Below are 72,089 nucleotides of genomic sequence, written 5' to 3' on the forward strand. Positions count from 1 at the left end.
AGGAGGGGAGATACAAGCCAGCTCTAGCCAGGAGGTTAGAAAAAAGAGCGGGAAAGTGAAGGGAAGGGTGCCTTCGCCATTTTGAAGGAAAGCGAAGGGAAGGGTGCCTTCGCCATTTTGAGGGTGGCTGGTCATGGAGAAGCAGAGCTCAGAAGGTATCTGAAATAAGTGACTCTGAGGAAGAATAGTTAAAGATAAGGGTCGTTTAGAAGTTTGTTAATACACAATAAAAAGTTATAAAAGAACAAGAAGCGTTTGTGTGGTGATCTGAAGAGGACAACGACCAGTCCTGACCATAGTCCCATCACTATCTCTTGTGGAACCACTATCACTATCTCCACTATCTCCTGTGGGGCCAAGTTCCATCGTTCAGCTAAGCCTTGTCCCGAATCTTCCAACGTTCTGCTTCATGTCCACCAATTCTAGTGTTGTGGCACACCCTCCACATCCTGCAGGGGGAAATTGGGATGCGTGTCTTTTGGGGTTGTGCTCTCGGAGGAACTAGTTGACTCGCCAAAGAGCACGGCCTCCAGGAAAAACAGGCGTCCTTGGGGGCTGCACTCTCATGGGAGCCATAAAGGGACATCCCAGGATAGCTGCTGTAATTCTGGGGTGTCCAGGTGACTGGTATGTTATCGGAGAGGGAGAAAATCTTTTCTCTATCCACCCTCTCCATTCCACACACGATTTTATAAATTTGATAGGTTTGTGAGTTCTCAGCCTAAGACTCTGAAGGTCTGCTACCAGTCAAAGTAGACAATCCTGTGTTGGGTGAACAAACTGACCTAAGGCACCTTCTTTCTTTCTTTCTTTCTTTCTTTCTTTCTTTCTTTCTTTCTTTCTTATATAATTTTTTATTAGTTTTTTAACATACCATTTTCAACAGTAATTAAACATACTTTTACATCTTTTTCAATTTTTTGACTTCCATCAGTCCTGTCTGAAAATTTTCCAATCTAATCTCTTAATATGCATTTCTTATTTTCCCAATTACATTTCAAACTCATAACCAATATCTCTTTCTTTTTCTACTTTGTAACACTTCATATATTTCTCCTTACAAAACTTACTGTAGTCCTACTAGCATAATTTGTTGGTTACAGTTGCTCTTCAAATAGTTCATATACTTCTTCCAATCTTCTGTAAATCTCTGGTCCCGCAGGTTTCAAATCCTTCCTTTCATTTTGTCCAGTTCTGCATAATCCATTAATTTCATCTGCCATTCTTCTTTCATCAGAATTTCTTCTTGCTTCTGACCTAAGGCATTTTCATTTGTCCTGAACAGGCTTTACACCAGCGATAGGCAACCTGAAACCCTCTAGGTCCCATTGGACTACAATTCCCACTACCCCTGTCTGTTGGCCATCTATTGTCTGCGGCAGGTTGAGGGCATGCAACATCATTTGAGGGCCTCCCGCCTAATCCCAGATGAGCTCTCCCATTGGCTAACTGGACCTCTGTCTAAGCTGTACGGACGTTCTTCATCACTGTTTACAACCTGCCATTTGAAGGGCTGTAGTTTAATGGTCTGCCAAAAGACACAGGTTCCATCTTCTGCATCTCCAGGTAGGTCTGAAAATGTCTCCTGCTTGGATTTCAGAAGAGCCTCTGCCCAGCAATGTATCACATCCTGAGCAAGGTGAACCAATGGTCTGACTCAACATAAGGAAGCTTCCTGTGTTGCTACATCATGCAAAACTTGTTTCTAGTTTCTTGGTTATGTGCACAGTGTGCGGATCTTCTCCTTCCACGTAATCAAATCCTCTTTGTTTTATTTATTGGTACTTATTCAAAGATACACAGAAATACACGCCTATCTTAGGACACACCAACAAAGGAAAAGTGGATTTGTAAATCAAGTGAGTATATACAATTGGCAAAATTAACTTCAATTATAAGATATCAGTCAAATCAAAAGTTAAGAATGGAGTGGAAGTATTGTGAAGATTATATGTCAAAATATTGTTCTAAAAATGACATGCTAATAGGCTTAGAATAAAAAATGTAAGCAATAACAAAACCAATAAAGAAATACGGAAAAATCAGAATTTAACAAAAATAATTTATTATAGAATGCAAGGAGTAGAAAGAAATATAAAGAAGTCTAATTGCTGTGGAGGAAAGTAGAGGGTGACTGGTGGGTTTTATAATTAAGTGTATAATATGCAGCTGTTGTAATTTAGATATTATATTTTATGGGAGGGAATCATTGGGAATTTTGGTTATTATGTATATATGTTAAGTTTCAATAAAGATCTTTGGGGAGAAAATACACGCCCATTACACAAAGTATCCTTTTATAATATACTGAGATAAATCAGCTACTTAATCTGAAAAAGTCAGAAGGAAGAAAATATAGGAAAAGGAGAAATCTAAAGAAAAAGCAAGAGAAAAGGAGGAGGAGGAGAAGAAGACTAAAGAAAGACAGAGTAAAAGAATGCCCAGCTCTCTGCAGCTACATAGGCTATTCATTCTTTAAGCTCCAAATATTCTGCCTTCTACAAACCAGTATTTTTTCAGTCTCTGAATCCTGATTTTACAAGTTCATTTTCTCTTTCATGAAAGAAGTCCATAATGATTTTTCTCTAAACGTGTTAGCTTAGCCATCTCAGCCAAGTCCAATAATTTTATCAGCCTATAGTGGATAGGGCTGTGTCTTTCCATCTTTGTGCCCATCTAATGAAGTCTGTGCATAGGGAGTTCAGTCTACTGACAGCAATCCGTTTCTGGGTGGGAAGAAAATAAGTTCAGGGAAAGGACGTCCAGTAAGCCTTTAATGAAAAATAAGGGACCCTCCAGCACAGTAGCATCTGCAATGAAAGCCAATTATCTTGCCAGGCTGTCTGGAAGAAGCCCTGGCATGCCAAGGCAGCTGAATTTACAGCAAAGTCGGCTGCAGCAGCAGTAAATTCAAGCCTGTATGAGCTGTGGCTTCCTCTCTGGAGATAAGCAGGACCTCATGGCTCTCTGGGTGTACAGCAGAAGGAACTGGAGGGTGAAAGGATATTTGCCACTTCAGAAATCCATGAGATAAACATGTTAATAATGGACGTGATCTGCACTCGCAAATCATAGATCAGGAATGCTAGAAAAGCCATATCACACAAGACTACAAGTTGGATTCAGTGAACCCCCAAGGAATAATAATAATAATAATAATAATAATAATAATAATAATACAGTGGTACCTCGGGTTAAGAACTTAATTTGTTTCGGAGGTCCGTTCTTAACCTAAAACTGTTCTTAACCTGAGGTACCACCTTAGCTAATGGGGCCTCCCGCTGCTGCCGTGCCGCTGGAGCACGATTTCTGTTCTCATCCTGAAGCTAAGTTCTTAACCCGAGGTACTATTTTTGGGTTAGTGGCGTCTGTAGCCTGAAGAATCTGTAACCCGAGGTACCACTGTAATAACAACAACAACAATAAGAAGAAGTTTCATAATAAGGTTGTCCCAGCCAATCTGGGCAGCTTCCAACACATATAAAAACATAATAAAACATCGAACATTAAAAAATCTTCTGGGGAAAGGCTGCTCTCAGTAGCTGCTGATAAAAGTAGGGGAATAACCCATTTTGCTGATGTCTCCTTCTTCCTGCTGCCCCCTGGATCCTCAGAATGTGAGGCTCCGGTACTGTAAGTAAACTCACCTCTCTCCTCCTGTTAGTGGAGGTTAAGCTCTCCTCACACATCAGGAGCTGTAACTCCTGTAAGCTTTGGCTTAGCATATCACCTGAAATGGAGCTTGTGGCCAAGCTCTCTCTCAAGGTTTCTCCTCGGTTACAGCTCCTGATGAGTGTTTAGCTTTGCAAGAAAAGCAATGACAAACCTAGACAGCATCTTAAAAAGCAGAGGCATCACCTTGCCAACAAAGGTCCGTATAGTAAAAGCTATGGTTTTCCCAGTAGGTTTGTATGGAAGTGAGAGCTGGACCATAAAGAAGGCTGATCGCCAAAGAATTGATGCTTTTGAATTATGGTGCTGGAGGAGACTCTTGAGAGTCCCATGGACTGCAAGAAGATCAAACCTCTCCATTCTGAAGGAAATCAGCCCTGAGTGCTCACTGGAAGGACAGATCCTGAAGCTGAGGCTCCAATACTTTGGCCATCTCATGAGAAGAGAAGACTCCCTGGAAAAGACCCTGATGTTGGCAAATATGGAGGGCACAAGGAGAAGGGGACGACAGAGGACGAGATGGTTGGACAGTGTTCTCGAAGCTACCAGTATGACCAAAATGCGAGAGGCAGTGGAAGACATGAGTGCCTGGCGTGCTCTGGTCCATGGGGTCACGAAGAGTCGGACACGACTAAACAACAACAACAATTTAGCTTAGTGTGACATGCAAGCCCGGTCATTCTCCATGGAGCCATTGGCTCCCAGCCTTGCTATGCAAATGATGGCTGCGATCCTGTGCACAGCTACCTGGAAGCAAATCCCGCCGAATAAATTGGGGAGAAAAGCCACAGCTCGGTGGCAGAGCATCACTTTGCAAGCAGATGGGACCAGGCTCAATCCTTCACATCTCCAGGGAGGGCTGGGAATGGTGTCAGCCTGAAACTCTGGAGAGACACTGCTAGTCAATGAAGACATTACTGATCTAGATGGAGCAATGGTCCTACTTGGTAGGAGGCAGCTGCCTGTGTTGCTGTTGGCATCCATCTGTCTTGAGAGGCAGGGTGGTGCACCCCCAGGCATGAAGTCAAACCACTGTGTTAACAGCACCTGGGGCACAAGCCTGGGTAGTGTGTATGGAAGTCCTGGGCTGCCCAGATGACAAGACCTCTCTCTCCTTAAGAAACCAGAGGCCTTTCTCTTGGGCATGGTCGGCCAATTGGTGCCAAAGAAAGATAGAATATTCTTTATGTATGCAACAACTGCAGCAAGAATACTCATCGCAAAGTATTGGAAGACACAAGATTTGCCCACCTTGAAAGAATGGCAGATGCAAGTGATTGACTACATGGAATTGGCAGAAATGACTGGCAGAATCCGAGACCGGGAAGAAGAATCGGTGGAAGAGGATTGGAAGAAGTTTAAAGAATATCTTCAAAAACATTGTAAAATGTTAAAATGATGTGGGATATAAAAACAATAGGGCATTAGGGGTTTGGTAAAAAGAAATGATGTGGAAAAGAAGGGGTAAGACCAGAATACTATTATGTCGTGACTAAACAAATGATACAAAGGATTAAGTTAAATTATAAAGAACATGTGATAATTTTTTTTTCTTTTAAAAAGAGAAGAAAAATAAATGTATAATAGGTTGAAATATACAATATTGAATAAGACTGGAAAGAGGGTAGGAAATTGCTAAAACTGATTTGTGTAAAGGGGAACACAGAAAAAGGAGATGTGAGGAAGTCAGGAAAGAGGGTTATAAAGATAGTAAGCAAGTAATAATTTTTTCTTTTTCGTTTTTGTTGTTTTTGTTGTGTTGTTTTTGATTGTTATTTTTGGTGTATTGTTTTGATTTGGATTTGTTTTGAAAAACCTTAATAAATATTTATTAAAAAAAAAAAGACAAGACCTCTCTCTAGGCTTCACTGATGTGGTCCAAAGGGAAGCAGAGCAGTATGTTTGGGACCAGCTTGGCTGCAGGAGTTGCTGGAAGGAGGCGTACAAGGAACCACCCAACTGTCTTAGGGCCTCCACTCCAGAACTGTGCAGTGTTTATAGCCTTTTCTTCTCCAGAAGATACATTCCACAAGACAGCAGAGGTTGAGGATCAGAGTTTCCCTTCTCCTAGATGGGCTACCTTCCCAAGTTGACAGGCCCCATCTGTGTGGGAATGTTCAGGGATGCAGGAGAGGATATATTGTTTGATTATGTCCTTTCCAACTTGTGTTAACAAGCTCACAATTTAGCAGAGTAACATTCCCCTTTTTAAACTCACAGTGCATGCGTTTGCTCAGGCTCGCTAAAGCCTCTATAATAACTGTTCTGGTATTTTCCCCTTATACCCTCTTAAAAGATAAGACATGACACAGTCTTCTATAAAAGTATAAAAAGAGTTTACTCACATTCTGTTCACAGTCGGATCACAGAAGGCAGACTTAGCTTAGAAAAGTAACATACACCTGGAAACTATCTCATAAAGAGACAGTCCCTCTGTCCTCTCTTGGCTGGAATGTTGCTTCTTTGATGCATGTAGTCACAGAGAGAGAGATGGCTGCCCTGCCCTGTGCTTTTTTCATTACCTGCACAGGTGAGGCCACGCCCACCACTAGTCACATGCAGAGGAAGTCTGTCCGAGCCTAGAAGAAAACAGGAAGTTTACCTGCTGGCTAGACAAACATTCCTCCCCATGTGTAAACATGTTCACTCTAGGAATGTTGTACTTGACTTCTCTTGTGTTTCACATCCCACAATCCGCCCCATCTACAGCATACGCAAAAAAATGCCTTCTTGACCATTAGGCCCTCTTTAGGTCTCATCCATTCATTCCACCGGAGCCTGTCTTCACATGCAGGGGAAGTCCCTGATGCATCGAGGGTTTGACACCTATCTGCTACCCTCACCTGGTTTAGCCAGCCCATCACAGCTGTTTCTTGGGATGTAGCTGCATGCTGACAGCTTTCAGGAACCACAGGTGAGAGCTGAGTGCAGGGTAGGGACCAAAGGTGAACAAACTACCCCAGAAGAAGCATGTCAGGACCCCCACTAGAGGTACCACTGCCCCTCAACAAAGCACACACCTCACTTTCCATGTATTGGCATGTATAAGACAGGGCTACAAAATTTCTGTGCAACTATAGGGATGGATTGCACTGAACTCACTTTGTAAAAAAACAAACAAACAAACAAATTCTTTCTTATCTCCCCTTCCACTCTGTTCTGCTCCTTTATTCCCCTCCTTTAAAATGACAGATATTATGCATTGTTGTGACAAGGAAGCATTTTAAAGCAATATTGTGACTGTTTCACATTTTTCAAATATCTTTATTTTTCTGAGAAGTGGAGAATCCCAGATGGAGCATCAACACAAGATAAGATAGCTATGAACCATCTGGAAAACTCTTAGTTCCAAGAAAAAGAAAGATATCATAGGGAGAAAGAAAGAAAGAAAGAAAGAAAGAAAGAAAGAAAGAAAAGGGTGAGATGCTAACAAAATGTAAAAATGGTTGCTTTAAAATTTTGTTTCCTTCTGCAAAAATACAGAGGGCTGTCCATTTGGGGGTGAGTGGGGTGAGGAGGCAGACTCAGGAAATGGAAGTATCCTAATTCCCATTATCTGGAGTAACCTACTCTCCTATTTGAAACAAGGATATGCAACATTTATTTCCCTGTTAGCTGGGTGCTTGACCATCTGGCTCCTGTTTCATTTATAAGCTTGCTTTGCATGTTGGAAACACGGAGAATGTCGGCATGGCTCTCGGAACAGCGTTCGTGATTTAACTTGTGTTGGCTGGGAAGCAGCGGGACATAAAATAATGTCAGATTCTTCAGTTACAAAGCCTTCCCCTTCTAGTGGAAGGTGTAAATCCCCCCCAAAAAAGTTGTTTTCATTTTAAAAAACCACTGAAATGACAAATATCACTCATATTAATCTTTCAAGCTTCTGATCAAACTCCAACAACACACAAATCAATCAATCTATCTATCATCTATCTATCATCTATCTATCTATCTATCTATCTATCTATCTATCTATCTATCTATCATCTATCTATCATCTATCTATCATCTATCATCCATCTAACTATCTGTTATGTACTGAGTTGAACAGGATCCAAAATGCAGCAGTCTGATTGGTCCTAAAACAATAGGATTCAGAATACAGCAGTCTGATTGGTTCACAGGAGCCACCCAATCCAGCTCCAGGTGGAAGTGAATCCGCAACCTGATTGGCCTGCAGGAGAATCCCGGAATTAGCAAATCACGTGGGGCCCATTATGTAAATAATGTATATCAAGCAGACATTCTGGGGGAACTTCCATTCCTCCTCACCACCATGAGCTGAATAAAGAGCATGAAATCCACTCTTGAGTATATTACACTATCTATCTATCATCTATCTATAATTGACTCTGTGGCCCCTCCCAATGACCAGTTTGTTGAGCATTCATTCTGATTTGTTTGTGGGAAGGCTATGCAAGAACGAACATTTATGCTTCATTCATCCTGATTTCCTTACTGGTTGTTTATATGCTTCCAGTTAAACATTCATTCATTTCCATTCGTTTCATTGTCACTTTCCAATCTGCAAAAAGGTCTTATTCTTTTTATAAAGTGGATTTGTTGCACAGGGGCAAGAGAGTGCTTTAACCCACATTAATCACACAAACCTAAAGTTCCTGTGTGCACTTGAATCCCTCCTGCAAAATAATAATAATAATAATAATAATAATAATAATAATTTTTATTTATACCCTGCTCTCCCCAGCCAAGGCCGGGCTCAGGGCAGCTAACAAGCAATAATAAAAATAAGTTGAATGAATACAACTTAAAAACAAAATTAAAATACAACATTAAAATATTGAAACATTAAAATATTAAAATGTAGCCACATCGCAGGAGGAGAAAGGAAAAATAAAAAGAAAGAGAGGGAGGGAATCAAATTGGCTCCAAGCCAAAGGCCAGGTGGAACAACTCTGTCTTACAGGCCCTGCGGAAAGAAATCAGATCCTGCAGGGCCCTGGTCTCATGAGGCAGAGCGTTCCACCAGGCCGGAGCCAGTGTTGAAAAGGCCCTGGCTCTGGTTGAAGCTAATCTAACTTCCTTAGGGCCCGGGACCTCTAGGGTGTTGCTATTTATGGACCTTGAGGCTCTCCGTGAGGGCATATTGGGAGAGTCGGTCCCGTAGGTACGAGGGTCCTAGGCCGTGGTTTGGAGACCCCTTATGTTGTCATGTGTCGTATATCCCATTCATTTATTTGAAAATACTTTTAGCCTGCTTTTCTACATCAGTGTCCATCCAAAGTGCCTCCGAAGCAAAATGAAACATAAGTGTGGTGCACAATTTAAAATAGCACAAAATTTTAAACTTCAAAGCACTACGAATCATCACTTGAACATGCTATTATAGATATTTGGCATTTAACATTACATCTAATTTGGCCTTTCAAGTGCTGCAGCTATTAAGGACAGCTCAGTTAGAGCATGAGACTCTTAATTTCAAGGTCTTGGGTTCAAGCCCCATTTGGGGCAAAAGATTCCTGCATCTCAGGGGGGTTGGACTAGATGACCCTCAGTGTCCCTTCCAACTTTACAGTTGTATGACTCTATGACCTGTGAAATGCTGGAAGGTGTGGAGCAGCTCCTATGTGCTTCCCACCAACAGCTAAACTGCACCATGCGCCCCCCAACTTCAGGAACCCCACCACCACCAGCTGGTCGTTCTTATAGAGTCTTTAAAAACATCGTGAAGCCTCTTGGTGCTTAGAAATCACATGCAAATTTATTGGCACATTATCTTGTTGTACTAAGGAAGCCTGCTTGCCTAACCTTGATTTAATTGTACTCTGTGCATAAGCAGTGACCTCCCTTGGGTCTCGAAATCAATGGAGCACAAAGTACCACTTGTGACCTTGGCATTAACGACAAAGCTTTTAAAGAGTACAGCATTGTGTCCTAAGCCCAACATGCTTACATTTCACCTCGACTGAATGAGAACACAATGTGTCCATTTAAAAGGGACTCTTAAAACCCCAAAATGCCGTCTTGAGGGGACAGCACAAAATTTTTGTGCGTTGACTTAGAAGCTGGTATCGGTGGATTTTCATGGAAGTCATGTCATAGAATCATAGAGCTGGAAGGGATCACCAGGGTGATGCAAGAATCTTTTGGCTCAACGTGGGGCTCAAATCCACAACCCTGAGATTAGGAGTCTTCATGCTCTACTGACTGAGCTATTCAAGCAGGCAGCAGGCTGTGAAGCAATCTAATAATAATAATAATAATAATAATAAATTTTATTTATATCCCACCCTCCCCAGCCGAAGCCGGGCTCAGGGCGGCTAACAACACTAAAACAGTACAACATTATAAAAACATTATAAAAACTAAAGTTTTGTAAAGATTGCCAAAGGAGGGAGTCAGGCTGCACCCTGACCAAAGGCCAGGTGGAACAGCTCTGTCTTGCAGGCCCTGCGGAAAGATGTCAAGTCCTGCAGGGCCCTTGTCTCTTGTGACAGAGCGTTCCACCAGGTTGGAGCCGCAGCCGAAAAAGCCCTGGCTCTAGTTGAGGCCAGCCTAACCTCTCTGTGGCCTGGGACCTTCAAGGTGTTTTTATTTGAAGACCGTAAGTTCCTCTGTGGGGCATACCAGGAGAGGCGGTCCCGTAGGTACGAGGGCCCTAGGCCGTATAGGGCTTTGAAGGTTAAAACCAGCACCTTAAACCTGATCCTGTACTCCACCGGGAGCCAGTGCAGCTGGTATAGCACCGGATGAATGTGATCTCTAAGCGAAAACACCGTAAGGAGTCTCGCTGCGGCATTCTGCACCCGCTGGAGTCTCTGGGTCAGTCTCAAGGGCAGCCCCATGTAGAGCGAGTTACAATAATCCAGTCTGGAGGTGACAGTCGCGTGGATCACAGTGGCTAGGTCAGGGCGAGAGAGGTAAGGAGCCAACTGCTTAGCTTGGCGGAGATGAAAAATCTGGGATGATATGGGAGTTATTTGTATGGCTGGCATTTGATATTTTGAGGTGGATTATCTGGCGGCGGGGGGCGGGGGGAGAGAATGGAGATGGAATAGCCTTTGGTAATTTTGTGGCGAGAAAGTCCTCAACCAAAATTATAACAGACTGTTAACTGTATTTCTTTATTTATTTCATATCTTTTAAATACCGCCACTTGATTGTAACAAAACCTTTATGCCCATAAACTCTTGAAATGTTGGCCTGGCCATATTCTTTTATGTTCCTTAATGTTCAGGCAATATCCATTTATGGCATCAAGAGACACCCACTGAACATTAAGGAACATCAATCACCCATTAAAATTCTTTTGGCTGACAAAGGAGAGATGACCAGACAAGAATTCATAACAGTGTATGTTATGACTTGCTGGAATCTTTCCAGAGAACACCACCATTCACAGTTATTTGTTTCTCAGAATCAAGTTCTGGGATTCTGTTTAATATGCTCATCATAAATTAAACCAGATATTTGCTTGAGTTGATCTGGAGTCTTTTCAGAATGATGGGAGCCAACCAACATTCAGTCTTTGAAAGGGGCTTGCAAACAAGATTGCAAAGGAGAAATATTGTTTGCAAGATGGACTGCAGAAAGTATTCACCTTTTGCATCTGAAAAGCCTCCCCCTCCCACCCTCCGTCATTTTGGTTGAATTTGGCAGGAAAGGGCTTCAGATGAAATACTGCCGTGAAAACAAAAATAAAGAGCCATGTTTTAGGATAAATAAGCAGAAAGGTTGACCAGGAAATACACTAGGTGTGCCAACGCCGGACCCCAAAAACAAATAAAATAAAGAAGCAAATTACCTATGCAGTACAAAACAAAACTGTGGTTGTGTACACAGTATACCTTTAAATCACATTCAAAGCACATCCATTCCCTCAATTCTGGGCACTGTAATTTACCCCCTCACAAAGCCACAACTCCCAGCAATCCTTGTTGTTGTTTAGTTCTTTAGTCGTGTCCGACTCTTCGTGACCCCATGGACCAGAGCACGCCAGGCACTTCTGTCTTCCACTGCCTCCCGCAGTTTTGTCAAACTCATGCTGGTAGCTTCAAGAACACTGTCCAACCATCTCATCCTCTGTCGTCCCCTTCTCCTTGTGCCCTCCATCTTTCCCAACATCAGGGTCTTTTCCAGGGAGTCTTCTCTTCTCATGAGGTGGCCAAAGTATTGGAGCCTCAGCTTCAGGATCTGTCCTTCCAGTGAGCGCTCAGGGCTGATTTCCTTCAGAATGGAGAGGTTTGATCTTCTTGCAGTCCATGGGACTCTCAAGAGTCTCCTCCAGCACCATAATTCAAAAGCATCAATTCTTTGGCGATCAGCCTTCTTTATGGTCCAGCTTTCACTTCCATACATCACTACTGGGAAAACCATAGCTTTTACTATATGGACCTTTGTTGGCAAGGTGATGTCTGTAGAGACAGCAATCCTTAACAAACTACAATGCCCAGAATTCTTTGAGGGAAACAATGTGCTTCAAATGTGCTTTAAAGGTATAGTGGGTACCCAAAGCCTTCATTTTAAATAAAAATATAAATGAGGAGGCCAAGGAAGGCCAAGGAGGTCTTTGAGGGTGCCACACTGGGGATCTCAATACTAATAAAACAACTTGCATCTTGCAAGAACAAATGCCATTCTTCAGGATCTTTCACAGTCCTGCAACCAGAGATGTCTGGGATTCAACCTTCGGAATGCAGAGTTCTACCACTTTGCTGCAGGTTCTCCCATAGAATTTGGGTGATAATGCCTAAAGCAGGGTTTGCCATTCCAATTACTGGAATTGTTCCAAATGTCAATTGAGATAGGAAGAAAAAAATTACCTCCTTTGCCCATTAAAACAAAACAAGGCATCAATTTCCTCTTGTAAGCATCAATTGAAAGAGGTGCAAATGACCTGAATGCTATGAATCACTTTTAGAAGACCAGAAGAAATAACTAAGTGCTGGAGAGGAAAAAAGGAAAAATAACATAACTGGTAGAAGTGGATGCACTGTGTCATATATATTACTCTCCACCTGCCCTTTGATGTCAAGGGATCTGCACCTTTCCAAACACAAAGATTTAACTGTGCATACACAGTGGTTCTCTCCACATACAAAATGAGCTTCCAGAACCATATGTATATGTTTGTATAGCTGTATACCTGAAGTGCTTTGAATCAGCTTGGCCTATTGAACTCAACCTTGAAACTCTTGCTGATATACAGAAGCAGCTGTCTTAGATGCAGTGAATTAGAGCCTATTTTTCTCAGATGAGTCGGCAGCAGACAACGCATTTACTAGCTCAGACTTCTGTCAGACATCTAGAGAGACATCAGCGAGAATTTGCCAATAATAGGCAGTCATTTTGCGGAGCACCCTGACAGATTGGAAGATGGCACAATTTTACAAGATTAAAAGGCTGCAATTGTGTCTGAGTTGTCCATATTATTGTAATATCGAGCTATATTGCCCAATTTGAGCCTGGACATCACTGATTCATTCCGGAAACTTTATGTGCCATATCCCTCAGCTTTCTTCAGGAGCCCTGTATTTCTGCCACCAAATTCCCTCTCAGCTCACTGGGTGGCCTTGTGCCTAATCTACTTCACAAGGTTGTTGTGAAGATAAAGTTGGGTTGGGTGGGGAGAAAGATATACACACCACTTGAAGCTCCTTGGAGGAAAGGGGAAATGTAACTTTAATAATAAATAAAACATAATAAATATTCCCTTTCCCTACAGGGGAAAGAAGAGAGGGAGAGGGAGAGGGAGAGGGAGAGAGAATGTGTATTTACTAAAGGTAGCCAATCCAGGAGAAGGAAAACTCTTATCCATAACCTCTGCTGCCTTATGGCTAGACTCATTTTTGAGTAAAGCTTCTGGAGTAAACCCCAAGGAAAAATCTGTACCCACTACCTTGAGGGATATCTTTGTGAGAAGAAACGGCTAAGGAGTAAACCCTACACAAATCCAAAGTGGACACCTTAAGATGGTTGGATGGTGTCTTGTACGCTTCCTTCTGGCAACTCCTGCAGCCAAGCTGGTGCCAAATGTATTGCTCTGCTTTCCTTTGGACCACATCAGTGAGGCCGAGAGGGGGTCTTGTCATCTAGGAAGCCTGGGAACTCCATATACTGTGCTCAGGTTTGTGCACCAGAGAGGAGGCACACTCCATTGTCTCTTGAGACAGATGTATGTCATCATCAGCAACAACAACCTGTCAATTACAGCAAATAGATAGTGAAGACAGTGCACCTGAAGTAGGCAAAACATATTTGACCAGAGGGGAGTTTGTAGGAAGACATCTACCTTGCATGCAGAAGGTCACAAGTTCAATTCCAGGCATTTCCAGGCAGGCCTGGGACAGACCCCCACCTAGCTGCTGCCAGCCAGTGCAGACAGTATTGCACAAGATAGACCAATGGTCTAATTCAGTAAAAGGCAGCTTCCTATGTTCTAATGCATTAATGCATTGAACGTCCCCAGTCGGGCTTAGAACTGGATTTGAAAAACCTATTACAGTGGTACCTCAAGTTAAGTACTTAATTTGTTCCGGAGGTCCATTCTTAACCTGAAACTGTTCTTAACCTGAAGCACCACTTTAGCTAATGGGGCCTCCTGCTGCCACCGCACCACCGGAGCACGATTTCTGTTCTCATCCTGAAGCAAAGTTCTTAACCTGAAGCACTATTTCTGGGTTAGCAGAGTCTGTAACCTGAAGCGTATGTAACCTGAAGCGTATGTAACCTGAGGTACCACTGTATTGTCATTATTATTAATTTTTAAAAATGCAGGTAAAATAGCTTGGTTTACTCCGATTCCAAACTTAGTGATGTCATCAGGAATGCAAGAAGGTCAACTCATAACCCCTTCCCTCCCTCTGGCGTGACTTCCTGGCTTACTGTTCGAGAAATGGCACTCAAATGTTCACTCCTCCCACGCCCATGACAATTACCCAGGTACAGGGAGGAGGATTTTATTCTTTGTTCCCATCTGCACTTCCATCACCACCTCTTCAGCAATGGAAGAAAGCGGGTAGGGAGGGAGAAGGAGAGGGTGGAGGCAGGAGGGTGGGCAGGAAGGGGCCAAGGAAGGAGGAGTCAACTTCTTCTGCAGTTCAGATTATAACCTAAACTTGAGAAGAACTTTTATGGCATATCTGAGGCAAGCATTGCAAGCCACCAAGACTAAAGGTAAAGGGACCTCTGACCGTTAAGTCCAATTGCGGATGACTCTGAGGTTGTGGCGCTCATCTCGCTTTATTTGCCGAGGGAGCCGGCGTACAGCTTCCGGGTCATGTGGCCAGCATGACTAAGCCGCTTCTGGCGAACCAGAGCAGCGCACGGAAATGCCGTTTACCTCCCCGCTGGAGCGGTAGAAGAGAAGAAGAAGAGTTTGGATTTGATATCCCGCCTTTCACTCCCTTTAAGGAGTCTCAAAGCAGCTAACATTCTCCTTTCCCTTCCTCCCCCACAACAAACACTCTGTGAGGTGAGTGGGGGTGAAAGACATCAAAGAAGTGTGACTGGCCCAAGGTCACTCAGCAGCTGCATGTGGAGGAGCGGAGACGTGAATCCGGTTTCCCAGATTACGAGACTACCGCTCTTAACCACTACACCACACTGGCTCTCTATTTATCTGGTACCTATTTATCTACTTGCACTGGCATGCTTTCGAACTGCTAGCTTGGCAGGAGCAGGGACTGAGCAACAGGAGCTCACCCCGTTGCAGGGATTCTAATCTCTGATCAGCAAGAGTGTCATTAATCTGGGGTGGGATTCAGTCACATACCGGGAAATTCAAGCTGCTCAGTTAAATTTGACTCTTGCATTCATGAAGGAGAAGACTATCAACGGCAGCTCACCACAGTGTCTTTGCTCTACTTCCCTGACTAGAGGCCGTATGCCTCTGAATACTAATTTCTAGGAATCCCAAGTGGGGAGGGGGAGTTACAGGCTTTGCAGAGGCTGGCTGTCTTTTGAGAGGCCTTTGCTCTGATACAACATCTTCTTCAGAAGGAATGTGAGCTGCGTAGGAGGGGAGTTTGCGTCCAAACCTTGTCCTTGCAGAAACTTTGGCTGAGTCCTATTCCAGTTCTGCAAAATTGTCTGTCTGTAGCCACAATTTATGTCAAGATGTGGCAGAATAAATAAGGAGAAAGCTAATACATGGCTCTCAGCCTCCTGCCACACAATAATGCAATACTAGGGTTGCATTATTACAAAAATGCCAAGAAAACATGATATTTTGATGGACTTGCCTAAGGTCCGGGACAAAGCACCTGAATAACCTTGAGAGCTTGAAGCCATGGGTGCTATACAGCAAAATTTGTGGGTGCCCAGTCCCTTCACTGACCCCAAGGAGTTAGCACCTATGACCAGCGTCTCAGGGTTTACTTGCATTTCTGGGTCACAGTCCAGGCAAAGTCCTACTGATTTCATGCGTAAATTGTGCAGTTCATGGTTTTTCTTCTGGGGGCAAAATGCCCAGGATACCAGGCAGGTGGGCAGTATTTATTTGCTGCAATTATTAGGTCATGGCGTGAAGCAAACTTGCCACAAAGGAGCGCCCACAGGAGCCTGCAATGGAGTGGTTTTGTCCAGAGCTCCAGCCAGCCATGGCCTTTCCCAGGATACTCTATTCCACTCCTTCTCTCTTCAGGTTTTCCATACTCTCCCTTAACAGAACTCAGCATTCTGGGACCATTTCTGGAGCCAGGTGTCCTAGTTTACAGAGAACACTCCTCTATTCCAAGGGCTTTTCAGTCTAAATTCTCATAAGTCACTTTGAGTATCTTTTATATATATATATTATATTACAGTGGTACCTCGGGTTATGTACTTAATTCGTTCTGGAGGTCCATTCTCCAATGGCCGCCACGCCATTTCTGTTCTCATCCTGAGGTAAACTTCTTAACCTGAGGTACTATTTCTGGGTTAGCGGAGTCTGTAACCTGAAGTGTCTGTAACCCGAGGTACCACTGTATAGATATAATAATAATAATAATAATAATAATAATAATAATAATCTGCAGCTAGCACTTGGATAGCGGTCCCTTGAAATCTCTGTGGGTGGGTGGGTGACTCACCCACCCACCCATATGTTTAAAAAATAAATGTTATTTTTTTCATACTGACTGCTCCCATAGGTTCCCCACTGAAATGCCGAAGCTTTTGCTGCTCCTCATGGCCTCCCCCCCCCCAAAAAAATTGTCCATTTGTATATATAAGAGAGAGCTCAGTCAGTAGAGCATGAGACTCTTCTGTCCAAATGACAGGGCTTCCCCCCCCCCCCAGCCCTCGTGAAAATTCACCGGCATTCTAGTGTGAATTTCTGCCAAGGTGAGCATCGGTGGGTGGGATTCATTAGCACCCATCATTACTGAAGCACCAATGAGATCAAAGGGAACATGAGAGAATCTCCCATTTGCATGTTGTTGTTGTTTACAGAATTTTATAGCTCTTCACTGAATATTTTCAATCCCAGAGTGGGGAACAAGGTACTAAATATAAACAGAGAAAAATAGGTAAATATAGGTAACTCACAGCTTACCCAAGGGTTCAGTTTCGAGGTTCCATACATAAACACAAAATCTCATAAAGCCAGGAACCCTTGGGACAGCACATTACCTGGAGAGGGCTGGGAAAATCCCAGGGGCCTCCCTGGTAAATAAGGCTGGACTGTTTACTGGGCTCTGGGAAGGTTGTGGGAGAGCCCTGCGACAGCCCACTTGGTAGTGAGACTGGTAGTGAGGCAGAGGCCTTTAAAAAGTTCTTTCTTCAATGGATTCCCACCCTCCCTCTCTTCATTCATTCATTCATTCATTCATTCATTTTCCTGTTGCTCCCATAAAGTTGTGATCATGTATGTGAAATCATCATATAAGCTACAAGCTACCTATATACAGTGGTACCTCAGGTTACATACGCTTCAGGTTACAGACTCCGCTAACCCAGAAATAGTGCTTCAGGTTAAGAACTTTGCATCAGGATGAGAACAGAAATCGAGGCCCCATTAGCTAAAGTGGTGCTTCAGGTTAAGAACGAATTAAGTACTCCGGAACGAATTAAGTACTTAACTCGAGGTACCACTGTGCCAGTGGTGGCCAAACTTGGCCCTCCAGATGTTTTGGGACTACAAATCCCATCATCCCTGACCACTGGTCCTGTTAGCTAGGGATGATGAGAGTTGTAGTCCAAAAACAGCTGGAGGGCCAAGTTTGGCCACCACTGCTACATACAAAAGCCCTACAAACAGCTCCAATAAACAGCAACTTCCCCATTCTGTCAAATCCAAGCAAATGCCTAGGTAAGAACAAACCCAAGGCATTCAAAGAGATTCAACAACCGCTGGTGTCAGCAGCAGTTCTTGTCCTGTTTTTCACAGCTCACAGACCCATCTCTCATGCAAAAAAAAGGGCCCCAATTTGTGGCGGCTTTGTAGCTTTTTAGTAAGTTAAGACTTTTCCGGCCACACTCTCCAACCCATCCAGGCTCTTGCCTTGGATGGTATAAATTGTTGCCTGCAAGCATTTGCAGAAAGAAACACCTGCCCCTTATCCAATCCACTGAGGATGCTGATCCAATAGGCTTTCCTTACTTTTTTATGTTCTACCTCTTCTAAACCTGTACACAGCATCTCGCTTCCAGATCCCTGGAAAAAGCCCTTCAGGTGACTAATGCCTCAAAGATTATTGTGTTTTTCGAAGTGGTTTAATGTCACTGTGCTCCCAACCTCTTGATGCCTACTACAACTGTTCGTCGGTGAACCATCTTCAGTGTTCCCTTTCATTCCATGCCTTTCAAGCTCCACAGGCCGAATTTTACTTTATTAACTCATTAACAACACAATCCTGCACATATCTGCTCAGAAGAAAACCTCCCTGTGTTCAATGGGGCTTGCTCCCAAGCAGAGCGCAGTCCGACTGCTGCCCCAAAGTGGTGATTTTTTAATTTTATTTTTTTTAAAAAAAGACCAATCATGTTTTCCTCAGATGGGCCTTGCTAAACAAGAAAACTAAAAAAAAACACATAAGTCTAGCCTAAAGTATTATGTTGCCTAGCAACGATCATCCTGGCCTAGCGAAGTAGCTACGCTTACAACTGAGGATCAAAGTGTCCCAGGAAAGATGACTGAAAACAATTCAGAGACAAAAGTTCTGCAGCGTTTCGTTGTGCAAAGCAAGAGCAGCATTTTGAAAATTATGGGGCCGCAGCTGCCACAGAATTTCATTTAAAGCCATCCTTTTAAAGTGAGATTTGTAGGCCCATGCTCTCAAGAGGGACTGTCGGAAGAGGTTTGAAGGAAGAAGGGGAGAGACTATAGTTTCAGCAAAAAGAGTGAAATATTCCTCACCATGCCATTATTATTATTATTATTATTATTATTATTATTATTATTATTATTATTTAAATCTGATAGTCTCTTTATCTTACCCTGTGTAACCCGAATATTCCTTACCATGCCATTATTATTATTTAATAAATCTGTTAGTCTCTTTATCTTAGCCAGCATAACCTAAAGCCACTTACTAACAAACAGACAAAAATCCCCACACGGATGCATCAAAACCAAGAGGAAAAATAAATGGTTTTTGGTATTTCTCTGTCTCAGAAGACAATGAAGGAATTTGGGGGTGAACCTTTATTGCTATGACAGTAGAGACTGGTACAGGAGAGACGTGTTGTGTTGCAGCTGGGGAAGTTGAAGGCATCCGGTGTGATACTGAAGATGCACCATTGTGCGTCCACCATTGAGGGCACAAGGAGAAGGGGATGACAGAGGCCGAGATGGTTGGACAGTGTTATAGAAGCTACCAGCATGAATTTGACCAATCTGTGGGAGGCAGTGGAAGACAGGAGTGCCTGGCGTGCTCTGGTCCATGGGGTCACGAAGAGTCGGACACAACTAAACGACTAAACAACAATTGTAACATAGAGTTGGTCTGCCAATTGGCCTGGTACCTGAAGCTAGCTCCTTGTACTTCACGTCTTTGGGGATCCTGCCATCTTCCATTCTGTGGACATGACCAAGGGAACATGGTTGTCGCTGAGACAGGAGTGAGAACACGCTGGAGATGTGGGCTTGGGAGGACACCATTGTTTGAGAATCTCTTCCTCCACGTGGTGCTCAAAATGTTCCTATCGCAGCGCAAGCGGAAGGTGTTGAGGCATGGCTTCTAGTGGTTGGAAATTGCCCGTAATTCACTTCCATAAAGCAGTGTGCTCAACAAAGGTGTAGCATGGAAGGGTCGGTGGGGGTCCATGAACCCAGGTGCAATTTTGTGAGGGGGTGCAAACAGGTGCTTCCACAGCAGGTTCCTTCATCGGAGCCTGGCTCCACGCAAGAAGGGGCTGCGTCTTGGTTGTGGCACTCGTGCCTGACCTGGGGGAGGGGAGAAGGTGAGTGTGTTGAAGCACTGCCTCCCACCCTCCTCGGCTGTGATGCACCTCATGTCCAGCCACAGCAGCTCTCCTGCCAGGTAACATCTCGTCATGTCGGCCACATTCTTACCACAGCGTCACAGTAGCAGTTTTATTATTTATACCCCGCCCATCTGGCTGGGTTTCCCCAGCCACTCTGGGTGGCTCCCAACAGAATTTAAAGCACAATAAAACATCAAACATTAAAAACTTCCCTAAAGAGGGCTGCCTTCAGATTGTCAAAATTCAGGGCCGGTCAGAGGTATGTGCCTATCTCTCCAGGCACCGGCTGAATTCTTTCGACCTCCCTCCGGCGACTCCCGGTAGGAAAAAACACACGAGGTCCGTTCCGGCGATTTTCCTCAGGCTGTGAGAAAAACACACCAAACTGCTTCTCCTCCTCCCTGCTCTCCAGCATGTCCCCAGGGAGGGGAATCAGACACAGACAGAAATGTATCTACATGTTTTATTCCTGTCTTCAGCAGTCATATAGAGAAAACATGTCTGCTCTCATCAACAAACAGAGAGAAACTCATAACTCCACCCATGTACATCCTGTACAGGTCATATGACACACACACTGAGCTAACATCCGGTGCTCAGTACAGAATGGACTGCCCCTTTGTTTCCATGGCAACAGTCACATACATCCTGTCTGGCTTTGCAGCCACAAGCAGCTGTCTGAGCTGCTGTAGCCTTTGCTTGCTGCAGCATTGCTGCTTTAGAATAACATACTCCCCCTAAAGTATCAATGCGTGCTGCGAGCAAAGCGTCATCCAGAGAAGAAAACAAACAGTTGTTATACTTATAACACTCCCCTGTTGTTTCAGTTCCACCCTTGGAACTACCCGCCACTGGTTTTACCAATGTACCTCTCTGGTTGTGTGACTTCCAAGGAATGAGTGCTTCTGCATTACCTTGGTTAGCAACTCTCTGTTGTGCCTTTGTCTCTGACTCAGACACAGCTTCAATTTGACCTTGGTCGTTTACAACAGCAACACATGCAATAGCTTGGTTGGCAAACTCTTTTGAATACCTCTTGGGTGGTACACCCTTCGTTGCTCTCTCAGACCTACGTAAGAGGTGCTGCTCTCCCTTGCTTTCTGGTTCAGCCTCTGAGCTCTCTGGAGAACCAGTACTAAGCTTAATCAGTGGTTCATCCTCCTCTTCTGAGGGTCTAGTCATTACGTGAGATTTCCTCTCAATGACTGTGACAACTGAGCTGTCTGAGCTATCGCTGTCATCATCAGTACTACTGAACTCAATAAGATCAAATTCATCATCATCATCATCAGAATCATCATCATCACCTGTGGGAAATGTGTGAACAATCACTCGCTCCTGTTCAGGAGCACTCTCTAGAAATTTTGTGAGAATCACCTTACCAGATTCAGACAAAATTACTCTGTAGAGACCCTTTTCATAACCCACAAAAATGCCTCTGACATTCTTTACTCCACCTGGAGCTTCTGTTCTCACATGAGACCCAAAAACCTTGAAATGGGCAACAGAAGGTTTTCTGTGGAACAGTTTCTCAAAAGGAGAACATTCCAAGTCTTTTGAAACCTTTCTCAACCACGTGTAACAAAATGACATTAGTGACTCAGCCCAGTACTCATGTGGCAGATGTGAACTAAGCAATTGCGCTTCCATTCCCTTTTGCAACTCTTTGTTCACCCTAACACAGACACATCTCCTCCAAGCTTCTTCGGAAGCTGCAATTTTGTGTCTTATCCCTTTCTTCTTCAGGAACCTCTGGAAATCCTGTAAGAGAAAAATTGGCTTCTCATCTGTGCAAAGACAATCTATGTCAGCATCATGCATATTTTTAACCTTGTCACAAAACTCTTTAAACCTTTCTAAGGCTTCTTTCGGTCTCTCCAAAAGATAAATCCAGACAAAACCTGTGAAAGAATCAACACATATTAGGTAATACTTTGCATTGCCTCTAGATGGTGCTAAAGGACCAATCACATCAGCATACACCCGCTGAAATGCCCTGTCGACCCTCGTGGTGACCTGCTTGGTGTTCTTCTTGGCTACACCTGCAAAAGAAATCATGTTAGAATCACAAGCATTACATTTCATGTAATCACTTTGATCAAAAGTCAACAAATACAGTCCATCTTTCTCTTTGGCAGAAAGATACAACTCTCCATCTTTGTAGATCTCACAGTGTTGATCATCATAGCACAGTTTTAGTCCCTTCTTGGCAATCTGCGAAACGCTGAGCAGATTGTACTTCAACTCTGGAACCAAATAAACATTGTTTATAGTCAAGTTCAGACTTTTAAGATACACAGTCCCAATTCCGGTGGCTTCCAGCTCTCGACCGTTGGCTTGTTGTACAACGAAGATTTGCTTCTTAAACGACGAAAACAAATCCTTGCGATGGGTCATGTGAACCGTCGCTCCCGTGTCTAAAACGAAGGAATTCCCCACTTGTGGTGTGGCTTTTAGGGACATCAAAGCCTTTGCAGGCTTCGCCTGTGACTTGGCATGACTTCTGCCTGACGCCTCAGACTTCGTGGAGCTTCCCTTGGCTCCTTTGTTCTGACGTGGCTTCCTGCAGTACCGCTGAAGATGCCCAGTCTGTCCACAATTGTGGCATCGGACAACGTTCAAAGCTACAGCATTTTCTCCAGTAGCAACAGCAGTGGGGGTGTCAGAACTCCGTTCTTCCCTCCCCCTGTCCTTGACTTCCAGGGCGGCAAGCCTGTCATGTTCGTTCAGAACCACGGCAAAGACCCTGTCCGACGTTAGATCTTGCGCTGGGAGAGACCCCAGCTGACTGGCAACCGTTTTGTAAGTCCGATTCAGACTGTTGATCACCATGAAGCAAAACACTTCCTCCTGCAGACGGAAATTGCGTTCCACCATTTGCTGACGCAGAAATTTCATTTCCGTCAGGTGCGCTTGAACATCTCCATCAGGCGCAAGCCTCAGGTTAGTCAGCTTTTCAAAATACAGCAACGCTGAAGAACCTGCATCTCTCTGATGTGTCCTTCTCAGCGTGTCCCAAACATCTTTCGCGTGCGGTAAACTTTGTATATGGATAAGCTGCGAATCTGACACACACAGAATTATTGCCGTTCTGGCCTTCAAATCCTGTGATTCCCAAACAGGCGTTGGTGCTGCAGGGATGGGGTTCTCAATCACCCCAAACAGTCTCTGATTCTGCAGCAAGGCCTTCATCTTAATAGACCAAGATGCATAATTGTCACTGGTCAAGAGGGTTGGAGAAGGCAGGCCTCCCTTCTTGACATCCATTTTGAGTCCTTGCATTGACTCTCAAACACAAGCCTCTAAAATCCAATAGCTGGCTTGTTTACACTCTGTGCACCTGGCAGCAATAACACTGGCCGCTTGGAAAGTCCCTTTCCAACAGTTCCTTTGTAAAGGCCTAGTCAAAACACGAGCCTGACTTCCAGCCCTTATCTTGAAACTGGCCTGCGTTGCTAAGCAACCACATTCCTTTCTTTGGACAGGAAAAACCACAGGAATGTTTGGAATGCAGACTCTTCTCTCTCGGAGCTGTTTTTCCCAAACGTTGCTCCCATGAAGCAGAGAATTAATCCATCTGCATTCACACTTCTAAGCCCGAAAATCTCATACCTGGGCTCCGTAGCTTGGCTTTCAGCTTCTTCTGGTCAGCTTCTGGCTGCAGAGACTCAGCCTCCATCTCAGGCTCCTATTTCTGCAGAGTTCCATGGAGAGGGATGAATACAGTCTCCTTGATGCAGACTCCCATGGATCGTAGCAACCGTCAACTGCTACCAATGTCAAAATTCAGGGCCGGTCAGAGGTATGTGCCTATCTCTCCAGGCACCGGCTGAATTCTTTCGACCTCCCTCCGGCGACTCCCGGTAGGAAAAAACACACGAGGTCCGTTCCGGCGATTTTCCTCAGGCTGTGAGAAAAACACACCAAACTGCTTCTCCTCCTCCCTGCTCTCCAGCATGTCCCCAGGGAGGGGAATCAGACACAGACAGAAATGTATCTACATGTTTTATTCCTGTCTTCAGCAGTCATATAGAGAAAACATGTCTGCTCTCATCAACAAACAGAGAGAAACTCATAACTCCACCCATGTACATCCTGTACAGGTCATATGACACACACACTGAGCTAACATCCGGTGCTCAGTACAGAATGGACTGCCCCTTTGTTTCCATGGCAACAGTCACATACATCCTGTCTGGCTTTGCAGCCACAAGCAGCTGTCTGAGCTGCTGTAGCCTTTGCTTGCTGCAGCATTGCTGCTTTAGAATAACACAGATGTCTCAGCTAGTCCTCATCTGCCAACCTTCTAACTTACAACCAGACCAAAGGGTGGTCTCAGTGTTGCCCTTGTAGCACGCAGCAGGGAGCAGGAGGGAGACAAAACTAACATTTGCTGGCTTTTGCTTCCATTATCCCTGGCTTCGAATGTTGGTCTTCCTGCCATCTACTCTATCAGTCCCAGTAGGCACCAGCCACTGTTATCAGGGCTGCTCCAAATGACCTATTCATGCTGGTTTGCTTGCACAAAGCTTAAATGGAAGTTAGATTATACACAGTCTTTAATGAGCGTTCATTCGGAGTATTTGGCATTTGATAGGTTTCACAACTTGCTTTTAAGCTCATTGGACCAAAAATGTCACACACACACACAGACAGACACAGACACACACACTGACCTTATGGTGGCAAATTGTAGCTAATGCGAGATCTGATTTGGTATTGTTTTTTGTTAATTGATATAGATTTTGTCATAGTAAAGAGTTAAACATTTTCCTAAATACAATAAAACATATATTGGTGCTGATGGCACAACATCAGACCATGATGAACACAGCTTTACAATTCTATGATCATTCTCCCAGATCAGCTGATTATTTAAACAAACAGTTCACTAGCGCGTGCTCTCTGTGTGTGTGTGTGTGTGTGTGACATTTATGGTCCAATGAGCTTAAAAGCAATTTTTGTTTTTGTGTGCCAACGTTTTTAAAATGTTTATTATGGCTAGAGGCCTTGCTGGACCTCTGAGAGCATGACTGAGTCCAACACACATCATGGCAACTGAGTCATATATGCACTCTGTTAACATCGACAGTGATTGAGCAAAGAGATTCTTAAAACTGATTTTGCTCCATGTCACATACTAAATAGCCATCAAACATCTGACAAGGTGTTAGCGAAGATGGAGGGATCGATTGACCATCTAGCATTCTAGCATTCTGACTTGCCTTCAAATAACGTGGGGGCAACTGTGAAACTACCAGATTGCTCAACAGAGGAAAGCAAAGTGAAAAGAGCAGGTAAAAAAGCCCATATCCAAGTTGTCTGACAAACATCTGACAAGCAGCTGTTTGGAAACAAGTTTTTGAAGCCCCCAGTGGTCATCGCATTCATACTCTCTTTATCCTTCATTGCTATGGGGTTGGTATGTTTGCAGGGAGAGGTGATGAATCGAGTAAACAAGGGAACAGGCCTGGGCGGAGTGTAAAACCATTACATTGCCACAAAAATGCACAGAGCCAGGACTTGAGGAAACCCCACTTGCCTGCTGCCATAAAGAGCCATATGGAGCTCTCTCTATGAGTGCAGACCTATGTAAGCGATAGCACATTCTACTGCACTGAAAGAAGCAAAGTTTTGCAGCAGCCGCTGAAAAATTGAATCGAATGGTACATCTGCATAAATAACACAAAGAAGGCCCTAGAGGGCTGCTGCTGCTGCTCCACAGAGATGGCTCCTTTTTCAAATTGCTTTTTTAAATTGTTATTGATATTAAGTTTGTATTTTTTAGTTTTAGATTTTAGGATTTATGTGGGAATTGTTTTCCGTTTGGTTGTGTCCCTTTTGATGTGCTTTATTTATTGTTTATTATTTAGTGTATATGGGATGCGGGTGGCACTGTGGGTTAAACCACAGAGCCTAGGACTTGCTGATCAGAAGGTCGGCGGTTCGAATCCCCGCGACAGGGTGAGCTCCCGTTGCTCGGTCCCTGCTCCTGCCAACCTAGCAGTTCGAAAGCACGTCAACGTGCAAGTAGATAAATAGGTACCGCTCTGGCGGGAAGGTAAACGGCGTTTCCGTGTGCTGCTCTGGTTCGCCAGAAGCGGCTTAGTCATGCTGGCCAAATGACCCGGAAGCTGTATGCCGGCTCCCTCGGCCAGTAAAGCGAGATGAGCGCTTCAACCCCAGAGTCGGCCATGACTGGACCTAATGGTCAGGGGTCCCTTTACCTTTACTAAAGCCTACACAAATGAGTGGAGTCTCTAAGACAGTTGGATGGTGCCTTGTACACTACCTTCCAGCAACTCTTGCAGCCAAACTGGTGCCAAATATATTGCTCTGCTTTCCTCTAGACCATATCAGCGAGGCCGAGAAAGTGGTCTTGTCATCTAGGCAGCCCAGGCTTGCGCCCCAGAGAGGTCACTTTGGTGCTGCTAACACAGCAGTTAGACTTCACCCACAGAGGCGCACTCCATTGCCTCTCGAGAAAGGTGGAAGCCATGGACTATGCAGAATTAGATCAATTAACAGGAAGGATTCGAAACCTGCGGGACCAGAGATTCTGAGAAGACTGGAGTAAATATATGAATTATTTGAAAAGCAATTGTAATGAACAGATTACGCTGGTAGGACTGCAAGAAGTTCTGTAAGGAGGACTATTTGAAATATTACAAGAAAGACTATTAGTTAATGATAATTAAGAGTAATGGAGAAATTAAGGAATGCAGAATAAGTGATAAAGAACGGAAAACCATCAGAGGTGGTTGATGGAAGTCTAAAATATTGTATAAGATAAGAAGTTACCGTATTTTTCACTCTATAGGATGCACTGTACCATAGGAGGGGGAGAACGGGGGGGGGGGGATTTTCCCTTGTTCTCCCCCTCTAAAATAAGGTGCATTCAAGGTGCATTCACCCAAAGCCTCCGGAGCGCAGTGGGAGTTCCCACTGCACTCTGGGGGCTTCAGGCATCTACCTTGGAAGCCTGGAGAGCGAGAGGGGTCCTTGCCCCTCTCACTCTTCAGGCTTCAGTGAAGGCAACCCGAAGCCTCTGGAGCACTGGGGGGGAGTTCCTGCTGGGCTCCAGAGGCTTCAGGTTCCTTTCGACCTGCTCTTTGGGGCTGGCGGTGGGGGGAAGCGCTGCTTTTCCCCACCGCCAACCTCAAAGATCCCTGAAGCCTTTGGAACGCAGCGCGAGGTCCCGCTGAGCTCCAAAAGGCTTCAGGGATAGCTTTGTGCAGCCATCCCCAAGCTAGAAGAGCGAGACAGAGCCCTCCGTCTCACTGTTCTGGCTCGGGAACAGCCTTTCTAGCCTCTGCAGGGCAGCGCACAGAGGCTTTGCGCACAGCCATCCCGAAGCTAGAACAGCGAGACGGAGCGCTCCGCAGCACTCCGTCTCCCTGTTCTGGCTTTGGGCTTAGCCGCGCAGCCTGCATTCGCTCTATAGGATGCACACACATTTCCCCTTCATTTGGGGGGGGGGGAGTGCATCCTATAGAGCAAAAAATACGGTATGTTAAATGATTGTTGGAAAGGATATGCAAAAACCCCCAATAAAAATGTATATATATAAAAAAGAGAAAGATGGAAGCCATCCAGCATGTGCCCCTCCTTATGTCATTTATTTGCATTTGTTTTAGTCTGGATTTATCTTCCTAGGCAAGTTTTCTTTTCGTTGCTGTTGTTCTTTTGCAGCATGATAATTGATGAAGAGCCATAGTCCATTATAGATTTTACAGTTATAGATTTTTGGCACAACTTAGCAGATGTGAGTCAGCTTGTCGCTCTGGCCAAATCACTCGATATGGCTGGTCAACCTCCATGAATGACACTTTGCATTTTAAGTGGCCAATATCTTCCAGCACCAGTGTCTGCAAAGCCCTGTTTCAAACTGTAAAATAATCCAATAAGTTGGTAAGTATGGTATTTTTTTAAATGTCAGGTGTTAAACCTTAATAGTTAGTCCCTTTACTCTGGAATGGTGGTAATTTGCCAGTGGTATGCAGCTACGATTCTGTTCAGCAGGAGAGAGTCTCACTATTATGAAAGCCATCTATTTCATTTAAGGAAGGGAAAAAACTTAGCACAAAGGCTCTCAACTTCCTCTGACCTCTTTTTCCTGTTTCCAAAGTGGAACTTTAGCATAGAGATTTTCCTAAGAGCTAAGATTTATGGTAGGGTTTAATTAAAACAACAACAAGGCATTGAAAAAAATCAATAACAGCATCCCTGTGGGTCTTTGAAGTTCATGTCTTCTTCTTTTTTTGTAGCAGCAGTGACAGCACATAACTTGGAATCATAGAAATGGGAGGTCCTTCATAGCATAGGCCATCTCATTCGACCCCTGGCCAATGGAGGAAATCTGCTTTTAAACACCCATGGCAGGGAGCCAGCCTCTCTTTGCTTAAAAATCTCTGATGAAGGAGAGTCTACCACCTTCCAAGTCACTGTGTTTGAGGGATGGGGAGGAAATTCAATCCAATTCATCTTTTAAAAGTGAATCTACTTGATCCCCATTTTCTGAAACAATACGCAAAATGAAACACAGCCATCCTTCTGAATTTTGCAATGTAGTTCTCCAGCTGAGCAAATGCATACCAAAAACATATATTGGGGAAGGCAATATACAAAAAAAAAAAAAAAACCACCCCAAAACAAACCCATTATATTAAGGGAAATTGCTTTGTAGAAATGTGCATCAGGGAAAACTGCATGCAAAACGTGTAAATTAGAAGAAATCCACGCAAAAATGTTGATGGATTTTCCTTTCTTCTTCTTTTAATTGCAAGCTGATGTGCAAATGTGGGGCACCAAGTTTAAGGGTGGGGAAATGGGGAAATGAGAGAAACTGAAATGGACAGATTTGTCTGGTCCTAGTCTGTTCCACTGCCAAACAGCTCATGTCATCAGCAAGTTGTTGTTGTTTTTTTAAAAAAATGTAAGATAAGAAGGATATTGGTTTCCATAACATTTGCACATGCTACTGTATATGTCTAGATGCAGATTTTAAAATAACAGTTATAATTTAGATAGAAAGATAATACATCTCACCATAAAGATAGTGGTAACGTGAGTTGGCTCAGTCTGCTCTCCAAATGCTGCTGTCGTTGGGCAACTTCAAAGCTCACCTGCTCTCCTTTCTACTGCTTTTTTTTTTTAAAAAAAATACATTTAATCTAGACTTTGACCAGTCAGATCATTCAGAGAACATCTTCAAACAGAGGACTGTCCTCATCCTCCGAGAGCAGCAGCCAGTTAGGATGGCTATGTGTCTCTGCAAACGATGATCCTCTGTTTAGACTGTCCTCTGCAAATTAAGACACACACATGGTCATATACTAATGAAACACCCACCAAATGTTAATGGAAATGTGTCCACAAAGTGGCAAGGCAGATGAATCAGTGTAGGTGGAGGAAAAGCCTCAATGAAATTCATCAGAATTTTAGTGCATATTTATTTAGTTTATTTGGCGTATTTACTTAGCACGTATTTTTCCTAATATGCCCAATATTTGCAGGCACTTTTGCCTTTTTCCTTTGGCAAGCAACATTCCCGTAATAGAATGCATTTTTGTAATTTATCTTCACTAATATGTGCGTTTCTGCATACAATTCCCCCCGGTATGTGCCTTTTCGTACACATTATACGGTTAGAAAGCTGCATTGCGAAATTTGGAGAATCAAAAGATTCAGTTTGCACACTGTTTTAGGAATTGCAAATGAGGTAGATCCATGTTTAAATGAGAACCGAATCATATTTGTTCTCCATCCTTAGCTCTGAGCAATTTTGCTCTGGAGGCTGCATCTTCATTCCCAGAAACACACGGGCCTTTTCTGTAGCTCAGAATTTCCAGGAAGGCTATCTAATAGAGAGAGGGTCAGCACACTCTTGTTTATTTTCATACCTGCCCATCTCGATAGGCTAGGCCAAATGTTTGTTCTGGCAATGCCTAGCTGTAATATGTCACATTGTCCCTTCTCCACACACATAGAGCCTGCATGGTAATTTTACAGATCTGCCTAGGAAATGGCTCCATTACAAAGAAAGCATTAGTCAAAACAAACAGCAAACCTATAGGTCTCTTCCATGTAAGAAGTGTTCAGGTCCTGACCAGACCAACAAATTGCTAATATACAAATAAATACAGTGGTACCTCAGGTTACATACGCTTCAGGTTACATAGGCTTCAGGTTATAGACTCCGCTAACCCAGAAATAGTACCTCAGGTTAAGAACTTTGCTTCAGGATGAGAACAGAAATTGTGCAGCGGCGTCACAGCGGCAGCAGGAGGCCCCATTAGCTAAAGTGACGCTTCAGGTTAAGAACAGTTTCAGGTTCAGAACAGACCTCTGGAACAAATTAAGTGCGTAACCCGAGGTACCACTGTACCACATTAGTTCTTCTATGGATTGTGGCATTTTATGTTTCTGCTATGAAGTTTTTCCAAGTCTGTGGTTTCCATGCTTTCCAGCTTTGGGAAAGGCTTTCCGCACTAACTCACCTGCTGAGAAGACCCACTGCCCTTGCAACAGAACTGCTTTGCATTGCAAAGGTTTCTGGGAAATGTTCTAGAGGACTTGGGCCCTGCAGAGGACAAACCAGGCCTATATGGCCTCCCCTCCCCTCCCCTCTCTTAGGAACTGAGGTAAAAGGTAAAAAAGTTAAAGGACCCCTGGATGGTTAAGTCCAGTCAAAGGCAACTATGGGGTTGTGGCGCTCATCTCGCTTTCAGCCCAAGGGAGCCAGCGTTTATCCACAGACAGCTTTCTGGGTCATGTGGCCAGCATGACTAAACTGCTTCTGGAGCAACGGAACACCTTGACGGAAGCCAGAGTGCACGAAAACGCCATTTACCTTCCCACCACAGTGGTCCCTATTTATCTACTTGCGCTGGTGTGCTTTTGAACAGCTAGGTTGGCAGGAGCTGGGACAGAGCAACGGGAGCTCACTCCGTCGCAGGGATTCAAACCTCCAACCTTCTGATCAGCAAGCCCAAGAGGCTCAGTGGTTTAGACCACAACGCCACCTGCGTCTCTATGAACTGAGCAGTGGGTGCAGGTGCATTGCAGCAAATGGAACAATGACCCACCATGCTCAGTCTGCCCCCAGCCAGCCCCTCACTTGCCTGCCTTTCTTCCTTCACAGGAAAGCATCATTGCTGTCCTCTGCTTCAGAGAACCATCAGTGGCACTGTGACATTACTCAAGAAAACCATTACTGCTGGAAATGTAAAGAAAAAGAAAGTACCTTCTTTGGTGGCTGTGTAAGGTAACAAAAGCATTCTGGGAAATGATATATAATGAATTGGGTAAAAAATAAAAAAATCCTTCCAGTAGCACCTTAAAGACCAACTAAGTTAGTTCTTGGTATGAGCTTTCGTGTGCATGCACACTTCTTCAGATATGGCAGACCAACACGGCTACCTATCTGTAACTGGGTAAAAAATGTTTAAAATAACCTTTGCTAAAAACAACAACCAGAAGCAGTATTTATTAAGAATTGTTGGTACCAGCATCCCAAAGGAGCAGAAAAGACTTTTTATGTATGCAACAGCCACACAGATGCTACTAGCCCAGAGATGGAAAGAAAACAAGGGTCCCTGCCAGAGAGGAATGACAAACCAAGCTGTTGGAATACACTGAAATGGCAAAGTTGACCGGAAAGCTCAGGAACCAAGAAGACAAAAACTTCAAGAAAGAATGGGGAAATTTCATAATTAATTAGGAGACCACTGTAAGCAGATGAAAAAAAATTAGCAGGATTCTAATAACACTATGAACAATATGGAGAGATACAAAATATGGATTATGAAATAATATGCAGTTGAAAATGTTGACAGTAGGACCCATGGAAGGGAGGGTGGGAAGTCTGGAGGTCCAGAGAAATCTCTATACATGGATATGTTCTTGCTATTGTTATAACCTGACGCTTGTGAAATCAAATAAAAATTATTTCAGAAAAAAAGAAAGAAAACCATTACTCTAAACCCCACTCTCCTCAGGCCTATTTGCATGCCCAGCACCTAACATCTGCTACTAAGAAAAGGGGCAAGTCTGCAAGTAGAAGGTGAATAATGAACGTGGGCATAGAGAAGTGGGCAACTATCAGCTTTTATCCATCTGTCTTGCCAGCATCTGTACACATTTCCATTTCCATTTGGTTGGTGTTTCATTAGTCTATGGCAATACGTAAGATTTCCCTCCTTTTATTCTGTTCCAAGGTTTGGGGCCTTGATTAAAAGGTCCTAGAGGATGAAAATCAGACTGGTTCTTACTAGCCCCTGCGTATTTCTGTGTTTTTATTTGAGGGGCCAAATAAAAAAGTACTGTGACTCAGTTCATAAAAACAAGCTTAGTTTTAGATTCTGTAACTGGGAATGGATTCAGGCCTAATATCCATAGTTAATGCTTGAAAGATAACAAACTGGACCCAAAGTGCTTTATAAAGTTTATTTTATTGCCACTGATACAGGAAATCGGTGGTGTATGATTAAACAATTCTCATTATGCTGTGGGGTTTTTTTAAAGCAAGCCAAAATTGCTGTTAAGATGCGACGCAGCTGATACATCAAAGATTCACAAAGATTACATCCCTAACTCATCCAAATGGCTTGGGGTGCTTCCAAGCTTTTAGGACAATCAGAAGACTGAATAAACAGGAGTGTTGTGGACGTGGGGTTAGGATGACATGTGTGCATTACGCAAACATTTCATCATTTTAGTGGTGCCCAAAAGCTTTGGTAATGTTACAGATGTTTTCTGCTGTAAGATTGGGGTGGGGTGGTGGCTTAAACCAAGCCCCCCAGCAGGTAAACTTTAAGATTCCTTCTGTGCTTGGGGTTGTGTCCATGCAACTGCTTGTGCATGTAATTAAACTGTAAGGGGGGATGCATAAACTGAAAACTGTGGATGTGGCAAGTGCATCAAAAATGAACCATTTTTTTAAAAAAAACAACTCCTAAAAACAGTTCTTCTGAAAACAATATCTCAGTGTTGCCAGGAAAAGTATCTGTCGGCTGTCAAATGCCAGGGTAAACAGGAATGTTATGAAATTTCTCCTGAAAGTCAGAGGATGACAGATGCATAGCTGTCAACTTTTCCCTTTTCTTGCGAGGAATCCTATTCAGAATAAGGCAATTTCCCTTTAAAAAAGGGAAATGTTGACAGCTATGGACAGATGCATCACACCAGGAAGGACATTCCACAAATAAGGGGCCACAACTGAAATGACCCTGTCATGGGTCAATGCCAACCAGGCAGCCCCCAGAAAATTGCAGACATGCTAGTTCAAACCTTAATTTTATATATGTTTCATCTTGAGCCAAAAGGCAGGCAGAGCAGATTATGTAGGATATGAACCCTAGTCTCCCAGATCCTAGTTCAATGGAAGGGGACTAGTTCATGCCTTGTTATTATTGACCTCCAGTAACAGAACCTAAAATCCCCCTACATAGCATGCTTCCAAATTTGTGCATGAAAATTGTACAAAACGTGCACTTTTGTACATTTCTGAGGAGGAGGGATGGGACAAATATATCTTCACCATGTTAAGAAGTCACCAGGCTGGAATGCTTTTTTTCTTCCAATTAAGTCTGCTGGCCTTCCCTGCGGAGTTCATCCTAAGGGAATAAATGAAATATAGACTCTGTCGCGGAAGGTTTAAAGCACAAAACTCTTGGGAATTTTATTGCCTCTTTGAAACAAGACAGACAAGTTTAAACCGGGAAATTCTCAGTTCCACCTAGATGCAACTAAGCCAACTGCCATCCTAGTGTCTAAATCATATAATGGCATTATCCACATAAATCGTGCACATTTCATTTCTATTAGTGTTGAAATTGCTTGATCTCGTTCTTCCACACAGCCTCCCCCACTTCACACTGCTGGATCACCTCATGAAATTTAAGTATTTGTTGAACTGGCCAGAAACCTGGAAGGTGGGTCGTGGGACAGGGAAGCCACTTTTTCCGACTGTACAGCAAACTTGAGCCTACAATGGTCAGATGAAAAACAATTAAAGTGGCTGCTGGACCACTAATTGTTGGGAGTCAAGCAACAACAACCCTTTCAATAAGCTGGAAGGAAGGAAATAACCCTCCTTAACCCAAGAGTGTCATCTCCTAGAGGCTGAGCTCTTTTGCTCCCTGCCCCCATGTTGAGAACAAGGGGGGAAAGGAGATTGAGCACAGAGCCAGGCGTGGCGTGGCTTCAATGGCTGGCTCCTCCTGCTGCTGCATCCTTTGCTCAGATGCACCTACCTGAACCTTAAGATCCTCATCTAAGGCCCTGTTCTGAGAGCCCCTGCCAAATGAAGCAAAGCAGGTAACCACAAGAGACTGGACCTTTTCCCTAGTGACATCACATTATGGAATAGTTTTGCCAGAGAAGTTCAGTTGGTATCACCCAAATGGTGTGGGGTTTTTATTTTGTTTTTGGCCTTTCTTGACCTTTTAAACAACTTGCACATCGCATTCGGGGCCTCTCAGTTTTAAACAGAGGTTTTTTTAAACAAAAACAAAAACGACACCCGTATTTTAATTGTGTTTGTTTAAAAATGTAATAAATCCTATTGTTTTATGCTGCACAGGCAATGCACGTTCAATTTGTGCACAACTGTGAACCTGGAAGTGACCAAGGGCAGAAAAAGCCCTAAAAGAGCACAGAGGGGCAATCCCACAAGCCTTTGCAAGCGCAATCCCAGAAGCCCTTGCAACCAACCATTGTGGAAAGTTGAAGTTTGAGCAAGGATATTTGGAGGGAGCGATTGTGGTGTTTGCAGGCTTTTTTGATGGGGTTCCCAATATACATGATTTAACTTAAACGCATGGTGCCTCAGAATGTAAATGAGGAATTGACTACGCAGGTGGCGCTGTGGGTTAAAGCCTCAGCGCCTCGGGCTTGCCGATCGAAAGGTCGGCGGTTCGAATCCCTGCGGCGGGGTGCGCTCCCGCTGCTCGGTCCCAGCGCCTGCCAACCTAGCAGTTCGAAAGCACCTCCGGGTGCAAGTAGATAAATAGGGACCGCTTACCAGCGGGAAGGTAAACGGCGTTTCCGTGTGTGGCTCTGGCTCTGGCCAGAGCAGCGATGTCACGCTGGCCACGTGACCCGGAAGTGTCTCCGGACAGCGCTGGCCCCTGGCCTCTTAAGTGAGATGGGCGCACAACCCCAGAGTCTGTCAAGACTGGCCCGTACGGGCAGGGGTACCTTTACCTTTACCTTTATATCTTGTTATTATGAATCACGGTTGTTATTTAGCTTTGTGAGCACACCAGAACTGTCGAAGAGGCTTATGTCTGGGCAGGGCTCATATATCTCTCCAGTCTTGCAGTTTCATTCCTTGATGCAGCTAATCCATTTGCTTAGCTTGGTGCAAGCTGAGGAGCTATCTTTGTTCAGCCGCCAAACAGATAAGCACCACAACAATGTCAAAAGTATTTGAAATGCAGAACACTGCGTTCATACTATAGCGTTCATACTATAGAGACTGTAGCAACTGGGCAAATCCTACATCATCCACAAGAGAGATATTTTATCAATGGATCAGGGAAAGCACCAATCACCATTATGCAATATCATCATGCATGAGCAACACTCCTCCTTACCTATCCCTTCTAGACCATTGTCTCAGACTTCCTGTCTCAGCAGGAAGTAGATGTATGATTGGTTTTTTTTTTGAAAAGTAAATAGCAGCCATGGAAGGATGAGTTTGATCTGCAACAGGGAGTAAGGGGATTTAATCCTTTTGCTCCTGCTTCAGTCCTGATCCAGATCACTTCACCTTGCAGCTGCTGTCTACTTTATTTGAAAGAATGGCACAACTGCTAACTGGGTGATGACCACCATCTACTTTTGCCTCCACCCTTGCTTATATGCGTGTTTTAAAACTACAGGGGTTTTAGTTCATACCTTCTTGACCTTGCCATCCATTACTTCTCAAGGCCACATCACATGTTACACTTTCCCTATACAAGAAAGCACTCCCATGTAGAAAACATAGTGTAATTATTTGTGGGTTGCAAGATATGAGAATTGCACATTCATGTACGTTGCGCATCTGTGTGCACTGTGAAACATTACAAAGCACCACATTTTAAGAATGGCATAGAGTGAGTACAGAGGAAACTTACCAGGATGGTGGAGCATCTGGGAACCAAGACCTATGAAGGATAGTTGAAAGAGCTGGCCCGGAGTTTTGCCCAGAGAAGAGGAAGTTAGGGGGAGCATGACAGCTGACTTAAAATATCTAAAGGATTCCCCATGCAGAAAGTGCAGCAGGCTCATTCTCTGTTGCTCCCAGAGAGCAGGAAATTGCAGGAAGCAGATTTTGGCTAAAGATTACAGGGAACTGCCTGGTGGGAAGAGACGTCTGGCAGCAGAACAGATTGCCTTCGGAAGTGATGGACTGTTTTCATGGGAGATATTTAAGCAGAGGATGGAAGCCCATGTGCCAGCAATGCTACATGGTTGCATCCTGCATTGAAGAAAGGTTGAGCTTGATGACCACCAGGGTGGTTCTCTGCCAACTTTACGATTCTATGAAATACAGGCAGTTACAAGAGTCACGAGAGCAGGAAATGTGTAACTTGTGAAATGGCCCTTATTGCACACCATGAAGTAGGCTGGTGAGGGAGTAGCCAGTGTGGTGCTCTACAGAAATTGCTGGAATGTAGGGCTGCCGTACGTCCGGATTTCTCTGGACATTACCGGGACTTCAAAGGTGGAATTGATGTCCAGTGGGTAATTTCCAAAAGCTGGATCAACAACTTTTGAGGTGTCCTGGTTTTTACTTTTTGAAATATGGCAACCCTCTGAATGTGGCTACCATCATCCTTGACTATTGACCACCCTGGAGGGGGCTGATGGGAGTTGGTCCCTAGAACATCTGGAGAACATAAGACTATAAGACAAGCTTGCTGAATCAGGACCATCTAATCCAGAATCCTCGTCCAACCAACCAGATTCCTGTGGGAAACCTGCAAACTGTGCATAAGGACAACAGCACTCTGTTTACCCATGATTCCCAGCAGCTGGAATTCGGAGGCATAATGCCTCTCACCATGGAGACAGAGCCTAACCATCGTGGCTAGTAACCTTCAATAGCCCTCTCCTCCAAGAACTTGTCTAATTCTCTTTTAAAGCCATCCAAGTTGGTGGCCATCAATGCCTTCTTGGGGAGCAAGTTCCATAGTTTAAGTATGAAGAAATGCCACCTTCATTGCCCCTGGGCTAGTGCCTGCTAAGGCTACAGCATGTCAGCATGTAGATACCTCTACATATTGTTACAGAAGTTGGATATTGACCCCAGTCTCTGCCAAGTGGTAGCAAGATTCCAGGGGGTTCCAGGCGCTCACCCAGGGTTTGTGCTCCTTGGGAGAATGGAAGATGCAGTTGTTATGGCCAAACCTGGCCTCCCATTCCAAACTAGGCTTGAGTTGCAAGCAGGCCCCAATACTGCCTCACATCATGTATCGGAGGAGGTGGCCGTCCATGGAAGAATAGGGCAGGAGACTCAACAGCTGGACCTGCACTTCCAGAAGGCAGTGCGACGTTTTTATACTGCAGCTTATTGACCCTACATACTCATATTTGCAAGTCAGTTTAATAAGTGTTTCTCAATAGCTCGTGTTTGTGCTGCCAGGCAAATGGGTTAACAAGACTATAACATTTAAAGTGGGACAGCTATAAAAATGATGATGTATTCTTTGGATTGTTCTTGAGAACAATGAAAAGAAAGAAGCACAAGGAGAGCCCTCCTGGATCATCACACTAAGGCTACACCCATCCCAGAATCCTGCTTCCTGCGTTGGCCAATCAGAGGCCTCTGGCAAGCAGGTCATGAAGGCAGTAACCATCCCCTGCTGTCCATAGCAGCTGGTATTCAGCGGTATTATTCAGCCTCTGAAACGGGAAGCTCCATACAGTCTTCATTTGTCTGATCACCACTGTCAAGCCATCAGAGGAGTCCATGGCGAGTGTCATCTCCTCCAGTGAGTTACCATCAGTGGTGCAGAATTCCAGAGCTTGCTTTCTCCCCCCCCCCCCAAAAAAAAGCAGGATCGATGACATCATCTGTCAGAGCACCAAAGTTATTAAGGGACCTTTCTTGATAGGCAAGTGAATCAGAATCAGGAGTTCATCTGTGGCAAGTTATTATAAAGGAGGCTAGGTACTTCTTTCCATTTTTTAAAATGGGGTACCTACGTCAAGCTAACAGTTTACATGGTAACACTTCTTGACCATATAGTTTGCATTTCCTATTAGAGGCCAAAGGCTGCATTTCAGATCTTTTGTCAAAGCTCAGTGTGTTTTACAACTCAAATGTTTGCAGCTGGAAGTAAGAACCACTGGCTTAAATGAAGCTTACTCCCAGCAAACCATGCCTAGTTTTGCAGTTACAGTGGAACCTCGGTTTTCGAATGTAATTCATTCTAGAAATAAAAGGGCTCTTGGCAAAGTGAAAAACCTGCAGCGGAAGCCGTTCGACTTCCGAGGCACATTCGAAAACGGAAGCATTCACTGCCCAGTTTTTGGCATTCGGCTTCCGAATCGTTCGGCAGCCAAGACGTTAAAAAACCGAGGTTCCACTGTATGCTGATCCTAATGAATGAGGCATTGTGCTATGTGCTATTTCCAGGGCTTTTTTTCAGCTGGAACTCGCTGGAACTCAGTTCCAGCACTTCTCAGGTGGGCGCCATTGCCATTATAAGAGAACAATGTAGTTCATGGTGAATTCTGACACTTCTTTTTCTAGAAAAATAACATTGGCTTTCTCTCTCTCTATCTACATAACTGGGGGTGGGGGTGTCCCCCTAAATACAAAAAAAATTAAATTCTAGGATTTGGGGTTAATTGTGATATGAAGGGAGAATATAAGCTGCAAAGGAATTCCTGGGTAGTTTGGCCAAACTAAGGCCATTAAGACAGCCATTGTAGGTCATTAACAAGACAATGGAACTTCTTGTCCCAGGCAGGACCAGAGCCTGGAGAATTGAAAGGTTGACAGGGTAACTGCTCTGGGTGAGGGCATGGGGCTTCTGGGAAGAAGAAAGGGGAAGAAAAGCCGCGATCCGTATTGGCAAGGGAGAAGGAAAGACTGCCTGCAATGTTTTGGGCCATGCTGTAAGATCTGGACCCCCTCCGTGGTGTCAATAGGCAAATAAACCCTATTTCTTAAAGCACGACAGCCTCCGCCATGACTTCTATTCTCAAAAAGGACACAGATCCTGTGTGGGCTCCTGAGATCCTATGTACTCTTGCCATGACTTGGCAGAGAGAGGGACAGGTGTCGGGCTTTTGTAACAGTGTTATAATTTCTCAACACATCTGTCTGTATCTTTGGACTTGCTGCCATGATTAGTCCCCACACTTCCAAAGTGAATGTTTATGCACACCACTTTGTGAATATTTTTTCCCCCTTGAGTAGCAGTGTAGAAATGTGTGGATAAATAAATAAAATAAAAATTTGCCACGACACCCCTGCACTCATATTTAATTTAATTAAGCATAGAGCTGCATACGTCAGCAACCCTGACAGCAGTCACCTTTGCGTTATTTGTACAAGATGTGCTGTTCTTATCGTGGAAAACAAGGTGTTTGGATGATGATGATCTGCTTTTCTTTCTCATAGGCCTTGAGAATTAATCCCCATTTGCTGACCTTGCTTCCGCGGGGAGTTGAGATCATCCCAAATGCATTGACTTTTATATTCCACTCATTTGGCTACTGGATTGTATTGCTTGGAAACTGTTTTCTCCAGGGTTAGAGTACTCGACACCCACACAGAAGGGTTGAGGAAGGGGCACCCCTTGGCTGTTCACTGCCAGCCAATTTTTGCTCTTTTCTGGAGCACTTAAGAGAGGAAATTCCTGCAATTGCATGGAAGTCTTTTTATAACTCCAGCTCAAATTATTTAATGCTGGAAACTCTGGCTGAATTGCTATTGTCCTCTGGTCTTCCACCAATATAAGATAGATAGATATCTTTATTGTCATTGTCCCATGTAGAACAATGAAATTGAAAAACTACATAAAACTACATAAAAACTGCATAAAAACTGCTACAAAACTACATAAAACATTCAAAAACCCTAAAAACTCTGAAACCCCATTTTAAAATACACTGTACTATAGAGACCCCTTATACTGCTTTTAGAACCAGAATTGCATTTGCGTAGAAACTGTTTCTCAGACGGCTAATTCCAGAAGGGCTGTGATTTTTAACTACAGTGGTACCTCGGGTTACATATGCTTCATGTTACATACACTTCAGGTTACAGACTCCGCTAACCCAGAAATATTACCTTGGGTTAAGAACTTTGCTTCAGGATGAGAACAGAAATCGTGCTCCAGCGGCGTGAAAACAGCAGGAGGCCCCATTAACTAAAGTGGTGCTTCAGGTTAAGAACAGTTTCAGGTTAAGAATGGACCTCCGGAACAAATTAGGTACCACTGTACTGGAGCCAAAATATAGACATCTACTCAGAAATAGATTTAGATAGGTAGCCACGTTGGTCTGACGCAGTCAAACCAAGTGAGAAGAAGTGTGCATGCACACAAAAGCTTATACCAAGAACAAACTTAGTTGGTCTCTAAGGATGCGGGTGGCACTGTGGGTTAAACCACAGAGCCTAGGACTTGCAGATCAGAAGGTTGGCGGTTCGAATCCCCGTGACAGGGTGAGCTCCTGTTGCTTGGTCCCTGCTCCTGCCAACCTAGCAGTTCGAAAGCACACCAAAAGTGCAAGTAGATAAATAGGTATCGCTCCGGTGGGAAGGTAAATGGCGTTTCCGTGCGCTGCTCTGGTTCGCCAGAAGCGGCTTAGTCATGCTGGCCACATGACCCGGAAGCTGTATGCCAGCTCCCTCAGCCAGTAAAGCAAGATCATAGAATCATAGAGTTGGAAGAGACCACAAGGGCCATCGAGTCCAACCCCCTGCCAAGCAGGAAACACCATCAGAGATGAGCGTCGCAACCCCAGAGTTGGCCATGACTGGAACTAATGGTCAGGGGTCCGTTTACCTAACGTGCTACTGGACAATATATTTTTATTTATATATATATTTCTACTCAGAAGTAATTATGCTGAGCAGTAATTCTATTGAGTTCAGTGAGACTTACTCCTAGATAAGTGCGCCTTAAAGGTTAATGGGTGATTGGCGACTGTTAATGACTGCAATTGGTCTTACAGGGAAAAGCAAGGGATGAGATGGGTAAAAATATTATTTCCTGTAAGACCAATTGCAGTCGTTAACAGTCGTCAACAGGTTTACCACACCGATCAGCCAATCACCCATTCCCACCACCCTTCTGAGTAATACCCCTCCCCACCCTCTCACTATATATAAGGGTCTGGTGACTTCTGTTTCAGTGTATCCGAAGAAGTGTTCATGCACACGAAAGCTCATACCAATAACCAACTCAGTTGGTCTCTAAGGTGCTAATGGAAGGATTTAAAAAAAAAATTGTTTTGCCTTCTGGAGGGTCACTCTTATCCTATAGCAGAAGAAAAGCAGGACTCCCAAAAAAACAAAAAGAAAGACCCAGTACATTTGGATATAAAAAGGTACAGGATTTCAGCAGGAAACTATAGGACATGGGCCAAATGGAAATAAAATCACCCCAAAACTCTTGCATGCATAAAACGCATCGAAAGCTTCCCTGATACCATCATGAGCACAAATTGTCACGAATGCACGATAAAGAGGACATTGTAGGGGGCCTTTGACTATGTATTATTTTAATACATTATTTTAAAACATTAATGCATATTTTATTATTGCATTTGTGGAATGCTCTCCCCGGGGGGGGGGGGTTGGCTGGCGCCTTCATTGTGCATCTTTATGCGCCATGCAAAAACGTTCCTCTTTAACCAGGCCTATGGCTGATTGATGTCTAATGCCCTTTTAAATTGTGTTACGGAAGGAGGGATTATTGGCTTGTCTTTCGTTTTGTTTTTATTATGCATTTTGTGGGGAGGGGGTGTTTTCTATTGTAATTTTATATTGTGAACCACCCTGAGATCTATAGATATCGGGTAGTATACAAATGTAATTAATTACCGTATTTTTCGCTCTATAAGACGCACCAGACCACAAGACGCACCTAGTTTTTGGAGAAGGAAAACAAGAAAAAAAATATTCTGAATCTCAGAAGCCAGAACAGCAAGAGGGATTGCTGCACAGTGAAAGCAGCAATCCCTCTTGCTGTTCTGGCTTCTGTGATAGCCGCGCAGCCTGCATTCGCTCCATAAGATGCACACACATTTCCCCTTACTTTTTAGGAGGGAAAAAGTGAGTCTTATAGAGCAAAAAATACGGTAATTAATATAATACTGTAAGCTGCCTATTGAAGGGCATTTTAAACAAAATAAGCACATTTTTGCTCCAAAGATATAATAATAATAATAATAATAATAATAATAATAATAATAATAATAATAATTTATTTATACCCTGCCCATCTGGCTGGGTTTCCCCAGCCACTCTGGGCAGTTTCCAACAAAATATTAAAATACAATAGTCCATCAAACATTAAAAGCTTCCCTAAAGAGTGTTTCTGATGAAGGATTTCGAAAGCTCCAAAGACTAGCAGATTGCTTTACAATGAAAAGATACCGTGTTTGCTAGTTTTATTTTCTGCATCCTAAGAAAGGGGAATGTCAAACGTGTGTGTGTGTCCGCACACATACACACACGTCTGAGAACGGAAGAGACGCTGGAAGAGTTCCCTGCAAAACGCTCATAAAAGTTGCAGGAATAGGATCCGATCCAGATTGTTTATCTATAAGCAGCAGCCAATGTTTTATTGCTGGGAGGGGAAAGTTATAGTGACAGTGGCAGTCTATTTACAATACAGGGAATTTGTACCTAATTTTATTGCTAACTGAATTATGGCTATAAACTTTAAGGTCATGTTGTTCCATGTGTTTCCTCTGGGAATCACATGCTGGTCATTTGTAGCCAGCTCTTCATATAGCTTCCTAAAAAGACATGCTCGTTTTTAGGAACCAGCAGAGAACCTCCTTAAAACTCCAGTCTTTTGCATTTTGAAACTTGCTCTGTTCAATCCATTCCACAGAATTTAAAACGAACAGTGGAAAGCAGACAATCCATGCATTTTTTAAAAAAATGATTATGGATAATTTTTATGTTGTGAACTGCCCTAAGATCTGTGGATGAAGGGCGGAATTCAAATTTAATAAATAAATAATAAATAAACTCATGAAAAGTGTGGTTAACAGAAGAAAGCAATGAGAAATCTGTTTATTTCTAGTAGGGAAATGAAAATTATGCCCATCTTCTCCACTATAAAAAGAAGTTTAAATTCATAAGGTAAAGGTAAAGGTACCCCTGCCCATCAGGGCCAGTCGTGTCCGACTCTAGGGTTGCGTGCTCATCTCGCTCAAGAGGCCGGGAGCCGGCGCTGTCCGAAGACACTTCCGGGTCACGTGGCCAGCGTGACGAAGCGGCACCTGATGAGCCAGCACCAGCGCAGCACACGGAAACGCCGTTTACCTTCCCACTAGAAAGCGGTCCCTATTTATCTACTTGCCCTTAGGGGTGCTTTTGAACTGCTAGGTAGGCAGGAGCTGGGACCGAACGACGGGAGCTCACCCCGCTGCAGGGATTCGAACCGCCGACCTTTCGATCGGCAGGTCCTAGGCTCTGTGGTTTAACCCACAGCGCCACCCGCGTCCCTTAAATTCACAGAATTGTAGAGTTGAAAGGGGACCCCAAAGGTTCTCTAGTCCAACCCCCTGCAAAGCAGGAATCTCAGCAGGCAAACTCCCATCCTATTTTAAACCATACCAGACCCTGTTTAGCTTTGCAAATTAACATTAGTTATTTCCGATTTTGCATCTATACATATACAGTGGTGCCCCGCAAGACGAACGCCTCGCAAGACGGAAAACTCGCTAGACGAAAGAGTTTTCCGTTTTGGAGGTGCTTCACAAAACGAATTTCCCTATGGGCTTGCTTCGCAAGACGAAATGTCTTGCGAGTTCCTGCGGGGTTTTTCCCCTTCCCCCCCCCTTTTCCTAAGCCCTAAGCCGCTTATCAGCTGATCCGCTAAAAGCCGCTAAACCGCTAATAGCGCTAATCCGCTAAGCTGTCAATAGGCTTGCTTCGCAAGACGAAAAAACCGCTAGACGAAGAGCCTCACAGAACAGATTAATTTCGTCTTGCGAGGCACCACTGTAAACTACTGGATGAAAGTTCTGTGTGCGTTTTGATTTTGCTTTACTGACACAATTCCTTCTTTCGCTGTGATAAAAATGAATGTACTGCCTAGGATGCTGTTTTTGTTTCAAACACTGCAAATTTTGGATAAAATGGATTGTTTCAAGAAGTGGCAGAGAGATATTTCTAGATTTGTCTGGCAGGGCAAGAAACCTCGAATAAAATTTAAGATATTAACTGATGCTAAAGAAAGAGGTGGATTTGCCCTGCCAGACCTTAAACTTTATTATGAATCAGCCGCTTTTTGCTGGCTGAGAGAATGGTTGCTTCTTGAAAACACTGATGTGCTGGATTTAGAAGGTTTTAACAACGTATTTGGGTGGCATGCATATTTGTGGTATGATAAGGTCAAAGCACATAAAGCGTTTAAAAACCATATTGTCAGAAAAGCACTGTTTAATGTCTGGATAAGATATAAGGACTTGCTTGGAAATAAAACCCCAAGGTGGTTGTCACCAATGGAAGCGAAGGCTCAGAAAAAGCTCAATATGGAGGCCAAATGGCCGAAATATTGGGAAATTCTGGAACAAGAGGGAGATAGATTAAAACTACAGAGTTTTGAAAAACTAAAAAAATAGAGTGCGAGATTGGCTCCGTTATTATCAAATAATAGAGGCATATAATCTGGACAAAAAAATTGGCTTCCAGGTGGAAAAATCGAAATTGGAAATAGAACTGTTAGATCCCAAAAGTAAGAATTTGTCAAAAATGTATAACTTGCTGTTGAAATGGAACACTCAGGACGAAACGGTGAAATCAGCTATGATTAAATGAGCACAAGATGTTGGACATAATATTATGATGGCTGACTGGGAACAGTTATGGACCACAGGTATGAAGTTCACGGCATGCAATGCCTTAAGAGAGAATATAATGAAAATGATATACAGGTGGTACATGACACCAGTCAAGCTTGCAAAAATTTATCATTTGCCCGATAATAAATGTTGGAAATGTAAAGAGACTGAAGGTACATTCTTTCACCTTTGGTGGACATGCCCAAGGATTAAGACTTTCTGGGAAATGATCTATAATGAAATGAAAAAGGTATTTAAATATACTTTTCTGAAGAAACCAGAGGCCTTTCTCCTGGGCATGGTCGGCCAATTGGTGCCAAAGAAGGATAGAACTTTCTTTATGTATGCTACAACAGCAGCAAGAATACTTATTGCAAAGTACTGGAAGACACAAGATCTACCCACCCGGGAAGAATGGCAGATGAAGGTGATGGACTATATGAAATTGGCGGAAATGACTGGCAGAATCCAAGACCAGGGAGAAGAGTTGGTGGAAGAAGATTGGAAGAAATTTAAAATTTATTTACAGAAATATTGTAAAATTAAGGAATGTTAGAAGGATGTTGGAATGAAGTTATGTGGCTTTAGCAGAAATATTATAAAGGACTAAGTAAAAATAGACTGGTAAATATAAGGTAAAGTTACATTATATTAAGATAAATTATAGGATAAAAATTGGGAAGGATGGAAAGGATTTGTTGAAATAGCTAACCGAACTAGAATACAAAAAAGGGAGGTGTGAGGAGGTCAAGGAAACAAGCAAATGAAAGATAAGTTATGGGAAGGTTTGTTCTGCTTTTTTTCGTTTCTTTTTTTAATTGTTTCTACTTTTCTATTTTTCTGTTTTTTACAAGTTTGTGTTTAACTTGGTGTGTTTTCTTTTTCTTTTTGTAACCTTTAAAACTTTAATAATTAAAAAAAACAAAAAACAATTCCTTCTTTCTTTTTGGGTTGGGTGGGTGAGGTATAAACTGTCACCCTCAGGCTAGCTTAGGAGACACTGGCCAGACCACAAGGCAAACAAACACCTCTGGCTCCCAAAATCTTCACAGCCAGGCTTGTTGTTCTCACAAGCTCTACTCATGCAGCTGCCGGGAGTCTAGAGGCCTGCTAGGGCTCATCGCAGATACCTTCCCAGGTGAGAATGAACAGAACTGTTGATCTCAGTTGCTCACAGTTTCTCATTTTTCCAATCTTACGTTAAGTGCCCTGAATTTCTACAGCCGTTTGCAATTTAGTGGTCTGTTCCACCATGCCCTATTTTCCCAGTACAGTGGTACCTCGGGTTACAGACGCTTCAGGTTACAGACGCTTCAGGTTACAGACTCCGCTAACCCAGAAATAGTACCTCGGATTAAGAACTTTGTTTCAGGATAAGAACAGAAATCACGTGGCAGCAGCGGGAGGCCTCATTAGCTAAAGTGGTACCTCATGTTAAGGACAGTTTCAGGTTAAGAACGGACCTCCAGAACAAATTAAGTTCTTAACCTGAGGTACCACTGTACAACTTCTGATTTGATCCTGGAATGTCCTGGGGTGGGGGGAGCCGTCGGCCCAGATGTTTGCAGTGATGCTGTGCTCTTGCCCGAGGCAGCTGACTTGTGCAGCCCCAAAAGATGCACATCTAGATTTTCATCAGGGGAATGTTGTAGGGCATGGTTCCATGTCGGATGGACCGCAGGGGGGGGGCAGCACTGACATGATTGAACATTCCCACCTGGAATGATCTCTGGCAGGCAAGCAAGCCCTGATAAGAAATAATGACTCTCCGGCAATTTATGTAGGTTTATAAAAAGACACATCCAGAGCCCGGCTTCTCACCTGCTCGCATTTACATTTGTTGGTCAGTCTGAAGTTTCACCCCTCCCACAGCAGGAAGGACACCAGACTCCCACCTTTCCCCTCCTGCCCTTCCGTTGCCCCCTGATTTTATCCAGATGCCTAGAATGGGGACTGAGAGGCTGACCTCCCCCCTCCTCCTCACTAGACCCAGACTCAGACCTCTGCTTATCTGCTGATTGCCTAGCAACGCTCTGGCTGCCTTCCAGCTCTTCCTCTTCTTGAGAGCCAATAGAGTCTTCCCTGGGGAGGGGGGGGGGTCAAACTGCTGTTTCCTGATTCTGTCAGCCAGTTCTCATCTGTCAGCCAGAGCCGGTCCCTCATTCACTTAGTTCAATCTCTGAGTCTAACTCATTGCCTGAGCTCTGGGGGGCCACGTTCCTGACACTACCTTTAAAAGAGATGTAAGTCCCTGGACTGTATATAGTCCAGTGCTCAAATCACAGGGCAGGTCAGACAGTTGGATTTGATGGCCTGTAAGTCTCCCTAAAATTGCATTATTCTGCATGCCCAGCATTATTAACTGATTGATTGATTGATTTGACTGATTGAATGGATTTATCAAATTTGCATTCTGCCCTCCTTCCAAAGTAGTCCAGGTCAGCAAACACATGCACATTTTTTAAAAAAAACCACCATTCTTTTTCAAATTAATAATGTTTGTTCATTTTAGTATAGCTCTGTAATAATAAAATGGAGAGGGGGAAATGTGTAGCAAAGTCGTATTAGGAAGAGAGGGGAAAGACCAGATAGAAATAACACATTGCAATAGAAAATTAAATGCATGTAAATATGTTATATGGAGCTATATCATCTGCCACTTTGTTGTTCCAGAATTGTCTGGGCACAGACTTTCTGATAAATTTGTTTTGATATTATTATTATTTTAAAAAAGATTCCTGTTTTATGTTTGCTTTATCTGCAAGACTGTTACCCTGGTTTTCTTCAGCCGTTCTGTAATTGTTGAGGGATTTGTACATTTCGAAGAATAGGCAATACAGAATGTTGCTGTCGTCATTAGAGTTTGCATTAGTCATAATACAAAAAAGCATGCTAAAACAGTTAAAATATTATACAAAGTGTTGCATATAAAATACATTATTTCAGCCAGTTGACACCACTGTTCATTCATAGACATCAGTGCCCTGTGGTCTCAGAGCAATGGTGTTTTGCTCCATTAATAGCCAGCCATTGTGGATGAGGAAAATTGTGCAAAGTGCAAAATACAGGCAAGCAGGAAAATGATTTTAGGCACAATGCTTCTGAGGATCAAGCCTCTCAGATTTAAATACGAGACTGTTGTGTGCCATTTCTGACATTAAAGCCTGTTTTAATGTCTTTAGACATTAAAGTAGAGGGTATCGGTAAAGTCATGGAGTTATTGGAAGAATTTGGAAAATTGTCCGGCTTTAGACTAAATAAAGCCAAAACCAAGATGTTGACAAAGAACTTAACAGAAGACCAAAGAAATCAGTTAGAGCTGAAAACAGGAATTAAGGTGGTGAAAAAGGTGAAGTATTTGGGCATTTGGATTACTACGAAAAATATAAACCTAGTAGAAGATAATTACACAAGGACCTGGAAAGAGATTAAAAAAGATCTGGACACCTGGAGCAGGTTAAAACTTTCTTGATCAAGCAGAATAGCAGTAATTAAGATGAGCATTCTTCCAAGGCTGCTGTTCTTATTTCAGAATATCCCGGTGATTAGGGGCACGACATCATTTAAAGATTGGCAGAAAATCCTGTCCAGATATATTTGGCAGGGTAAAAGAGCAAGAATTAAATTCAAATTACTTACAGACCGTAGAGATAGGGGAGGGTTTGCCGTTCCGAACTTAAAACTATATTATGAGGCTTCGTGTCTGTGTTGGATCAAAGATTGGATTGCGTTGAAAAACACAGATTTGTTGGATTTGGAGGGATTCGATGCTAGATTTGGTTGGCATGCGTATCTATGGCATGATAAGGAGAGAGCCCATAAAGGATTCTCCAACCATATTATCAGGGGAGCGCTACTTGAGGTATGGAATAGAAATAAGAGACTTATAGAAAAAGACACCCCATGGTGGTTATCACCAATTGACATCCTAACAATTAAAAAAGCTAACATGGAAGGTCAAAGATGGTCCTATGAGGAATTACTGGTAAGATCAGACAAAGGGTGGAAACTCAGACCTTATGAAGATATAAAAGATAAATTAAGGACTTGGTTACAATACTACCAAATTAATGCTTTATGGAATGAACATAAAAAAATAGGGATGGGTGAGAAAAAGTCCAGATATCAGGTGGAAATAATAGAAGGAAATTCCAAACTTTTATCCAAAATGTATAATCAATTATTAGATTGGGATACCAAGGATGAAGAGATAAAGGAAGTCATGATCAAATGGGCCATGGACCTTGGATATAATTTAGATTACGACAGGTGGGTGAAACTTTGGAACAAAGACATGAAATTTACAGCATGTGTTGGACTCCGAGAAAATTTGCAAAAAATGATGTACAGGTGGTACATCACCCCTGTGAAATTGGAAAAAATGTATAAGAGCGGGGACAAAACCTACTGGAAATGTAAATCAAAAGAGGGTGACTTCCTTCATATGTGGTGGACCTGTGAAGAAGTGAAAAGGTTTTGGGCACTTATCTATGATGAACTAAAAAAAAATTTGAAATATACTTTCCCTAAAAAACCTGAAACCTTTCTTTTAGGAATGGTCGGGGAGGAGATCAGGCGAGAAGACCAAACTATATTCCAATATGCAACGGTAGCTGCCAGGATACTGTTAGCGCAGAACTGGAAAACCTCTAACATCCCAACTATTAGAGAATGGCAATCCAAGTTATTCGAGTATATAGAGCTAGCAAGGATGACACAGAAGATCAGGCATCAGAAAAACGGAAAATTTATTAATGATTGGAGCAAATTTATTACATACATAGAAACAAACTTAGGAAATATTAAAATTACAGTGGGTGTAACATAAAGCCTGAGAGGTACAGATAAGGGTGGTTAAAAGATACCGCAGGAAGATAACGTGGGAATAGAGCTCAAACCGTGATGGAGGGAAGTCAATTAATGTTATGGTGTGAATTGATATGTGTGTGTGTTTTTTCGTTGACATGTTTTGTTGATGTTGCTATTTTTTGTTTCCCTTTTTTGGTATGTTTTTTTTTTTTTGCTTATTTGTTGTTGTTTTTTTTCCCCTTTTTTTGAAAAAGAACTTAATAAAAAGAAATTTTAAAAAAAAGCCTGTTTTAATGCCATCGTTAATGTTATACAGTTCATTTGTTTTCATAGGTCCAGCTCCGAGGGCCTTCTGGCGGTTCCCTCACTGCGAGAGGCCAAGTTGCAGGGAACCAGGCAGAGGGCCTTCTCGGTGGTGGCGCCCGCCCTGTGGAATGCCCTCCCATCGGATGTCAAGGCGATGGACAACTACCTGACATTCAGAAAACATCTGAAGGCAGCCCTGTTCAGGGAAGTTTTTAATATGTGACATTCTAGTGTATTTTTCATCTCTGTTGGAAGCCGCCCAGAGTGGCTGGGGAAACCCAGCCAGATGGGCGGGGTACAAATAATAAATTATTATTATTATTATTATAGTGGTATCCCATTTATCTGGTTTATCAGGGACATAAAAAGCAGGAAAAGAGTGCCTAGTAAACAGGTTCCTCTGTATGTAGTGAGGATGCCATCTGCAATCAACAATTTCCCATTGCAGCAACAATCCGATAATGATTCATCTTGCAGGAAAGGATGTCCTTGATATTGCCAATCTTGCTCTCTAGGCCAGAGGTGGGGGGGACCTTTTTCAGCCTGAGGGGCACATTCTATCATGGCCAACCTTCCAGTAGCCACATGCCAATGGTGGGTGTGATCAGAGGCACAATTGGTGCCATGGACTGGTTGGACGCAGAGGAATGGTGGGAGGAACCAGCTGGGGTACTGCTGAAGAGAAGAAGGCTCAGAACCCAAGGAACAACAGTGAGTGGTCAGAAGGAAAAGAGGGAGAAGGCAGAGAAGAGGGGGTGTCGGAAGCTGAGGAAGTAATAGGGCCTAGTGTGCTGGGAGAGTCTGTGCCAGAGAGAAGTCCAGAATCAGAGGCAGAAGCAGAAGCAGGAAGGTGGAAGGAGGGAAGCCAAGAGGCAGAGATGAGTCAGGCTGGTGGAGACTCACCTGAGTCTCCCCCTTCTGCTGTGACAAGATCTCCTCCCCTTTTGTCTCCCAGAACCAGGAGAGTCATGAAAAGGGTGGAGGGGAGATGGGTGATGTGCAGATGCAGCCTCCAATTGCTGGGGGCAGGACGGCCCTGGAGAAGATGGGACATAGACAGCTGTGGGAAGGCGGGGGCCTTCAGATTCAGCAACTGCTTCATGGGGGCAAGACGTAGCAGGGATGAGTTGCTGTGCTCATTAGCTCCTGTGCAGCTTGTGTTTTTGCTAGTAACAAGTTAACTCCAGCTTGCATGTTGTGATTTACTGAGGCTCATTTCTGACAAATGGTGAGAGGAACGGGTGTGGCTTTTCTCTTTGTACTTTAGGCTACATTCCAGCCATTCAAAAGTCAGAGGTTTCTACACACTCACACCCAAGTCTCCATCAGCCTTCAGCCAAGCAAGCAACACACAATGTAACACTTCAAACACACATTCCAACAGGGTAGAAGCAATTAAGGTTGTGGAGCAGGATCAGTGAGGAGTGTTACCTGAGGAAGGAGGTGTGGCCTGGGGAGGGCCCTGGGGGCCAGAGAGAAGGCTTGGGGGCCACATTTTAGTCCTAGGCCTGAAGATCTCCACTCCTGGTTGAAAAAGAGCTTCTGCAGAAGGAGGGAGAGTTATAGAATCACACCAAATCATTCTAAGCCTATCCCTTTGCTCATCCGCCAATAACTTTGATCTAGTAATACTTGACTCTCACTCCCTAATTCCCTAACAATCCCCAGCATGACATTGCATTGGCATGATAACCAGACTTTCAATGGCCTGCGTGCTGGGCACTTGGCTTGATCAACTGGCAATTCAAAGGCTGGATACATATAAACTATTATCCAAAGAGCAGGTTGGTGCAAAGCCTGGACCTCTCTTTCCTGCAGCAATAAATGTGCACAAGATGACATTGGCATCACCCTGTTTGGCTGACTGAACTTCTCTTCCACAAGACTTCCAACCCAGTCATTCGTCAGCTTGTGAGCATCAGTGGCGTAGCATGGGTTGTCAGCACCTGGGGCAAGGCAAGTAATTTGCACCCCCTAACCCGTGGATTTGCGCCCCCTAACCCTAACCCCCAGATGTTGCGCCCGGTGCGGCCGGCCCCCCCTGCACCCCCCACGCTAGGCCACTGGTGAGCATTATATAACACAAAGAGTCTTACTAGTCTTCACGGAAGAAACACTTCGTTTCTGCAAAGCCCAGAAAAGCATTTCCAAGAAACCGAAGGCACATTGCTATCATTCTTCTTAAGGCTGAACAATACAGTCTCCTGGAACAAATAGCATCCTCCCCCCGCCAACCAGCAGAGGTTTTCAAATCACTAGAGCAAGGCTACCCAAAAAGCAGTCGGGAAAATGAAGCCAAACTCAAGACAGTAGAGTAGACCAGCTGCTAACATACCCTGTCTGGAGATTGCTTCAGGAGGCAAAACAAGACATGAGGAAAACTTAGCATGCTCAGATGCTGTTAATCTTTAGCTGGGCATCACAGGGCATGTGTTTGTGTGAATCCCTCTGCAATACAAAGTATAGAATTTACACACAGTTCGCCATGCGAAAATTCACTTACCCAGACAATTCAATCCAACTTCTGTGGATTGAAACAAAGCCATCTTTTGAAAATCACACTCCACCAGATTTTGGAATACAGTTCTCCAGCCAAGTAGAAAAATGCATGTTATTGGGTAAGTGTGCCTAAGAATGAATATATGAAAATAACATGCAAAAGTGCATTATACCAAGTGGAAATTGCTTTGCCAAAATGTGTGCATTAGGCAAAATTGCATATTGAATTATGTATATTATGAGAAAACTGCACTAACATGCTGATAAATTTTTATGAGGACTTTTTTTAAAAAAAAAGGCAAAGTGAGATGGAAATGTGGAGACCCACATTTAAGACTAGGGAACTGAGAAACTTAGAGAAACTGAAACGGACAGATTTGCCCATCCATTCCTGGTGATTAATTTCCCTTCCCCCTTTTCCTCTTTAGCAACACATAAGTGGCCACTCAAGCCCCTGACCCCTCGTTTCCTATGTGTTGGCAAGGCATTGCTCTGTTGCCCTGCCAACGAAGTATTTCGAAGAGGTCAAAACCAAAAGAGGGCAAAAGCTATAACATTCCAACAGATTTCAGCAGAGTGATTCATGCAGGCAAGGAGTATAGAATGTAGAAGAGAGTGGAAAGGAAGAGCAGGGTAGGAAATCTTAATGTTCGCCACTAGACACCACCTCTTTTGCAGATGATGGTGTAGTCGAGAGACCTTGTTTCATGAGGGCAGAAGAGTGTTGGACTTCTGTTTCTTAAAAAGCAGGGTCTTCCCTTCCCCACATGCTCAACAGCTTTTGAAATGGCGGGCAACTTCAAGAGCAGTTTGTGATGCTGTGCGAGAGAGGAGGAGGAGGAGGAGAAAGCTAGACAGAGCGGAAGAAAAATGTGACTTCCTGCTGGATGCTCAGAGCACAGGGAATAATCAGTCCATAGCCCACCCAAATGGAAGGAGTCAATAAGCAGTGGGAAAGAGTAAGAATGAATGGGAGACAAGGAGTTTCATAAAGGGTGTGCGCAATCAATACCAATCCTTTGCACAAGGAAAGCAGGACTGCAGGACAAGGAGAGTTGGTTCAATAGCTGCAATGTATGACAGAATAAAGGGACGCGGGTGGCACTGCGGGTTAAACCACAGAGCCTAGGGCTTGCTGATCAGAAGGTCGGCGGTTCGAATCCCCGTGACGGGGTGAGCTCCCGTTGTTCGGTCCCAGCTCCTGCCCACCTAGCAGTTTGAAAGCACGCCAGTGCAAGTAGATAAATAGGTACCGCTCCGGCGGGAAGGTAAACAACATTTCCATGTGCTGTTCTGGTTCACCAGAAGCAGCTTAGTCATGCTGGCCACATGACCCAGAAGCTGTACGCCGGCTCTCTTGGCCAGTAAAGCGAGATGAGCGCCGCAACCCCAGAGTCGGTCACGACTGGACTTAATGGTCAGGGTTACCTTATGACAGAATAACATTAGATGACTTTGCCATGTGAGAGCCAGGACATTTGTGTGTGTGTGTGGAAGCTCCATCTGTGTATATCTGAAGAGGAGGAGGATAGAATAGCTTTAACATAAAGTGGGGGGATGGAGGGGACACCAACCCTATCCCAGAAAGCCCAACAAGTGCAGACATTTTTTGCAGGGTTTGTCCATTTTCCTTCCTGCAGCCAAATTCCAATGATTTTGAGGAAATAAAATGTCCCGTGTCGTGTCCAGAAGTAGAGCACTTAAGTCTGCTTCCCTGGTTTAGCATTTAATTTTAAGGAAATCTTTATCCCAATACTTTACACTGACTGGGAATAAAAAGGATATCTAGGATATTTTATGTCGGGGACATTTGTTTGCTTTTTTTACAGACAGAAAACTGTAGTTGGAGCCAAACTACATGTGACCTTAGCAACAAAGTTCTTTCCTTGAGTGCAAGAAAATTTTCTGCCACCCTCTCCCCACAAATTGTCAATGTGGGGCCCCCTATTCCAGATTCGGACCCTAGTGTTTCAGGGGTGTATCTTTACAGCTGTATCAGACCCCTCTGAGCTTGCCATCTGAATTTTTAAAAATAGAAGTATGCCATTAATTTCAGGCTCCAAACTTGAATTCAGTCACCCACATTTCCACATCCGCATGTGAGCTGTTTATTTATTCCTCTATTTATTAAACTGCCTCCTGGAAATTCATTTGCATGTTGGTGTGAATTTCTCCTAACTCAGATGTAGTGCTTGAGTTCTGAATCCTCTTTAGAATCTCTAATGGCCAATAAAAAGCGAACGGATAAAACTGCAGAAATGTAAACACTCTCCTTTGCCTTAGTAGCTGATGACGACTTGGAAGACAGCTTGATGCAAGCCAAGTATTTCATCACCCTGGTTACAAGCCACTGTTGAGACAGGGAGAGGGGAGAAGCAGCGATAAGTGCTGAAAGTCTCGTTCGTAAATCTGAACCCTTGGCAAAGAAGGTAATCCCAGATGTTTTTCTTTAAGATAAGATTCCCTTCACTTAACATGGAGCGGGGGCGGGGAGCGGATATATTGCAATGCAAATTCTTGCGATTGAATTGCATCACGCAAATCTGACATCTGAAATGACAATATCTGTACACCAGACAGTGTACATTTCTAGCTATCAGACTGCTTTGTCAGTGATCTTAAGATCTCCATATTTGAACAGAGGAATTTAAATGTGCAGCTCCGGCGTGCAAGTCACAATTAGTCAAGACGTTCAACGCACTTTATAGAGATAATGTAGTCCTTTGCCACTACAAATGTTACTTGTTTGTGCTGACTAACCGAGAGGCGAGGTCCGAGTTCAGTCTGAGGTTGAGGGTGCAGTATGGAGGCAGTCCATAAAAGTTGAAGCTGGATGCAGGGCAGGGAGCCGGGTGAGGTCAGGAGCTCCGGCAGGAACGCAGGATAGGGTTCAGCCAGGAACTGTCAACCAACCAAGTTGCTCCCGCAACTTGGGACTGGGGCTGGCTGGCTTTTATCTGCCCTGAGGCACAGGGCAGCCCCAATCCTCAGGTGACTCGCCTCTCCTGGCCTGGAGGTGTGCACTCCTCCTGCAGAAACTTAGTTCCCTCCATCTCTCTCTGCCCTTAGCCTCTGCAGCTCAGGAGAGGCTGGAGGGTTACCAGACTCAGAGGCAACCTCAGCTTCCTCTGACGGGGCTGAGAGTGGAGCACCTGCAGGCAATGGGTCCTCCATCACCTCAGGAGCCAGAGCAGATTCAGCTGGTGCTTGCACCTGAGGATCCAGCACAGGTGAGGACCTTTCAGGCCCATGCCCCAGCCCCGGCTCAGCTGGTTCTGGAGGCGAGGAATCCTGTGCAGGCTGGGATTCTTCAGGTTCAGCGTCTGAATCCGTATCCCAGACCATCACATTGTTTATAAAAGATGCACAGTACCTCGGGCTGTGCCCTGCTCCCATTGCTCACCAACCAACCCCCCTTAGATCTCACCATTTCTCCCTTGACAAAAAACCCCCACCCCTTACAACTCACCCCAACCCCCTCCCACTGCATTTCACGAACTCCTACTCTTACAACTTGCAAGAAACCTTGCCCTTAGCTTTCCACTCTGCCCCCTGCTTATACTGCCAACCTCACACCAACAACACCATTTTGGCCTCAGTGGTGAGGAGGAGAGAAGCAGCAGGTGGAGGCCGAGCAGGCCTGTTGCTAAGGAGATGCCACAGCCTATTGTGGCTATTCGTTTACAGCTCACCTGGGCTGCCTGGCCATGTGCCTGCCTGCCTGCATCTCTGTCTTCCATTCCCTCTTCCTTTCTGCATGCCAAGCAGATGAGCTTTTTTTGCTACTGGTTCCCACATTTCTGCTTTAGTGCTATTGCTCCAAACTATAAGTTTGTGGAATTCCTTGCAGGGGTATGTCCTGGTCAATGGAATCCTATGAGTGTACAGCTTGAGAGAAGGTCCGTAGCTCAGTTATGGAGTATCTGCTTTGCGTGCAGAAGGTCCCAGGGTCAACGTCCAGCATCCCCAGGGAGGGCTGGGATTGCCCCTTGTCTTGAACTCCAAAGAGCCTCTGCCAGTCAATGTAAATCAGGCATGTCCAAAGTCTGTTTTGGGGGCCTCAGCAACTTTGGTCGGCCCTCATGCATGTTCACGTCATCAAATCCGGCCCTCTTTGAAAAAAGTTTGGGCACCTCTTAGCCAGATGGACCAAGGATCATCTACCAAAGTTCAAGATGATGTATTCAAGAAAAGAAAAAACAAAATAAAAAATTTCCTTCCAGTAGCACCTTAAAGACCAACTAAGTTAGTTCTTGGTATGAGCTTTCGTGTGCATGCACACTTCTTCAGAAGGTGCATGCACACGAAAGCTCATACCAAGAACTAACTTAGTTGGTCTTTAAGGTGCTACTGGAAGGAATTTTTTTATTTTGTTTTGACTATGGCAGACCAACACGGCTACCTATCTGTATCAAGAAAAGAATTAATTTCACACCATGGGGACTACCATAGTAGTATCTCTTTATCTCATGCTGAACACAAGGAGAACTATAGTACTTAGACTTCATAGAAGTGCCAGGGAAGTAAAGTGATTGATGTTCCTCCTGGATTGATTCTGCTAGAACAGTGGTAACCACTGTGGTCTCCTTCAGATACAGCTGCCATCATCCCTGACCTTTGGCTATGTTGGCTGGGTCTGTTGGGGGTTGTAGTCCAAAACCATTTCTCCAGCTTAGTTAATGAATACTTGTGTTGAATTCTATTTTATTTTCTTCCCCTTCATAAATATTTACAATGTTTCCCAGATGTTGGCTTTCCCCATAGATTACAGCGATCTGGTGTGTGCCTGGCACATTGATTCAGGATGCTGGATGCTGCAAATCAGAGAGATACTGTGGCAATATCCATGTTGATCATTGCTCAACTAAATTTTCTGGCACTGTGGAAAGTCTCCCATCCAAGTACTAGCCAGGCCTGATCCTGCTTAGCTTCCAAGATCAGATGAGATCAGGTGTGTTCAGGGTAGTAATGCCATACACTGGCACAGTGGTAGGTAATGTTCTTAGTCAAGAAGCCCTCTGTAGTTATTGCAAAAGTGGTTTCTTTGCAAATGGATCTCATTAGGCCCAGTGGAAAATTACTTGTCCACCAACCAAAGTTCAGCTCATCACCTTTGAAGAAGACATTCCCAGTCCAGAACAGAACAGTGAAGCTGGCAACATTTCCTTTGTATTCACTCAGCCTGTGGGAAAAGTTTGTAGCTGGCAGCTCCCAGCTGATTGCAAGCAGGCGTGAACTATATCTCCATCTCTCATGAGATGCTATCTTGGCTGATTTAATACCTTGTCAGAGTGGAATGGCCAGCTGGATGAAAGCAGTTGTGATGTAAGACTGAATGGAGCAGGGATCATGGCCACCTTTGTGGAGGCAGTTATTAGACTACTCCTAAAGAAACTTATTGGACCACATTTGACTGCAATGACAGCTAACTAGTTACTGATCTCCATTTTCTGGCCAAGGTGCTCAAGTGGGAAGTGGTGGCCTGACGCCAGACATTCCAGGTTGACGCAGAAGATCTGGATTCATTTCAATCCAGCTTCTGACCTGGTTTTGACTAGAGCTCTACGTAAATATAGCACACCGAACTTACTGGAAGATTTCCTCTTGACATGAAGAGATGCTGGCCAAACTGAGAACTGAGTTTGGTGGCCATAGCATGCTGGTTGATGGTTGTCGTTTAAATTTTTATTATTTCCCATGAAAGAGAGAAAAGGCAAAGAAGAAAAAAGCAAATGAAGAATAAACAAAATTAAATTAAAAAGATATAAACATAAAATTACACCTGTGTGTCTTCCCTCCACCTCAATTCGACATTCTTTATATCATAAAACCTTGTTATCACTGTGTCCTATACATGATGGTTCATTCCAACCTAAGATTAATTTCCCCAGTTATACTTTAGAGTCAACTTTACATACTTAGTTGACTGTTGTTGCTGTTGAAGAAGTAATGGAATGGAAAGGAATATCCTGGGAAAGGTTATGACTGGCTGGCTAGAAATCTGAACACGAAATCACTCCATATGGCAATATTCTTTTGCAGGGCTTTTGCATCCTGTTCCATACGTACAGCTGTTTTATGATTAAACTGTTGCAAGTGGTTTTTGGGGAGGGAACATACTTTTAGAATAAATATCTCTATAAATAAAGGCTTGACATTTAATCCACATTTATGTATATTGTTTGCAATTTTACTTTTTTAATTTATGGAAGCCAAAGAGAGAGAGAGAAGGACAGAAAATCTATTCGGTTTGATTCATTAATCCGAAAGGGTGTGTTGCTTTTCATTTTCATAATTCAACAGGAATTTTAGTCCAATATCTTTATACATCATAAATACATATCTCTCAGGAAAATAGCTGCAGCCATTACTTTTAGACTTTATAGCTCCAGAGGGCAAAACATAATTCCATTTGTGATAGACTTGCATCTCACACAAATACATCCTAATGAACCTTGCTGGATGTGATGCTGAACCATTCAAAGTTAGTTCTATCACTCACAAAGTTTTATTCTAAACACACACAAAAGCCACCTTTAAACAAAACATCTTAAACTCACATTTAATTGTCATTTGATTAACAGTTTCAAAGTACAGTGGTACCTCGGGTTACATACGCTTCAGGTTACATACGCTTCAGGTTACAGACTCCGCTAACCCAGAAATAGTGCGTCAGGTTAAGAACTTTGCTTCAAAATGAGAACAGAAATTGTGCTCCGGTGGCGCAACAGCAGCAGAAGGCCCCATTAGCTAAAGTGGTGCTTCAGGCTAAGAACAGTTTCAGGTTAAGAACAGACCTCCAGAACAAATTAAGTACTTAACCCGAGGTACCACTGTAGTTCTATAGCAACAACAGTAACAATAAATACAAACAGTGCTATTTTTCTAGAGAAAGAGGTGCTGGAACTCGTTCTCTTAGAACAGCAGTGGTGCCCACCTGAGAGGTGCTGGAACTGAGTTCTGGTGAATTCCAGCTGGGGGGAAAAGCCCTGGATACAAACATATTAACAACATTCTTCAACCTCAACCAACATGGTCAATGGTCAGAGATGATAGGACCTGCAGTCTGGCAACATTTGGAGGGCTAAAGTAGTAGACGAAATGTGGAAATATATTGTGTTGAACACAGATGTAGAAAGCCTTTGAAGCAAATAAGTGTTAGTTATTTAGTAACATTTTGTTCTTTCTGGAATGACTGCCATGTGCAAATTGAAATTCTAGCAGCCATGAACAGTAGGGCATTTTCTCAAGCTTTGTATCCTAAAATGCTCCGTATATGTTACCTTGATGCTGCTTCAGTGAGGCCCTCTAAAATTAAACCAGCTATGAATGGTTACCTGTATTCAGATGGAAAAGCAAAGTCTAGGAACTAGGAAGAACTCATGAAGGCAGAGATGTGATCATGGTTCCACCTGCTGATGTGCTAAATTCAACCCAGCACCTCGCAGGAGAGAGTGAATCTCAAAGAAGATGGAGAGTCAGATATAGAGAGTCCACATTTTTCACCTTGGGAAATCAAGCCACGAGCTTTGCGGAAGGAAAGGGAGATAAGAATTTTAAGCATTCCGTAGTAATTCACCTCGCTTCCTCGAAAAGGTTGACACTGAGAGAAGCCCAGCAGGGTTAGAAGGAGGAGATAGAAACAGGGGTAACCAACATGGTTGTTCAGATGCTGCTGGGTCCCATCTCCCATCAGCCCCAGTTGGCCCAGCCAATGGTCAAAGTTGATGGCAGTTGCAGTCCAACAACATATGGATGGCACCATGCTGGGTACCTAAGCTGGAAGGAGACGGCACAGGTATCTTGGTTGGGAGTTCTGCAGGGTGGCTAGCCATTTTGGCCAGTCCTTGGGGAGGTGGGGTTCACATGCCAGCAGTGGGTGTGGCCCCTGCCAAAGTTGGTGGGGTCTTGGGAAGGCCAGAAAAAAATGCTTCTGGGGAGCCAGGGTGTGTAGCCGCCCTGATGAAAAGTGAGAAGGGAGGGGTGGAATTAATGACCTAAAAGGAGGAGAATTCTGGCCCAGAAATGGAAGCAAGAAGAAATACCGACGAAAGAAGAATGGCAGACAAAATTAATGGACTACGCAGAATTGGATAAAATGACAGGAAGGATTCAAAACCTGCGGGACCAGAGATTTACAGAAGATTGGAAGAAATATACAAACTATTTGAAGAGCAACTGTATCCAACAAATTACGCTAGTAGGACTGCAAGAAGTTTTGTAAGGAGAAATATATGAATTATTGCAAAGAAGAGAAAGAAGAGAGACATTAGTTATGATATTTAAATGTAATAGGGAAAGTAAGAAATGTAAATTAAGTGAAAAGATTGGAAAATTTTCAGATGTGATTGATGGAAGTAAAAAAAAATGTATAAGATATAAAAGTATGTTTAATAATTGTTGAAAATGATATGTTAAAAAACTAATAAATATATATTAAAATAATAAATAAAAGGAGGAGAATTCAGATATTAACTATTTCAACCCAGTCCTGTGAACTGAATTCAGAAAGGGCTGCCTAAAGTCAAGGGGCATGCTTAAAATGGCAGTGAGGCTAAACTCCTGGCTAAGCAGTGTAAGTATCCATTTCCTTGTAGTACATCCCATGCCAATAAGGTATGTGTGTATAAATATATCAACCACATGAGGCAGGGAAATCGCACAAGCCTTTCATACCCAGTTGTTGCCCAACCAAGAGGAAGTACTACAATTGGGCTGGAAACACACACACACACACACACACACACACACTGCCTGTATAGTTACTTTACTCATAGATTTGACCATGGGAGAGTTGCTCCCATACCAATGAATGTGAAAGTCACCACAATCTCTCTGTGTCCAGATTCTTCTCTTGTCCTATAATTGACCCACAGTAGGTAAATCAGTTCTGTGCAATGCCACAATCTCCCTGCTTTCTGTGGTGTGAGCTTAGCTCAGCAGTACATCATCTAATTGCTACAATGGCACCTTGGGGAGGGGGGGTTGCCGCCTGCCTCAGCCCCAACTATGCAGTATGGCTTGCATGGTGAGGCTAGGAGAGAAACTTGATTCAGTTCACATTTAAAGGTGAACCTAACCCAATTCACACTTTCTGAAACAAGTTGCAAACCAAAACACAGCAGTCTTGCAAAATTCGCACTTCTCTGAATTTTTGCAGTGCCATTCTCTGGCTGAGTAATGTGTACAAAAATGCATTTGCAAGGGAAATGTGTGCATGTGAATGCATATACTAGTGCAAAAATGCATTGCACCAGGGAAAGCTTTTAAGTCCCATTTGAATAAATAACTACCTAGAATAGCTGCAAGTAACTTGTCTTGCTGATTTCAGCAGGACATACATGGCTGTGTAGATTGAAAAGGACAACTCTCTAACTTAGAAGACTTTGCAGCAGCTTGCATTAAGTCTCATCCTCCTGGCCTATTACCCTTCGTTTTCTAAATATATCTTGTGAGGAATTTGTACTCTGGAACCTGTCCTAACACTATTCTTGGCAGGGTCAAATTACTAAGATCAGTCATTCTTGTTCTGAGAAGAAGAAGAAAAACCACAAAGCAACTTGCGGTGGCTAGAAAAAACCCTCACCCACTGGGTTCCCCCTCCTACAGCACAGGAAGTGGTAGCTGGGGCTGATGGGAATTGTAGTCCAAAACATCTCAAAGGACACCAGGTGAGTGGAGACTGTGCTAGAGACTATGTGTCTCTCTTCCCAACCACTGTGCATGCAATGCTTGTTGCAGAATGGGCAGCACGGGAGTAATAATAAATAATAATAATAAAATTATTTATACCCCGTCCTCCCCAGCCAAGACCGGGCTCAGGGCGGCTAACACCAAGTATAAAAACAATTGATTAAGATACAACTTAAAAAGATTAAAATACAACATTAAAATGCAGCCTCGTTTCAGTAGAAACTCAAATCCAAAACGTTTTGGGGATGAAAACGTCAAATCTTCACCAAGGCCAACTATCCAGACTGGTCCTATGTGGGCTAGAAAAAAGCTAGGGAAGTCCCCAAATAGGAGTTCCATCACAGAAGGAGAAAGGAAAAAGGAAAGGGGGGAGAATCAAGTTGATTCCAGTAGAAGTTGAGTAGAAGAGAAGAGTTTGGATTTGATATCCGCCTTTCACTCCCCTTCAGGAGTCTCAAAGGGGCCAGCAATCTCCTTTCCCTTTCTCTCCCCACAAAAAAAAACTCTGTGAGGTGAGTGGGGCTGAGAGACTTCAGAGAAGTGTGACTAGCCCAAGGTCACCCAGCAGCTGCATGTGGAGGAGCGGGGAAGCGAACCCGGTTCCCCAGATTACGAGTCCACCGCTCTTAACCACTACACCATGCTGGAGTAATCTGGATATATTATAATATAATCCCTGCATTACATTAACGTCACATTCTCATAGCTAATTTGATGGTTTCTTTGACAAAGCTGTGAACACCTGGTCACTTTCCCCAGCACAATTGGGGTAGGCCAGGGACCACCAACCAGGTGCCCTCCAGATGTTGTTGGACTCTAACTCGCATCAGTCTCAGCTGGGGATGGGAAAGCAGTTCATTTGCTTCGCCTTTTTAATGCAAGCCTACATAATCTGCACTTCCCAAACCAACAGGTTGACTGACACAACCTATTCTTTGAAATTCGCACCTCTGAATTTTGTGCTGCAGTTGTCCAACCCAGAAATGGGTGCAAGATGCACCTATAATAAGGAAGGTGTGCCCCCAAATTGTTCATATGGATTTGGGCCGTTTAAAACAGTGTGAGCCCTTGTGGGGGGAAAACAGAGGCTTTTTCATTAGGCATTTTAGGTACAGAAATTCAGAAAGAGCAGAAAAGACTTTTTATGTACGTGACAACAGCAGCAAGAGTACTATTCGCCCAGAGATGGAAAGAAGACAGTTCCTTCTAGAGAGGAATGGCTGATAAAGATGATGGACTATGCAAAAATGGCAAAGCTAACTGGGAGACTCAGGGATCAGAATGAGAAGAAGTTTAAGAAAGATTGAGAAAAACTTGTAAGTTGTTTAAGAGAACACTGTAAATAATTAAAAACTTTGGCAGGATTAGAGCATAGCTGTCAACTTTTCCCTTTTCTTGCAAGGAATCCTATTCGGAATAAGGGAATTTCCCTTTAAAAAAGGGAAAGGTTGACAGCTATGGATTAGAGCAGGGGTCTGCAACCCGCGGCTCCGGAGCCGCATGTGGCTTTTTTACACCTTTGCCGCGGCTCCGGGGCGGATACTGGCGAGGGGAGGAGGCGCATTGTGCGCCCCGACACTCCCCACTGTGGCGGGCGCTGTACTGGCTGTGACATCGCATGGGGGTAGTGCGTGCGTTAGTCACGCACTGTCTCGACATCACCTCCCTGCTACATTGTAAGGGGCATGTACGCTGGTCACTGCATTGAAAGAGGGCATGTACACTGGTCACTGTTTTGAAGGGGAGTGAAGAACACACACACACTAAAAGGTAACTTGTTAATTTAACATTTATTTCTATGAGGAGGAGTAATTCTGAGGGGTCAAACAAAGAAATAATAAAAAAGTGACAAAAAAGTTATTTTTATAATGACGAGTTTTGCGGCTCCCAGTTGTTTTTTCTTCGGAAACGGGTCCAAGTGGCTCTTTTTGTCTTAAAGGTTGCAGACCCCTGGATTAGAGTAATACTTGTAATATAAAAAATATAAAGGAAAAGGTAACAACATTACTAACAAATTAGAAAAATTGGATAAGCGGAATGAAAAAAGGAGTGACAATGGAAACTGAAAGAGGATGGTGGGAAGTCAATGGATCCAGAGAATCCTATATGTAATGGTGAATGATATGTTTTAATGGGAATTTTATCAGCAAAACATAATAAAAAATATTTATGAAATAAAACACTTCGAGCCCATACAAAACCATATTTAAGATTTTGAAAATTTGACTTTTTTGTTTTTTTATGAACTGACTATTAGTCATGGGAGTGGGTAGAGTGTGTATGTGAATTCAGCAGTGCTTAGTTAGTTTTTTGCTTTGTTAGTTTGTTAATAATGTTTTGTGGTTTATGAGTGCTGGAATGCTTTGTGAACTTTATCATATGACTTTTTTGTAGTTGTGCTGTTTAATCGATTTTTGTTTAGTTAATAGTGTTTTATAGAAGGCGGTTATTTAATTTGATCAATTATTTTATACAACTTACGTTGCAATTAGGGATGCGGGTGGCGCTGTGGGTTAAACCACAGACCCTAGGACTTGCCGATCAGAAGGTCGGCGGTTCAAATCCCTGCGACGGGGTGAGCTCCCGTTGCTTGGTCCCTGCTCCTGCCAACCTAGCAGTTCAAAAGCACGTCAGAGTGCAAGTAGATAAATAGGTACCGCTCTGGCGGGAAGGTAAACGGCGTTTCCGTGCTCTGCTCTGGTTCACCAGAAGCGGCTTAGTCATGCTGGCCACATGTACACCGGCTCCCTTGGCCAATAAAGCGAGATGAGCGCAGCAACCCCAGAGTCGGTCACGACTGGACCTAATGGTCAGGGGTCCCTTTACCTTTACCTTACGTTGCAATTATGATGATTGACCATATTATTACTTATTTATGTAAGCCACTTTGGGACTCATGGAGGGAAAAGCAGAACAGAAATATAGTAAATGAAAATGGAGAGAAACCCAAACTGACAGATACCTGACAGATTGACCAGCATGGACAAAAACCAGGTTTGGTGGAAGCTGTAGTGCACAACAGCTGGAGGGCATATTCCTTGGTTCCGCTGAGAGGAAATGGGGGGTGAATCTCAATTGAATTTCCTCCCAGGAAGGTCAGGAAAGGAACCAGACACCAAAAAGACTTCTAATGAGAAACCAAAGAAACCAAAAAGACTTCTAATAAAATCTGCAGCACTGTTCCTTCAGAGTTTACAGTTTCATAGTTCTGACTTCAACGTGGACAAGAAATGAAGAAGGAAAAAAGCCCAGTACACCAAGTTAATAATATCACATATTTTTTAAAAACCTGAATCTGGTGTTAAGCAGGTAACTGTTTGCTTTTTGCACCTCTCAATGTTAGCTGAATAAATAATCCAAAGGAAGCACACGTTATTTTATATTATGATTTTAGAGCTGTTTCTAGATTCTGCTGCACAAAGACACCCACTGTAATATGCCAGCTGTTCTCCGCCTAGAGCGAGGTCAGCAGGATCCGGTTACTCATGACTTGAAATCTGTCCGCTGGCTGTTTCATATAGATTTAAAGCTCACTTTGGTTTGTTTACAAGTTCTTCCTCAACATCGCTCCAAAAGAACTATGGTTTCAATGCGAGGAACTTAAGCATGTTGTAATAAAATTATCCTGCCGGAATATAAGAGGCTTTACAATGTTTACTTGGCAAGATTGCACCATAAGTATATATAGCAGCCTTTCCGAACCTGATGCCCTCAAAATGTTTTGGATAACAACTTTCCCCTACCTTCATGACATGTTGCTTTCCCCTGCTTAAGGAATCAAATCGATACGCTTGTGACATCAGTAACCAAATCTTGAATTGCCACTTGCACCTCAGGGCTATTTGCACACCAACATCATTTACACCAGAGGTGGGCAATCTGTAGCCCTCCAGAGGTTGCTGGACTCCAACTCCCATCAGCCCATGGCCAGTTGTCAGAGAAGATGGGAATTTTAGTTTGGAACATCTGGCAGGCACCAAGATGGAGGAGACTGATGTATAACATTCACAGTAAGTGCTAGAAGGATGTAAATATCAGAGGGAGAATCTTTTTTGTACTCCTGTCCTAATCATTCTTACCCAGTAGTAAGCTGCAAGTGTGCAAAGCTTGCAGTTTTGATGGTGCATATTTACAAGGCAGAGGGCCTTCTCAGTGGTGGCGCCAGCCCTGTGGAACACCCTCCCATCAGATGTCAAGGAAATAAACAACCACAGTGGTACCTCGGGTTACATACGCTTCAGGTTACAGACTCCGCTAACCCAGAATAGTACCTCGGGCTAAGAACTTTGCTTCAGGATGAGAACAGAAATCATGCTCCAGCAGCACGGCAGCAGCAGGAGGCCCCATTAGCTAAAATGGTGCTTCAGGTTAAGAACAGTTTCAGGTTAAGAACGGACTTCCGGAACAAATTAAGTACTTAACCCGAGGTACCACTGTATCTGACTTTTGGAAGTTTTTAATGTTTGCAGTTTTATCTTGTTTTTAATACACTGTTGGGAGCCACCCAGAGGGGCTGGGGAAATCCAGCCAGATGGGTGGGGTATAAATAATAAATATTATTATTATTATTATTATTATTATTATACAACCATCGCGCCAGTTTGACAGAAATGACTGCTTCATGATAATTCTGGGAACTGTAGTTTAGTAATGGTGTTAAGAACTTCCTGACCTCCCTCACACGCCTCACAAAAAATAGACTCTGGGAAATTAGTGTTAGAGCAGTTTAGTAAATCATTATAGAATACCACAGAAAGAGCTTTCAAAAACGGTGTGGACATTATTGTTTCCTGCTCTAGCAGGGGTTGGACTAGATGACTTTTGAGGTCCCTTCCAACTTTTTTGGGAAGTAGGTTTTACTCACGGTTGACCCAGTGAAATTAATGAGCATGACAATGGCCTCATCTGCACTATGCATATAAAGAATGATCATTTCACTTTAAGCAGTCTTGGCTCCACCCACCCCCTCTGTAGTAGTAGTAATCATCATCATCATCATCATCATCATCATTCTCGATTTGTCAAGGGTGCTGTGCAGTGCTATTTTTATAGAAAAAGATGTGCCAGAACTCACCAAGGTGTCCTTCCTTAGTGGTGCCGGAACATTCTGGTGAATTCTGGTTGGAAAAAAAGCCCTGGTACTGAGAGTTGTTATGAGGCCTCAATTCCCCTCACACAGCTGTAATTCTCTGAGTGGTTTAGGAGCCAATCACTCTTCCCAGGGAACTCTGGGAATTGTAGCTTCTCCGTTCCCTTAACTAACTACACTTCCCAGAATCCTTTGGGGGAAGCCATAGCTGTGACTGTCTAAAGTGGTATCATACTGCTTTAAATGTATAATGCAGATGTGGCCTAAGTTAGGTCCATTAAGGTCAATAGGTCTCCTCTTAGTAAAACATACCACCATATGATTTTATTATCAAAGATGCACTTATGCATAGATATTTGGGGGAATCAGCTCTCCCATAAGGCAGTTTTGCTTTCTAAATGCTACATTTCAGATCCTTAAGTAAGAAGACTCCAACCAGGACTCCAACCATGTTGGCGCCTTCCATCTTTATCTAGTACACATTTGCCTTGGTCTGCAGAAAGATGCAGAAGCTCGTTGCCATTGTTCCCAGGAGTCACATATGTTGCGTTTTACTTATTTATTTAAAAACATTCATATGCCACTGACTTGACAGAAGACCTGTAAGCAGTTTCCAAGCAAATAATTTAAATATTCATTTCTTTTTTTAAAAAAAAAGATAAAAGCAAACGTGAAAAACAAGCAATTAAAAAAACCACATACCTAATTATTTATGTATATTACAAGGCAGCAGCTGTGATCTGCATACAGTTATGCATCTAAGAGGCACGGGATCTGGGGTCCAGAAAACTATATGAAAAGATTCTAAGCCAGGAAATCCTTTAAGGATCAGGGCTTTTGACTGCTATTGGAAAGGAAAGTGAGGCACGACTGCCCCCATGTGGTATGTCCAATTCCTTGACTTGTTAAAGTTCCAGGGGATAAGAGGCCTTATGAGAATGTTTCCAAATGAACAAGAAAACTCTTACTGCTGAAATATGAAATATTTTGTCTCTGTTTGTGATGATGGATGAGCCTCACTAGTTGCAATCCGGAAGCCAAATCAGACGTACCCAAATTATCTTTCCAGACGTCCACTGGAAGTCTGCTCCAGAGTCCAAATTGTTCCTTACTATGCAAGCCGTCGTGGTCTGTTATTTAGTATGCCAGTGTTACACAGCCGTGCAAAATCTCAGCCCTGGCCTAAAGAGACAGGCACACCCATTACCTGTCACACAGCTCCCGTTTCCCAGTCCCTGCTCCTGCCAACCTAGCAGTTCGAAAGCAAATCAAAGTGCAAGTAGATAAATAGGTACCGCTCCGGCAGGAAGGTAAACGGCATTTCCGTGCACTGCTCTGATTCACCAGAAGTGGCTTAGTCATGCTGGCCACATGACCCGGAAGCTGTACGCCGGCTCCCTCAGCCAATAAAGCGAGATGAGCACTGCTGTCAGGGGCTCAGGAGCAGAGGCACAGGGGAGAGAGGAAATGGAGAGCGAAGGGGAAGAATCTGAGGGCAGCGTAGGGGAGTATGAGAGTGGCCCGAGAGATTCCATAAGCTTCTCCAGCGAATCAGAAGGTTCCCAGAGGGGGGCGCCGACGGCCAGGGCAAGGAGGGTCCCGGGGGGGGGCACACCAGAAGCAAGGGGCCAGCGGGGACTCCCAAAGCAGCAGCGAGAGATCAGGACCGGCTCCTCCACCAGAGCGTAGTGGGGGGGGAAGAATCTCATGTATCAGGACCAGCTTCTCCTCCAGCAGGGAGAGAATATGAATCAGGGCTGGCCACGCCTCCATCGCAGAGTGAGGGAACGGAGGGGAAGTCAGGTCCAGCTAGCCTCTCTGAAGGGGGAAGCAGTGACAGGAGCAGTGTAACGGTCAGGAGGAAGGTTGCCGGCTGGGCGCGCGCGCCAAGTTCAAATGTACAGGCGCGTGGCACAGCAGGTAACCCGGATTGGGAACCAGGTCCTAAAGCCCGCCGGAGGGAAGGGGAAGACTCAGGGGACTCAGCATCAGAAGAGTCTAGAAAGGGCAAGACCCCAGCGGACAGGCGGACCCAGAGGAGGAAAGAGCAAAGGAAGAGGTGGAGCAAGGCTAGAGTCTTAAACTGGTGTCTGGGGGGTGGAGATTCAGACGGAGCTTCAGCGGTCTAGGGTTTAAGACGTAGGGCTGCACGCCGCGGCTTTGAAATCGAAACTGCGTTTCAATAAAGACTTTTGTATATAACAACGGACTGGCGTTGGTCCTTTGTGAGCTGGGACCTTGGGCAGCCCTGACAGCTGCAATTCCAGAGTCAGCCACGACTGGACCTAATGGTCAGGGGGTCCCTTTACCTTTACCTTTATGCAAGCCGTCGTGGTCTGTTATTTAGCATGCCAGTGTTACACAGCCATGCAAAATCTCAGCCCTGGCCTAAAGAGACAGGTACACCCATTACCTGTCACACTGCCACGCTGTTGTAATCAGGCTCCAAGAATTAAGTATTGTGTCTATTAAATGCATTACTTCTCTGTTTCTATTACATCCTTGAGGAGTCAGGAAACAGAGCTGTTCCATGTGGTCTGGAGGCTTCCTACCTCAGATTCAGGAGGGGGGGTGCCCCTGTAGCAAACTCTGTGAGAGGTTGCAATATGTACATTTTGAGGATAAAATCACCCAACTTGGTAATGACTTCACCAGGGATTATTTTTCAGCCGGAACTCAGCAGAACTCAGTTCCAGCACCTCTCTAGTGAGCACCATAGCCATTCTAAGAGAAGAAGAAAAAGAGTTTGGATTTGATATCCCACTTTATCACTACCCTAAGGAGTCTCATTCTCCTTTCCCTTCCTCCCCCACAACAAACACTCTGTGAGGTGAGTGGGGCTGAGAGACTTCAAAGAAGTGTGACTGGCCCAAGGTCACCCAGCAGCTGCATGTGGAGGAGCGGGGAAGCAAACCCGGTTCCCCAGATTACGAGTGTACCGCTCTTAACCACTATACCACACTGGCTATGTTCATAGTGAGGTCTGGTAGGGTTGCCATATTTCAAAAAGTAAAAACCAGGAAGGACACCCCGAAAGTTGTTGAGCTTTTATTAGAAAGACCCCAAAATGGTTGAGCTGTTGCTGTTCTTGTTGTTTTTACAAAAATGCCGAAGAAACATGATTTTATGATTGACTTGCATAAGATCCAGGACACTTCCCCCCTGACGTCAATTCCGGCTGCCTTTGAAATCTTGGTAGTATCTGGACGAATGGCAGCCTGAGTTCTGACACCTCTTTGTCTAGAAAAATGGCACTGGACTTCGCTGTCTCAGGCAGTTCCTCCTTAAAAAGCCAACCATGGACCTAATGGTGCAAAACCAGGGTATTTTTTCTTTAAAAGAAATGTTTAGGGTACTCTCGTTTTCCTATTCGTATTGAAATACTGTCCCTCAATGAGGCCAAACTTGTTGTTGTTGTTTAGTAGTTTAGTCGTGTCCGACTCTTCGTGACCCCATGGACCAGAGCACTCCTGGCACTTCTTTCTTCCACTGCCTCCCGCAGTTTCGTCAAACTCATGTTCGTAGCTTCGAGAACACTATTCAACCATCTTGTCCTCTGTCGTCCCCTTCTCCTTGTGCCCTCCATCTTTCCCAACATCAGGGTCTTTTCCAGGGAGTCTTCTCTTCTCATGAGGTGGCCAAAGTATTGGAGCCTCAGCTTCATGATCTGTCCTTCCAGTGAGCACTCAGGGCTGATTTCCTTAAGAATGGAAAGGTTTGATCTTCTTGCAGTCCATGGGACTCTCAAGAGTCTCCTCCAGCACCACAGTTCAAAAGCATCAATTCTTCGGCGATCAGCCTTCTTTATGGTCCAGCTCTCACTTCCATACATCACTACTGGGAAAACCATGGCTTTTACTATACGAACCTTTGTTGGCAAGGTGATGTCTCTGCTTTTTAAGATGTCATCTAGGTTTGCCATCACCTTTCTCCCAAGGAGGCGTCTTTTAATTTCATGACTGCTGTCACCATCTGCAGTGATCATGGAGCCCAAGAAAGTAAAATCTCTCACTGCCTCCATTTCTTCCCCTTCTATTTGCCAGGAGGTGATGGGCCCAGTGGCCATGATCTTCGTTTTTTTGATGTTGAGCTTCAGACCATATTTTGCACTCTCCTCTTTCACCCCCATTAAAAGGTTCTTTAATTCCTCTCCACTTTCTGCCATCAAGGTTGTGTCATCTGCATATCTGAGGTTGTTGATATTTCTTCCGGCAATTATAATTCTGGCTTGGGATTCATCCAGCCCAGCCTTTCACACGATGAATTCTGCATATAAATTAAATAAGCAGGGAGACAATATAAAGCCTTGCCGTACTCCTTTCCCAATTTTGAACCAATCAGTTGTTCCATATCCAGTTCTAACTGTAGCTTCTTGTCCCACATAGAAATTTCTCAGGAGACAGATGAGGTGATCAGGCACTCCCATTTCTTTGAGAACTTGCCATAGTTTGCTGTGGTCGACACAGTCAAAGGCTTTTGCATAGTCAATGAAGCCGAAGTAGATGTCTTTCTGGAACTCTCTAGCTTTCTCCATAATCCAGCGCATGTTTGCAATTTGGTCTCTGGTTCCTCTGCCCCTTCGAAATCCAGCTTGCACTTCTGGGAGTTCTCGGTCCACATA

The sequence above is a fragment of the Podarcis cretensis genome (genome assembly GCF_951804945.1).
Source record: "Podarcis cretensis genome assembly, chromosome: 4".
NCBI lineage: Eukaryota > Metazoa > Chordata > Lepidosauria > Squamata > Lacertidae > Podarcis > Podarcis cretensis.